At 26.7% G+C, this 68,938-nt stretch overlaps 7 protein-coding genes across 8 annotated transcripts; 3 read left to right on the top strand and 4 right to left on the bottom strand.

The window, feature by feature from the left end:
- Nucleotides 1–5,102: 5,102 nt before the first annotated feature.
- On the bottom strand, nt 5,103–10,497 carry LOC112594817 (homeodomain-only protein-like). Its single transcript, XM_025339828.1, has 3 exons — nt 9,952–10,497; nt 7,959–8,126; nt 5,103–5,245 (listed from the first exon to the last, which is right to left on the bottom strand). The coding sequence occupies exons 2-3, from the start codon at nt 8,112–8,114 to the stop codon at nt 5,174–5,176; spliced, it is 228 nt and encodes a 75-aa protein (XP_025195613.1). The 5' UTR covers nt 8,115–8,126; nt 9,952–10,497; the 3' UTR covers nt 5,103–5,173.
- An 11,045-nt stretch (nt 10,498–21,542) lies between these two features.
- On the top strand, nt 21,543–22,867 carry LOC112596596 (probable prefoldin subunit 4). The gene is made up of 4 exons (XM_025342360.1): nt 21,543–21,791; nt 22,098–22,202; nt 22,455–22,577; nt 22,651–22,867. Exons 1-4 carry the CDS (start codon nt 21,753–21,755, stop codon nt 22,798–22,800), a joined length of 417 nt encoding a protein of 138 aa, XP_025198145.1. The 5' UTR covers nt 21,543–21,752; the 3' UTR covers nt 22,801–22,867.
- Nucleotides 22,868–23,080: 213 nt separating this feature from the next.
- LOC112603835 (zinc transporter ZIP9-B) lies at nt 23,081–26,691 on the bottom strand. Of its 2 annotated transcripts, none has more exons than XM_025352621.1 (5): nt 26,238–26,691; nt 26,058–26,172; nt 24,103–24,231; nt 23,751–24,040; nt 23,081–23,665 (listed from the first exon to the last, which is right to left on the bottom strand). In XM_025352621.1, the coding sequence occupies exons 1-5, from the start codon at nt 26,331–26,333 to the stop codon at nt 23,450–23,452; spliced, it is 846 nt and encodes a 281-aa protein (XP_025208406.1). In that variant the 5' UTR covers nt 26,334–26,691; the 3' UTR covers nt 23,081–23,449. The 2 variants fall into 2 exon arrangements, with proteins under 2 accessions (XP_025208406.1, XP_025208398.1); XM_025352613.1 differs by having other exon boundaries at nt 23,751–24,046; nt 26,238–26,689.
- Nucleotides 26,692–27,482: 791 nt separating this feature from the next.
- On the top strand, nt 27,483–32,830 carry LOC112598734. Its single transcript, XM_025345318.1, has 7 exons — nt 27,483–27,835; nt 27,959–28,119; nt 28,958–29,119; nt 31,930–31,998; nt 32,065–32,182; nt 32,407–32,534; nt 32,628–32,830. Exons 1-7 carry the CDS (start codon nt 27,707–27,709, stop codon nt 32,722–32,724), a joined length of 864 nt encoding a protein of 287 aa, XP_025201103.1. The 5' UTR covers nt 27,483–27,706; the 3' UTR covers nt 32,725–32,830.
- Nucleotides 32,831–40,488: 7,658 nt separating this feature from the next.
- On the top strand, nt 40,489–50,154 carry LOC112598839. The gene is made up of 3 exons (XM_025345475.1): nt 40,489–40,726; nt 45,610–46,131; nt 49,650–50,154. The coding sequence occupies exons 1-3, from the start codon at nt 40,657–40,659 to the stop codon at nt 49,994–49,996; spliced, it is 939 nt and encodes a 312-aa protein (XP_025201260.1). The 5' UTR covers nt 40,489–40,656; the 3' UTR covers nt 49,997–50,154.
- Nucleotides 42,997–43,661, bottom strand: LOC112598846 (mitochondrial import inner membrane translocase subunit Tim8). The gene is made up of 2 exons (XM_025345488.1): nt 43,447–43,661; nt 42,997–43,382 (listed from the first exon to the last, which is right to left on the bottom strand). The coding sequence occupies exons 1-2, from the start codon at nt 43,582–43,584 to the stop codon at nt 43,212–43,214; spliced, it is 309 nt and encodes a 102-aa protein (XP_025201273.1). The 5' UTR covers nt 43,585–43,661; the 3' UTR covers nt 42,997–43,211.
- A 6,818-nt stretch (nt 50,155–56,972) lies between the features above and the next one.
- LOC112598863 lies at nt 56,973–66,244 on the bottom strand. Its single transcript, XM_025345513.1, has 4 exons — nt 66,017–66,244; nt 62,662–63,320; nt 60,008–60,532; nt 56,973–57,588 (listed from the first exon to the last, which is right to left on the bottom strand). Exons 1-4 carry the CDS (start codon nt 66,072–66,074, stop codon nt 57,448–57,450), a joined length of 1,383 nt encoding a protein of 460 aa, XP_025201298.1. The 5' UTR covers nt 66,075–66,244; the 3' UTR covers nt 56,973–57,447.
- Nucleotides 66,245–68,938: the final 2,694 nt, after the last annotated feature.

Here is a 68,938-nt window from a genome sequence, read left to right as displayed (position 1 = left end):
TTGCAATAATTTTAATTGATCTCAATTGGCATCATCCCGAAAATCTATATTAATAATATTCAATTTTTTGTTTTTCATGTTACGGAAATGGAAAGTATTCTTCTACATTGAATAACGACGATTGTGTGAGTTTGTAACTTTTACTCATGTATTCCTTAAAAGAACTATGTCATCACAATATGTTAAAATGTTTTATTTTATAACTACTTTCATTCTTCGGTCTTCATAAAATTCTCATATAACCTTTTCGATGTCCAAGTTAAATAACGTTAGGGACAAAGCACTTCCCTGTTGCAGCCTCAAAGGATAGTGAAAATCTTTGTTAGAAACGTACTTTAAGTAACGTCTTATCAATATATACATTTTTATTAAATTTACATGTTTTTTGTAGGATTCAAAAGTGGATTATAATTGTTCTAAAATTTTTCACCAAATAAGATGAAACCATCGACTTTACCTTTTCATGTTATGCTATGAAAGTCTGCTTACAATATTTGAAAGCTTAGTTTGTTAGTTAGTTATCAAAATTTATAGATATATAATATAAAAGCAATCAATGTTTGCATTTCATCAAAATGTGAACACTTAAAACGGCGTAAAAAGTAGGCAATTTAGGGACATTTGGGCGTAGAACTCAAATATTGTGCGTCGCACATTCAGTGTTGGTACTATGAGGTCAAGTAATCTATAATAAATTATATATATATATATATATAAAAAAAACATGATTTGCTAATAAACATTTATAAATTAAAATTATTATTTATATTATATAATAGTAATATAAAGTAACATTTACCGACAAACTAAAAAGGTATAGACTCGGTTTCTGAAAATATTATTATTATTTTAGATCTTAAGGATTCAATATTTAAAGCTAACATTGTCTATTATATTTTTAAAAGTCGAACAAAAATAGAAATATAGCTTATAAATTTAGAAGACGTGTAAGTATAACATTGATTTTAAAACCAAAAAATTATTTAATTACCAAACAAACTGAATGATGAATGTGTTGTATTCTCATAATCTCTCCTAGGTATATACCATTGTATACTTACAAAATAATTTATTTTGTCATTGATCTTGATCGGTGTAGTTGTATTTCTTCACTCAATTTTGTCAACTAAAATTATATACACATGGAATTAAAGTAAAAATAAAAATTTATCAACTTAATACGCAATGATAATCAAATTATTTAATTTATAAAAATATATAATATTTGACCTATCTATAAAATATATATATTTTATTTTTTTGTCCTTTCATTCTGGAATTGTATAACCATCGAAACCACAGAACTCCGAATCACAGTCGCATACTAATAACCAATATATTCTGTAATATAAATTATATTTGCCTTGTATTCAAAATAATTTGTTTAGCTTGTTAAATTATCATTATTTATATTTTCTGACGCCTTCAATAAAGTTACGCATTCTATTCGCGTGATCACGTATTTACTATATTCTATCTGTTTCTTGTGTCTGTTGACTACAACGTTTTCCGACTTCCCACACTACTAGGAAATAAGGAAATACACATCAAGATGGATACCACCTCTAACTCGTGTTACTATTAAGTATGTTATACATAACTGGTAGAAGAACCTTTAAATATTCCGTGTATACAGGTATTCGTATTTTTTTTTTAATAATAATAACGAAGTTCTTATACGAATTTATGTATAAAACTGTAGGCAAGTGGCCAGTGGGTACTGCTCTGCTGTACATTAGGTGTCGAGAGGTTCATTCATATAGGTGTATTAAATTTGAATTTAATGATGTATCATTGTATATGAATAACTATTTTGAGCAAAAACAATCTATCAGTCTACGAGTATATAACCAATTGATATGATTTTTGATAAAGCTATTAAAGTCATTTATTTTACTTTTAGTATTATAATAGATTGATATAATTTTTCCAAATATGTTACATTTATTATACTATTTACGTTTGGCTATTAAAATAATATATATTTATATCATATTATATTAATTTATATACGTAACTCAAAATGTATTAACATTTTTCTGTAAATACTGTAAAATATTAAAAATAGATTCATAGTGCTTATAATTAGATAATATTATACAATAAATCAAAAATTGTATTGTGTATAGTAAATTCCATAATAATATAATATAGGTACCTATTTAAAAGGTTGAGTTCCCGCCAATGATGTTTTTAAATTATAAAAAATAATTAACATATCGTTATTTATTCGTCAATTAAATTTCGTCCAAGTTGGAACTTAAAATGCGAATAAAATATAATCATCTTTTAGATTTTATAGTTACAGTATGAAAAAATCTTGAATTAAAAGTTCAAAACGTATATACAAAAAAAAATTATTTTACGAATTTTTAACCACGAATAGTTTGTAATTTTTTTCAGTTTTGGCAAATTTTGTTGAAGTTCTAACTTTAAACGCTTATAAAAAAAATATTTGACTAAAGATTTTCAATATTTATTAATTGATAAATAAATAACTAACCTAACCTAACCAAGCATATTGACCCACTGTTTTTCCTTAATTCTTAATTTGTTTTCTCTGATTATAAAAATAAGTATTGGTAATCTTCAAAGTACAAACTAGATTCAATTTATTATTCAAAACCGCTTCCTGCAAATTTTATCTACAACTGAGTAGGTACTCATCCAAGAAAAAAAACAAACACAGCATTGTAAAATCAATATATTTATTGCTTTGCTGTAAATCTAAAATACTGTTAAGAATAGGTAGGTATTGAAATTCAAATTATTTCGTTAACATTATTATCTATCATTATTCATCAACTATATTTACTATATGGACCTAAGTAATATTTTAACCATCACGTATTAAATAGCGCACTCTAGCCGTAAGATTATGCGTTGTAAAAATATTTCTTATAATAATTCACTTTCTAACGTCTATTTAATAATAACATTGCACAGCGTATTAATGTTACAATAACATTATCTTTTCACGTCCCATCGTTTTATATTATCTCTCTACCAAATCTTTTAGATATGATAAATAAAACAAAAAAGACGAAAAGTACGTATTAACACTGCAGTCAAGTGTTAACCAAATAGTAAGGTCGTCGTGGTCGAATACGTAAAACCTCGGATAGCGTTGTCGTGTACAGACCGGTTGTTGAGTATTTCAGTTGGCTTCACTCACCTGACACCTCAGCTTGCCGGTTTTATTAGTGATGTTTTTCTTAATTACTTTTATAACATATTTATTTAGAGAAAGCGCATGATTAATATTTCTTTACACAGTGGTATATGGTAATCAATAAGTTGAAAATATTATTCCATAAAATGTATCTATTATCACAACATCTTAACAGACTTTTGTGATTTATCATGACAATAAAATGTAAAATATTTCGTAATTTTGTCCCGTTGCTAAAAACATATACTCAATGTTATAAAAATCTATAATTTTTGCAATATTACGATTAACGAGTCATTTGAAAAATCGATTTGATTATTCAAACCATCGAGAAAATCACCTCTTGCCAGTTGCCATGTTTTATCGATAATCGTTGTGTATGTTATGTTCATAAATCATAACGGAGATATTAAACTAACGATTAAAGAATTATTATACTTTTAACCACGCTGCAGTATGTTTACATTTTATATTTACATATTTTCATTTAAATCTGTATGACAAATTATTCTAATTAGCTGTGTACTGACTGCAACAATAAGCATATTATACGTATTAAATATTAAAATATTTTTTCAAGTAAATAAAATGAATACGATATAATAATTAATAGTATAATATAATATGGATTTAAAAGCTATTAAATTTTCCGTGTAATCGAATAACATAATATTTATGTTTTGATAAAATTAATTATCTTGGTAAGAGTATGCCTTATGTGTTTATAGATTCTAATAATTTCAAAATACTCATAATTTACTTCGTGATTAAAATATTAAAATATAACCTTACCTAAAATTATTATAGTAAGTTAATCTATTTTAATTTAAAAAATGACAGAGTAAAATGGATTATTATGTGAACGTACAATTTGCATATTTTATATGTTTGTAAGACTAAGACAACACATACGGATGTGGCGTCCTCTTATAACAGTGATTATGTTTGAATACTTGGAGTTAAGATAACTTCATTAGAAACTTTATTCTTCTTTGAGTAATTTTCTCGATTTGATCGAGTGTCTAAGTTTTGTTTACTATGAATATTTCAAGTAACTGTGGTATGTGGACGGTAACAAGTAAAACTCTAAATTATTTAGTGCGTAAATAAATATTTGTAATTGTTACACGGTATTAAACTTTATAAAATGTACGTATAAATGAAGATAAAACTATACGTATAATATATAATATTTATACCTAAACCTAAAAATTACATGTATTTTTGAAAAACTTAAAATATAGTTGTATTTAGACACTTGTCTTAGTTGATATGTAATAATTTTATTGCGCGTAAACGATAACAATATTATGAATATAAATTAATATATATATATAGTTAGACAATCATTAGGAATGTTCAAAAACTTTATTTATGTAAGTAAACGAAACATTTTATTTATAAAACAATTATTTGAGTGTAAGTTTACGAGGTATTTCTCAAGAATCGTCATTCCAAATAAAATTTAACTGTTATATTATATAGTTGATTAAAATTATTATAATTACGTAAGGTAAGTATAAATAAATAAATGAAGATTAATTCTTAAAATACCATATGCCACATGATTGATTGTAATCTAAAATATTGAAAAACATGAAAAATGTTTTAAAAGTTGTATGCATCTTCATTTCAATTAAATGACATATTGTAAATATAACAATGTCGATTTATGTATTATAAATCAATAAATGTAACGTAATTGAAATAAATAATAATAATTAGGTAATGTTTTGTTAATTTACATGATTTATTTTATTATAAATACATTCATGATTTAATAAGTTCAGTGAGTGTTTAATGATAATAATACTCATATAATAGTCCAAATAAAACAATGAGTGCTAATAAAATCTAAATAAATACAAAAAAAAAAAAAATAAGTAACTTTACCGAAATATATAGTATATAAATCGTAAAATCACTATTATAATATATGCATAACAAACTTTTACTTAAACAATATAGTAATTATAATTTATAGTTAGAGTATTTTTAAATTCACAATTGCCCAAAACAATCTGAAAGTCCTTGGCTCCTTCTCCATGCCGCCAAACGATTAGTATACCACATCTATAATATATAAACACATCATAATTTACAATAGTGCTTAGTAAATATATGTAAATAACAATTCTACCAATAATAAAAAACAAAATGTGCTAATAACAATATATTTAACACAAAATTAAATTTATATTTATACACATATAACCAAATTCTAAGCCTGAAGCTTATTTAAAAAATATTTTTGCAAATAATTTGATTTAAACACTTTATTTAATAATTTTAAAATATATACATAATAATTATTAAGTTTTTATTTTTCATAGGTGTTAAATTCGAAATATTAAAACTATTTTGAACTGGATTTTTACCTTTCACAATTTTAATAGCGTATATATTATGAATTAAATATCGTTAACTTTATTTCCAATTATTTAATAGCATAGGTATACATAGGTAATATTGTAAGAAACATGTTTTTAATACTCCAGGTTTTAGTATACCGAAAAATCTTAAAACTTCATATGAAATTACATTAAAAATGTAAAATAATGTTTTTGATAATAAACTGCAGCTGATTGACTTAAATTAGTTCATTCTGAACAAGGGAGCGTACAAATAATTCAAATCGTTAAGATTTATTAATAATAATAATAATAATAATAATAATAAATATTTCGAGTATCAAGAATCTTATCAGTATATAGTTTAAACGTTGATTGCAACTACTGTCTAGTGTTTACTAAATCCTCCAAATAAAAATTAAACAATTATTCCTTAGTTTTTATTTTTTAAGTACATTTGTTAAATTTATTTACATAATCCACTTTGTTAAAATCGAATTCATGCTAAAATAATTATTAGTAATACATAACAAATATTAACATATCACACTCTAATAATGAGTAATATTCTTTATCACCGCAACTAATAAAAAATAATTAAAAATTGTTACAAATACCTGTACGTATAATTTTTAACATTAGGAAAGTTATAACATAGATTTCGTATGAATATAGACATGAGTGTCCTCAGGGGGGACAAGACGGAACATTTGTCCCCTAGAATTTTAAATTTGTAACCTAATTGTAATAATTTAATGTAATAATGACGAAATATAAAAATGTTTTATAAATAAAGTGTATTATAATAATACCTAATTTTAATAATGACAAAACATAATAATGTACTAAAATAAAATGTATTAAAAATCTTCATTTATTTTTTTAATTAATTTTGCCCCCCACCCTCTAGAAAAATTTCTGGGGACACCCATGAATATAGGTATGTAAATATTAAACTACAATAATTGTTTACAACTCGTTGGAGAAATCGAGCTTAATAATAACAAAATAAAAATGTTAATGTAATAAGTACCTAACTATATACTAAAACATAAACCTACAAATTTATTAAAAATTCCATTTCGTTTGCTTATTTTAATTGAGATATACATTTAATTTTAACTAAAAATAAGCAAAAACGTAAACACATTTATACTATTGGCACCAAACTGCTAGCTACTTTACATTTTATTTTTAAACATAAAATAAATATTATAAAATTTAAAACTTATTCATTAAATGAGGTTTCAAAATTTTAAAACTGAAACGACCACGCATGAGTCACAATATGCAAATCGAACAACAGAAATACAGATATTTAGATTTTTATCAGCAGATTGACGCGATTATATATTTTATTTTTTAATACACTATTGTATTGTGTATTTGTATTGTAATTCTGTTTTGATAACTAAAATAGACAATAGAAGATTAATTTTTATATAGCATTGCTGTAGGTACCTTATTAGAATCCTTGTCCTAGTAATCGATAGAACTAATTTTGTTTCATTTTCTTAATAATATTGATATATGTTGTGCAGACTACTATATATTCATTTACAAATTTTAATATACCTGTATATTTATTTTGATCATTTCTTCAAGTTAAAACAAAATCCATATTGTATTTAGATTTTATAATCATACACATTATTCTGTTATTTATTAAATGGATACATGAAAATTGAATATCAATAATTCTATTGCATTTAATATTAATAAATATTTGCAATTGTATGAACCGTTTATAACCGAGAATTTGGGATATCTCAAAAAAATTAAAAGTAAAATTCAAATTTGCATAACACTTGTGATTTTAATTCAATTTCTTTTTAATCTTTATGTTAAAATTGCCAAAAGTTGTACAATAAAAGTATTTTTTTAAATTATCTTGGTATATGCATTCGTAAACCTGCACATACATTGACGACATCAATTTTAGACATTTATAACTATAGTAAAATTATAAATATATTTTTATGAAAAACATATTTACTGTAACAGCTTAATTTTCTATATTTTATAATTTGTATGACCCTATATATATATTTAATAGAAGAGAAGTAATGTGTTATTTACAATTTGCAAGGTTGGTGTGATTGACAAAAAGAATGAAAATTTATTATTTAACTATATTGTTCTTAAAATCCCATAAAAGTCATGTTTAAATCTATGAATGGTCTTAAAACTGATGGTCGCGTATTTTAATAATTTTTTGATTAGACACAATTGCATATAATTAAAATATAGTACTCTGGTCCTTGATGTAGGTTAATGGTACAATAATATTACTAACTATCATCCACCACGTATGATATAATTTTGTTTTTTAATTGCAACGAGATAATTAATTAAACTTTTTAACCATTTTATAATATTACTAAAATATATTTTCAAACGGTTATAATTTATATAATATTATGGTATTGTATTACCTTAACATCATAATCTCTGACACCCAACTCAGCTGCAATAATCTCTAAATCAGTAGAATGGAGAGTTTTGACTTTATTGAATTGAGTTTCTAGAACTTCTAAGACTTCGTCTGAGAGTGGTGTGTTGTCATTTCCAATTTTGTTAGAAAAATCCATCGCAAAAATACTCTAAAATAAAAATAATATAATACTATAATATTGCATTGATACTAAAAATATAATCTGATACTTAAATATTTTATGTATTGGCACCTAAGAATTTACAGTTAAAATATGTGAAATAAATATTTATTTAATTTTCTAAGACAAAATGTTATGATATACTATTTTAAAAACAATAAACACAAAGTTAATTAAATTAAAATAATTATTAATTTATTTTACTCGTAAATTAATACGTATTCAACTTCTGTAGTTTTCTTAAAATACATTCTCTTCGTCATGCAATAAACCTTGACCAAGCTTTCGTAGATTTTATAAAATTAGACGTATTTACAATATTTTTTGAATTTATTTTTATACAGGCTGCTGGTAACTAATATACTTGTGAATAAAATATTAAATAAGCTAGGTATTAAATATTTTGTTGTTATTTTTTGTATAAACACAATTATAAATTTTTATTTTAAAAATCTTCAGAAAAGTCAAAGATGCTTCAAGTACACGGTTAAAATGTCATAGTTTGTGACTCGTGTTAACAAATACAGACATTATACCATAATCTATTTTGTTTTAAATAACTCAAAAAATACTAAATTTAAATATATTTTGTAATTTAGAAAAATATGACGTTATAATATCTTCGTATTTATTAAAATTATTGCTCAAGTACTTAACGAATAATTTAAGTAATCAAAAAATAAATGTCATCTTTTAATTATTTTCATCAATTTTATAATGATATTAAAATTACAACATTTCGTGTACAAAATATAAATATATAATACATTATTTAGTAGATTATACGTATGAATAATGTGATAACTTTTTTTAGTTGTTCGTATAATTACATTTTTTATTGAAAACTAGAGTAAACGAATGCTTAAAAAATGACTTATTGTTTATTTACAAAATGCAATACTAACCTTCAATACCAAATTGTGTTAGTTAAATTTAATAAAATATTGTTTTGATGATAGTTTAAAATAAGAGTTTTTATTAATTATTACTATAACACTGTGTAATTAAATCTGTCTACAATAACATTATATGTTTTGTATCATTTTTATCAATATTTACTATTTATTAATATTAGTATACTAAAAAGTTTATTTCATATTATGTTTATGTGCATAGGGCAGGTTGTTTAAAAATTAATTTATAAACCTAATCAAAAATAACATTAATGGACTAGATTGGATCTTTAATTACGAATAATAATAAAAATTATATGGTAACTAAAGATTTTGTGTTGTCTACCAAAAATATTTTGTGTAAATATTTTCGCACATTTTTGCGATCAATTTTTCGTGTCAAACACGAAATTCACATAAACGTGCGACATAAAGATAAGATAATTTTATAATAATACATCTGTATTATGTATTAATTATGAAACGATTATATTATTTACTATCATTATTTTTTAAAGTATACCTATTTCAAAAGTTGAAAATAATATGGTTTTAATTGAGTCTAATAAAACATAAAAATTAAAATTAAATTTTATTTTGCATATTAAATTTAAAAAAAAAAAACTTTCACACATAGATTATACGTACGTAATAAAAAAAAAAATAATAATAAGATTATTATGGCCATAGTCATAAATATATATTATCGTTTTTATAAAATTGAGTGATGAAAGATGTGTTTTCTTCAAAAAATGTTCATATTTAATTATCTACCTATTTAGTATAATATATAATGTATTACTTAATACTTTTTTCTTATATTTTTCAATCTAAATTTTCAATAAAATCGTTGTAAACCAAGCATGTGCGTAAAACGTTTCTATTAAAAAAGTGATAATAAAGTCATATGAATCACTTACGTCTATATTATGTTTGGAGTGGAGATTGAATAGATGTGTAGTCGTGACGATCTTTGGTTGGCGTAATAAAAACTTTTACAAAAGCGATTCCGAACGAATCCTGACGGCGGACCACGACGTACTGAGTTAGAATTCGCGCGCAATTTTCTTGTCAATTTTCTTCGGTGACACGAATATAATAAATTATGATCGCAAACGATATTTTTTAATATTATCAATATCTATTTTCATGCACGCGCAAGTATAAGAGAAATGTGGAAAACGACAAAATGCGACGTACCTATAAAATATTATTATAACGATATGATGTACTTTGCGTTACAATAACGGTTGTCAGTTAATAATTTATGTTAAATTGTAAAAATTTGTACCACAACCGTCAATCGATCAATTTGATCGTTGTAATTTTTTTTCTGGCTCGCAAATGCTCTCGAAAAATTTGGCAAGCCAATAGTCTTGCGTGCACGGACCGCTCTTGACGGACAACTACGGCGGTTTAAAGTATATAAACCATGTACAAGTATCATGGTCTCGGAACATAATGCGCGCGCGAGTATTTGTGTAATTCTATAGCTAGTTACCTCGAGAGTAGGTCGGACGTCTTCGGCCCCCACCACACATGCAGACACCTTTTATTATTATTGTGACGCGGGACTTTATTCTTCGTATTTTATCCTGGTATACCTAGGTCCCCGACAAAATATTAATAATAATGTGCGTTAAAAAATAATTATTCTACGATATCATATATTTTATTATAAATTATAATATTATTTTATGGTTTAAGTGATTAAGTATGAAATAGGTACGCGGTCGTAACATTCGAATGATGGCTACTTATTGTTGGGACGAGATTGGCTAGAGGAATAATGTATAGGTACAATAATTATAAAATGTGAAACACGAATCTATTATGTATTGAATTTTTTTTTTTTTGAAATTCGATCAGAAACTATACAAAATTTCACAATATAACACGCAGTATTTTAACGAAAAAAATCTGTTCGATAGACTAACAAATTTTTTTACTGTTAAAATTGCTATTACATTATTATGTATGAATATATTTTTTTTTCAAACGCTTTTAATCGTTAAACGGTTATCGTTGTAATAAATTGATTTATTGTCGGTAAAAATATCTATTATTTTATTAATTGAAATGTCTAGGATATTGTGTGAAATAGTCATGATGATAATAATAATAATGTATTAACTAAGTATGTATATCAGCTCCAAATTAAAATTAACACCCATTAACAATACAACGAGTAATAAAAAATAGTAACTAATTCGATATAACTTGGTTCAAGTCCGCGAAAGAAAAGAGAAAAATTTCACACGATATGCGTGTTGTATATCTTCTTTGTGGTCTATCTACCTATACTATAATATAATATATATATATATATATATATATATTATGTAATATATATATATATATATTATGTAATATATACGGCTCCGCGAAAACTAGATCTATTGTGTTCAGAAAACCTGCACCCGCACGGCGGCTGTGTCACTATACACTGCACACATTGCACACGCTATAGTTTATAATAATAATATTAAAGTGAACGTCGTAATAATATACATATTATTGTATGCATTCATTATATATATATATATATATATATATTTGGATTATGTATTTGCGTTGTGTACTCGTGTTTACACAACATATATATATAATAATAATATGCATGATTATAAAAATATGTTACACGTATATTATATATAGGTAGTTATAACTTTTTATATATATGTATCGTATTATAACGATCGTGTTCGGGTTCAGTCGGTATTTCAATACTGTAGGTACTCGTGTGTGCGCGTGTTTGGTTTTATTTTTAATAGACTGAGAGACGTTTTGAGTTCAATACTAGCTCATGTGGTTATACGCCTATACATAAACTGTAACAACTAGCTGTATCTACGCACGCACGAGGCCGTACGAAATTCCGAGCTTAATAGGTATCCTTATTTAAATGTCAACGCTAAATTCGAAATGCTACACGCAATGCTGTGATAGTTTTTGCCGAACGACGACCGGACTGCGCAAAATTATATAACATGAACCTGCATATTATACGTTTATTATTTAATAATATAATATATTTAGATTTGATTTAACTCGTTTATTTCAAAACTTTCATTAATTTTACATTTATTATATTCGTGTACAAACTTGGCATGGTTATAGACAAAAATACTTATTAAACATTTTAATAAGATGCGCTAGTACGCAACATGAAATTCTACAGCATTTATAGTAGTTTTATATTTTGTGTTATAAATTTGTTTTTATTTGATCTGTGAGAAAAATAATTATAATAATAATTTATATGAACAATTATTACTATTTTAATAGTGTAAACAGTTTGGTTTTCAAAAGATACAAGATAAAATTTTTTACATGTAAATTCTAACTCTGGCAGTAGCGATTATTAAACATATTTATAAATACTTGATACAAAATTATCGTAAATAATTAATCTCGCATAATAATATATACTTCAATCTTATCATTTCGTACAAACTACAAGATTAATTTCGAACTTGAGCACTATAGCGCATGAATACATAATTGCACTACACTTCGTGAAGACTTTCATAATAACTATATAATAATATAATAATATACTATAACTATTATAAAATTGAAAAAATGCTTTTGTGGAAAAATAATCTTAATTTGTTAAATTTGTTAAAAAACTAATTATTTACAAATAATATACATTTTGGATATTTATAAAAGATATTATTAATTAATAGTTGAAATCTTACTCAATATTAGAAAAATAAAATAAATCATTACAAGATATTTCGTTGTTAAATACTATCTAATTTTAATACTTATATATATATATATATATATACAATATACTTATACATATATACATATACACTATACAATATACAGTGTACTCCACAAAGTGCCTATTATGTTATTTTAGTATACGTAATACGCCCTCGAGCGTTGTCAAGTCTCCACGTGATTCTATAGATATAGATAGCCTAATTTAATATCAATGATGTAAAACATAATGAAACACATAGAATAACAATGTTTAATGGAATAATTTAGTACTAAAAGAATAAGATAGGTTAGGTTAGGCTTATAGGACGAGAATTAATTTTTCATATTATAATTTTATTTACGTGCACATAGCTTAATCGTAGAGTTCTTCTTTTAATATGTCGTCATATAATAATTTATAATATCGAATAAATATAGCTGTAATAAATCGCAATTTCATAACATAATATTGTTCTAATGATGGAGGTAATATATTTACGACCACAGCAGACAAGAGTCGTATTTTCTTTATCGTTTTTATACTATACATTATGCGCTTGTACAAAATTTAATAATATATCATATTGTGCACAGAGTTAAATTCAATACAATAAAACATATAATATAATATAACACCATATCCATATTATGTTCACACTTCTTTGTTCCAAGTATTTATAACTCTTATCAAATATCATATGAATAATAATAATATATGTATATTATAATTGTATAGAGGCTATTACGAGCTCGGGTACCTGCAGTACAGATGAAAATTATTGAAAGTTTAAACTACATAAAAACATAAATATTTTATTTCCATAGGCAAATGCAACCTGTTGCGTGCAACGCTATATGTGTTTGGTATATTAGGTTATTTTACATATCATCAAAATACAATGTATACATATATATTATATATATTATAATATGTTACACTCGCGGCTTGTGTTTAAATAGTTTTAATGCCGACAGTGCGCTGTACTGTTTTACACGCACACACAGTATATTATTATAACTATTGCTATTATATGCTGTTGGCGATTTCTCCGACAAACCTTCAAAGTTTCACTGTATTTATCCAGATTTTTTTTTTGAGTTGACATGATGTTTATTAATTAACTTGGTTGTCAAGTACGACAAATACAGACTTAAGCAAACTATTTATTTTTTGTGCTATTGGTCTATAGTTCTACGCGGGTTTATATAATTCGGAAAAAAAGATATTTTTTTTTAATAAATAAATACATTAAATTTGTTACAAGTATTTCTAAAACATTTTACTTATAAAGTATAATTTTATAGATTTTCATAAGCATAATAACTGTTACAAAATAGGAATAAAATATTAAAGTTTAAGTGCACTAAAACCTAACCTAACGCAGTTCAGTTTAAAATAATACATCACATTTAAAATTAAAATTTTATTTAGCAGGATGCATTTGTTATAGGTACATATTTGTAGTCAACAATTTTAATTTTTAATTAACAAGATTATACTCGTAAGTAAAAATCAATAGTATCACTAGTATCAAAAATTTAAATCATACTTCTATTATATTTTTAAATGTGTAATGAATTTACCGATAATAGTGATAAAATATATTATATTTCAATGTTAAAAGATTAATATTTAAGTTATTGATATATAGTTCTATTTTTATAAATATTGATTTATAGTTGAAAAAAAAATTATTATAATTATGTGATAAGTTTTGTGATTATGAATTTTTAAACGGAACTGGTCATTCGGTTAGTTTATGATGAATATTAATGATATTTTTAAATAAATATGCCTTTACGGCTATACCTGCACTAAAATGTGTAAAATGTTTATAGAAACAAAAATGTGGCTGTTTTTCTAGGTCGAAGATATAATAACAGCAAATTATTATACCGGTCAAACAATTACGCTAATGTAGTGGCAATCTTGTACATAGGTAACCGTTAGGCTTATATATGTATACTAAACAGCTGTGATTTCCTAAAACCTATAAATATCTTTTGAATACTATATATTATAAAAGGTACTTAACTCATAAAAAAAAATTCATAACTAAAATCAACACTAATTTTTTTTTTAATTTTAACGTTCTTATCACTTTAAAATTTCTTTAAAGTTTTTAAACTTTTGAATTTTGAATTTCATATTCCAAAGTAAAATATTTGTCTGAGATTTTTAATATGTAAAAATTGAATTTAATACTAGTGAGCTGTTGATACTGTTAATATTAAGTACTAGGTACTTGTTTTAAAAACATTCATACTTTTTGATAAAAAAGAGTAAAGTTTTAAGTGTTTTAAAAAAAATCACTCTATAGACATACTTTATATATAGCGTTTAGCTACTGTAATCTAAAAATATTACTTACAGACAACAGTCTTACTCTAGATATTAATTATTACATCGGTTCTTTCGAAATGGATTTAGTTACAACACTGATAGTTTTAGAACATCTTATTCTCATGAGTATTTGACGTACCTAGAGCATACAAAGGAAACTCCTTATGTATACATGTATATGCCAATATTCTGTAATAGAATGATAAAATAACGTAGGCTAAACACGTCTTGTATAGCTGTATAATACATACATATTATGTAAAATGTATATAGGCACAGTCAAGGATATTTAATAGGAAATAGGCGCGTATAGAAAAAAAACTTATAAAATACTGTGTCTGTAAAATAAGTTCGTAAATTATATTATTTTACTATTTAAGATTTGACTTATATATAGTTATCATAATAATAAAATATATAATATGATTAATAACTTACAAATTATTGTTCAAGCTTTCGCTCCGATAATATCTAACAATAATATACACGGCTAGACGGATACACTACCTATTTTAATTTAAAATAATTACCACTGTTAACTATAAATCTTTAGTGCACTATACCACTATAATTAGAAAAAAAAACCAAATAAATACCGATTGATTTTTTGCACTATTTAATAATATTACTTTTAACAAAAATAAATAATACTTAAACGTTTATAACAATAACATTTACTTACTATTTTTTTTATACATTAATATCAATCAAATAGGTATTGTTTCTTTTAAATTTAAGTATTTTACCAATTTCAATTTGATGATATCTACTTGTATTATAAATGAAATCTACACTGTGTTATATTTGTAGTGTTTTTAAAAATAAAGTTTTATTTTTTTAGGTATACGATAAAAGGTATTGAAAATAAACTGTGTACACTGTCCCTCGACTTATTTAACAAGCTATATTTACTAGTATGTGATACACCACACCTTAAATAAAACTCTTTATTAAGTTCAATTAAGCAATAATTAAAGCAACGCATTAAAATAGGGAACTACAAGTTACAAAATATATTAATATGCTCTATAGTGCGTATGTCTTCGAATTTAATACATTAAAAATACTTAAATACTTAATAGATACTAAAGTCCTAAAGATGAGCATTTACCTTCTTAGTATGTATTTTTCAATAGTTAATCTTTAAATTTAAAAGCATTTTTTAGATTTGTACATAACAATAATAGTACCTAATATAAAAAAGATAATTTATAAAATACGATAATCTACACCTAATACTACCTACTTTAATATTGTACTTATTTATGAATTATAACATTTCACATAACAAATTATTATTGATTAAATTTGTATAATTAATTTAAGACAAAATAAGTTATTTATAGAGGACATCGTTGCATAGAATACTAGATTTTATTAAAATAAATTTAGAAAAGGAATATCAGATAGTTATTTTAATGGTTTAATTAAATTGCATACAGGATGATGAATTTATAATGAAGGATACCTTATTATATCAAATGCTATAAACTTTAAAAAAATATTTTATAGTCATTATTCATTATGCAAAAATAAAATTTTTATTATCATTCTTTTTTTAAGTTTTCACTTTTTTTTAAACAACATATAATAAAATTTTAACTTCTTGTTTTAAAATAAAAAAATTCTATATTCTTTAATATACTTATAAATAAAAATAAAATTTTAGGCTAATATAATTATGATTTGTAAATATTTAAAGTTTAAATGAAAATGGGAAACAGATATACCCCACAAAATATTTTTCTCTGTCTATCTATTTTTAAATAATAATTATAACTAATATGAACTAGATATTTGTTCTAAATTGTATTTCATCTAACAATATTTTACTACAATATATAAAATTATAATTGTATGCTGCCATTCATAAAAAATAAAAACCTAAAATATAGTTTTGAAACGACTAAAAACTATGTAAACAATTTTTTAAAAACCGTTAATAATTTAAATAATGAGTTACCTATTGAATACCTATATAATTATTTTAGGCTATAACTAAGTAGGTTTGAGATTAAATTGAGATGTAATTATTTTGGTCATAATAATCATTCAAATTTCTCAGTTATACAAAACAGACTTCACAATTACCAAGGTTTGTAGTTTTCATAATTTCAAACAAAAAAAAGTTAAAATAAGGAAACAATATTTTAAAGATATTAAATAAAAGCAGTGTTCAAAGAACAAGGTAGTATCTATTAAAATATATTCATTTAGTTTTTAACTTGTAAAAAATTACAAATACTAACAATTCTTAATTATTATTTTTTTATCGTAATATATATACAATAATTATATTATAATATGTTTTTAAAATAATAACATACTGTTTGACATAATATTTATTGATAGTTTGATATATAACAAAAATTTAAAACCATATTTGTACAATATCATAAAAAAAGAACTGTTCATTCCGAAAATAAAAACAAAATTAAAGAGAAAAATATCAAAGATTTCAATTCAAGGATATTGAAAAAAGTTATAACATATTTTTATTTTTCTATCAAACATTAACGTTGAGCTACTACACAGGATAGATTTATATTTGATGGGTTTATTTACCTATTGAACAACTACTTTATAATTTATAACTATATAGAATATAGCCATATAAATAGGCGTATAATGAATAAACGGGCATTATCATTTGAAAGCAGATGCCTGCCAGCGTTTTATAAATTATGCTAATGGTTCCAGAAATGAAAAACAACTATTTTAAAAACGAATTTTTGTTTGATTTCTCTTACATTTATACATTTAATGAGCCGGATATATAATAATAAGTAATTAGGTAGGTTTTATATTAGTAGATTCAAATTACCAAACCATGGAGCGGAGAAACCTGAGAAACCATTTAACCGTGTATTGGGTTTTAGTTCAGAATTTAGATCTTAAAAAATGTATATGACTATACCTTTACTCTTTAGTAGTTAAAAAATATGTTTAATAATAGCGATAGTTACACATTATGCCCATTGATGTGTTGTTCACTGAAGGAGTAAGGTTAGGTTAGGTTTGAATATAACGCACATCCATATTTTATTTAAATGTACTTACCTTTCAAAACCACTCACATTATACACTTCACGCATTCACAAATACACATGGAGTCATAGATAACGATTTCGTAGCACAACGTTTATAAACGCTCATGTTAATTACAGAACAATGGAACATGTTTATACATTTTACGTGTTATAGTAGTAGTTATATTTAAACTAATATAAATGATGGCAATTTCCTTCTTCATTAAGCTTTTAAATAAAATTAATTCTGCTGTTATTATTATATTACAATATTAAATATATCTTTGATCTCTCTTAGAATTAGGACCGAATTATAGTTATAATATAAAGAAGCTATTGCTTTTGGTGGCCTCGCCAAAACAATAATTAGGGTAAATTTGATACATTGTGGCCTCATAAATTTGTGATCCGGGGTTATAGTCCTCTCTCTAAATCCCTTTCTTGATCCAGTCCTGCTTATAATTTTGGTAATTACCAATACCCAAACTTATTATCAGCACATTACAGCTGACTATAGCATTGCTATATTTTAATATATGTACGAGGCCTGCACGAGGGTAGCGACGGTTTTTGATTTAAAATAACAAAAACGGATATTAGATATAAAATATTTAATTCTTGGGCACTATAATATCATATCGATTATAACTTGTAGTTCATTTAGATTTAAGACATGCTGCAATAGTGTTAAACAAATGTATACCTACGGGCTACGAGTGCGATTCTTTTCGAAAACCAAATCTATGCGATTCGATCGAGTTTATAAATTATAAGAACATGATTTGCAGATGTTTCTAGGTTGAGACTATATATATACTTAATAATTATGAATTTTGTTAATTATTTAATTCTTGTATATGTTTACAGATAGTTTACTCGCTACAGCTACGTGTACATAGTACATACTGCCAAATTATTTTATTGTAATTATTGTAATTTATTTCCGCGAATTAATATTATTATATACCTACACATTAAGTAAAAATTTCCATTTATTTTTTCAATTTGAGTGAACTCGCTTGCGTTCTTGCGTCTCTCGAATAAGACAATGCTCTATTAAAAAAAAGTTATAAGTAATTGTTTAGTCACATATAACGTGAAAAGACGAAAAGTACCTAAGAATATACAACTATATGTGATTACGCATAAATGATAGAATGAAATAAGAAATTATGTAATATTATCTACTATGATTTTCATTGTATAAACAAACAAAATATCTTCATTAATAATATATATATATCACTTAAATTATCTAACCGTATACTGATATCGAATTATTAAATATTTGCTTACCGATATATTATGTATTATTGGGATAAGTATATATATGTTAATTATAAGTTATAGGCGTGTATAACTTATATTAGGCCACCTATAAAAGAATTAAAAACGTTTTTGACGACGGAAAAAATTGAAGAATGATACATAAATTTAAACCTTATCTAATTGTACCTAGTTTAAGTATAAATAAAATTAAAATATGAATAAATAACTCACCCATTATAAAAATTATCTACTCAATGACGAGGTTCCAGTAGTCATTATCCTCTTATTCCACTTAATCAATAAACATAGATGAGCAGATATAAGTTCACAGAACTTTGTTACTGTATCGGACACTCTTTTTAGCAAGTTTTTCTTTTAACTTATGTATATGACATATACAAAAACAATGAAGTCAGAATTTGTCAGTCTGAACAATAATACGCCATCCAGCAGTAGGTACCATTCAGGGGCGGACCCAGGGGGGGTTTGGGAGGTCAGCTGACCCACCGTTTTTTTTTCTCAGTAAAATGTGGCCTCTCAAAATGACAAACTACATAAATATGTACAATACTACGATAATCAAAAATAGAAATAATATAAACTAATAATATGGTGTTATAAGTAATTTATAAAATGTACACAGACTCAAGAACATTTCTATGAAAATATAATTGTAAATGTATAAATATAAATATAATATATTATGAATATTATGATATATGATGTATAGAAATTAGAAAGATATGAAAAACCCATTCAATTTGAATTAATTAATAATATCAAAGTTTATAAGTCAGTTTTAAATTGTATTAAAAAATTAGTTATGACTTATGCTTTATCTCTTTTAGTTATAGTATTTACTATATTAATATATGTAATATAAATAAGGTAATGTAATGTACAGTTGATTGAACCTTCTACACAGTGGCCTCTCATAAGTGAGGCAGACCCACAGTACTAAAATCCTGGGTTCGCCACTGGTACCATTGTTTATTAATGACAAACTTTCAACAGCTACAATTTCAAAACCAAGTCTTATCACAAAACTCTGACTACACTGTCGTACCACCTAACCTAAATAATTCACCCAGTAAATATATATTGAACTCACCTGGATTAGTATATTAAATTCACCCGGTACAATATATATTAATTATTAAACTCACCCGGTACAATATAGTTGGTCGCAAGTACGGCGGAATCACCCGGCAGTTGTGCAAATTTCGATTTCAAAAATTAATTAAAAATCAAATAATAAGACGTTCGACTTTAAACCACCAAAATTACGTTACAGACGTCTCCAGCTACCATCCTTGCTAGTTTCGTGTAAAAATACTAAAAACCCTGTATTCGCTGAGCTGATGGCTGTAGTTTTTAAAAATGAATGCAGTAACGTAGTTTTTGAAACTCGTCTCCGCAAGTATTCCCACTCAAAAAACCTGAGTTATTACAAAAATAGGTGAACATGATCAAAAGAAAAAATGTTATTCCTATAAAATACACTTATATATATAGTGAGCACTTAAAACCTGACGATTATCAAATTCGCCTTGGAGCAAGTTTAAGACTATTAAAAGATGATGCTTATCCTACAGTATTTAATGGTTTTCCTAAGTATTTACAAAAAAAAAAAAAAAATGCCTGTGAAACGTTGTCTATTAACCAGAAATAGGTAATGTAAGCTTTTAAGAACAAATTGATTTTTTTTTTAAATTATTATAGTTTTAATTATCCTATTTATTGCTTAGTTAACTGAAAATCACAATTTAAATAGTAATACACAAGCATGTAGCTCTACTTCAATAGAAAATAAAGAAGATGTTACACTATTATTTTGTTATTAATAAAAATGTTGTTCAGAGTTTTTATTTTTATTTTTTGTAAATATAAGTTTGAAGTACACATGAAAACAAAAATTTTGATACCAAAGTTAACGTAATACGACCATTTATCTCAGAGTTATGTCAAGTTAAAATGTGTAGTCTTTCAATGTTATTGGTATGGAAGTTCAATTTCTTGCCATACAGGAGTAGGGGTAACTAAAAATACGTCGGCCAGTTTTTCGCAACATACGAGCATGGACGAGTCCGCACTCCAGTATATTCTTATCTATCTCAGTGGTGTCCATATCACTGAGTTATCACACTATCACTGCTATCACATTACTCTATGGAAACAACACATGATGGATAATCATGAACACGAGTAGCCTGTATCTGTATTCCGTCAGTATTCAGTAGGTGTAAATTGTAAATCTCCTAATGAAACACGAGTAATCGTCATATTAAGTTACAAAATACAAACAAATTTAATACTCAATTACTACCTGAATTTGTATAACTCTTAAAAAAAACTGTTCGAAATGGCTTCGACATCAGTGTCTAAAGGAACATTCCAACCAGTAAGTTTTTCAACTTTTATTGCAATGTTAAAAGTTAATGGTAGCAACTGCCATATGTACCTATTGCCTATTAATTATATCTGATAAACACTGGTAACACCATAAAATATTGATATTTTTAATTTTTAAATTGTAAAATTCTTAAATAGTATATTTTTTGTAGACGATAATTAAATATATTGCACTACTTAATTTTATTGTTAATAGATTTGCCTAATTTAAATAAATTATTAATAAATAAAATTAAGCATACATTTTTAAAATTTTAATTGCATTATGATATTTACACTTGATATTCACAAATAGGATTCTGATGTTCATATTACATTTGAAGATCAACAAAAAATAAACAAGTTTGCAAGGCTTAATGCACGTGTTGACGAATACAGAGATGAATTAAAATCGAAACAAGTAAGATAGTTTTTCTTATAAATACAAATCTGATTTTGAGTAATTGAAATCATAAAATTTTGGTTACTTGTAAATTAAAGATTATAAATTTTTTTTATTCAATTGTGTTATTTTGTAAATTATACAGTCCCCGTAAAAATATTGGAAAATTCAAAATAACATTTAATCTAATTTGATTTATCATAAATATAAATACTTACATATCTATTTTTATAACACTAAGATCTACTCATTTTCAATTGATTTGTTTAGACAACATTAAAGAATCTGGAAGATGCATCTGAAGAGTTGATGTTATTGGACGAAGATGATTGTCCTAATCTTCCATATCTTTCTGGAGAAACTTTTGTATATTATAATCTAGAAACTGCACAGGTAAGAAAATTATATTTTCTTTTGTTATCATAAACAATAATTTTTAAAATCATTTGATGTGATATTTGTATAGAACAATTTGGAAGAATTGAAAAAAACTGTTGGAAAAGAGATGAAAGATATTGAAACGAAAATTAAAGATATTTCATCTACTATGAGTGATCTAAAAACACATTTATATGGAAAGTTTGGTAACAATATAAACTTAGAAGCTGAAGATTAAAAAAAAAATACCTTTATTTCTTTATTATAATGTAATAAAATTTCTTATTAAACTAAAAATGTAATCACATAAGTATATTTATATATAAAAAAATTGTAACCCAGCTTTCAATTAATAAAAAAAATATATAAACTTAAATTTATATTTAACTTATATCATAATTTCACTTATAAATTTTATACCAATGAAAAAAATAGTATAAATAGTATTAACACAATAACAATATTAAACAATTTAAAAACAACTATAAAATGTGTTTGTATTCATTATGGTAATTAAAAAAAATAAGTTTATTAATTTAAAACTTCAAGGTCATTGATTCTTAAAATAATATTACTTGAATCAAATAGTTGGAAATTCAAGCTCTATAATATGTTAGATATGTTTAATGATTGGAAAATAAAAAAAAAACTACAATATTTTACTGGAATACTTAGCAGATAACAAAAAAATAATATCCTTTTTCTGTATTAACCTTATTAAGTTATAGGCTTTTATACTTTCTGGAATAAAAAATTTAAGTTTAGAAACATTGTAGCCTATTAAAAATAACTTGCGTTTAAACTTGATTATTTATGAACTGTTGATACAATACTATAATTATGCATTAATTAAGAAACTATTATAAAAAATTGTTTGGACTTTGTACTTAGTGTCCATGGTGGACTGACAACATTAATGGTGTCACAGTACCACATACTAAGCACAACAATTGTAGTGGGTTAAAAGTATCACTGCCTCCTCTAGAAGCTTTGACCATCAACTCTGGAAGTACATGAACTGTTGCAACATATAAAAATGTTCCTGCACTGAACAACATGGCGGCTCCAGTGGCATTCATGGACGATAATGTTTCTTTACTTTCCTGAAATGTATAATCATAATAATTTAATAATCATAAACATAAAGAATAATTTATTCAACAAATATCTGAACCAAATGTTAAGTACCTGGCCTATGCAAAAGAAAGTGAGTAGTGCACCTAGGGGTGCAGCCATAGAAAATACTAACAGATGTCTACGTATTCTTTTTTTGTCAAGTCCATGGTGTAATAAAATGGTGACTAAACCAAAGGCAGCTGGTGCTTTATGTAACATTATTGCAATAAAAACTATCATTTCCACTTCTGTTTGAGTCGAGGCAGCTGCAGCACCCAAAGCAATACCATCAGCAGCAGCATGCACTACAAGACCTAGGGTAGCTGTCATACTACCAGAATTACGACTGGCAAATCCGGCTTCTACATCTTTAAAAATGCAATATTCTTGTATATTGGTCATTAAGACATTTTTTGATACTTGCCTTTTGTATATTTTGATGACAGTTGATCTACTAATAACATTAGTGTAAATCCTAATACTAATGTAACTCCAATTACTGAATGAAAATTAACATCACTAAAATCTATTGTAACTGTCATATTATCAGCAGCTGTAAAAATCAATTTAAATACAAAATCAGTAAGTTAATATTATTTACACGAATGATATAGATTAAATAAATAATTGTAATTCTTTAAAATATAGACATGAACTCATTTATATTGTGATCAATATTATAATTTATTAAAATAAAAAGTAGTAACTGAGAAAATATATAAGTATAAAAAGTGATATGTATGAAAATAATGGAAGTATGAGATTACATTTGTAATTGATGGACTACCAAAATATTACAAATTATTTAAGCTCAACTATTATACAAAATACATTGATTTGTTATTTATACATCAAACTTATAACAAGACAATACACATTTAATGATTGGTATTTTAAAAAAGAAGGAAGAAAATTAAATTTATACACTGAAAAAATAATAATTACAATACAACATGAATAGATATTTGGTGAGCTATAGCTGAAACTAAAGCAAATTGTTGTGTCTGAAATCTGAATGATTAGAGAAATCTTATCTAACCAATTAGGTAAAACTATACAAGATTTAAAATCAAATTAGAAACACATCATAAGTCGCTATTATTATTAGGGCCCAGATTTATATGCAATTGCATGTTTTTTTCTGAACAGTCCAAAAAATAGTTAAGTAAGCTTTAAGTTTGATTTGTAGTCAACAGATTCTAAATATAAAGTTTTATTTTGCATATTTTGTCATTTTTTGACTTGTACTACATAATATGTTATATTTCCTTTATTTTAATTAAAATTACACCTTTATAGTTATATTAAATTTATGGTCCATGTAATTTGACGAGGTCATTTTTTTATCTTATCTGAGACTTATCGAGACAAGAAGTCATTTTTTATTGAGTAAATTTTAGTGAATTATACATTAGTCGTGTTTGTCGCGAACTGAATACGTGTAACTTTCATTAAATTTTATTTATTTATATTTAATGAAAATAAAAAACTTTTTTAAATTAATTTTTTTGCATATTTTTTATTTTTAAGGGTATATATATCTATAAAATAAGAGCACAAATGCATATTTTATAGTGCATATTTCTGAGATTTTTAGAGCATATATCTGGGCTATAATTATTATTTAATAGATTATAGTTAAGTACATTGGCTGTAAGACAGGATGGTCCTAACAGCCCAATAAATCCATAAAGAAGAAGAATATTTAAAATTAATGCTAATTAGCATGATAAATATTACATAATTTATTTCATTAAGTATCAGCACTTTTTAAATTTGTTAATAAAGTGACCATTTTTTGAACAGAAAAATTAGTTACACTAATGAATGTACAATTAAAATTCTGGCATGAAAAATTTAATAGTAACAATTTTATTTATAAGAGATGTGTTCTTGACTTAAAGAACACAAATATAAAACTAGATAAGTTCATCAAAATAAGGTAAAGAAAATTACTAAAAGTATTAAAATATGATTAGTAAGTGTTGTTTGTTATTCTTTATTGACTAAATACCATAACTACTCAATACATAATATTGATAATATATACCTATCATGTATTATATAATTATAAATGTTGTGAAAAGGTTAATTTTTTATGCTATTTAGGGACAATAAGAAATACCAAACATTCATAAGAAAATTACATAAATTATAAACCATAATTTATCAAGTATTTGCACATGGATTGAGAGAATTAAATTTCCATATGTTAATAGAATGAATCCCAGTGTTTAATAATTTCCTATTATGGTATAACACACTTTTCAAAAGTTAATCAATATATTTTGACAATGCATAACATTTTTAGCACTTCTTTCAAATGTTGAAAAATATCTTAGCTCCATAAAACACCTACATATTAATCAATGAACAAACTTTTGTGTGGTGCCACAGTTGAGTAGAGGGAGTGAATTCCTTCAGGTATTATTACAGCTAACGCCGTACCGACAAGGAGGCCAGCTCCAAAAAGGGATACGAGTTCCAATTTGGCCTACGAAATACAATATAAATATGTGATATTACAATAGTTATGCATGACCAATGCATCATACTCACTTCAGACATGGGCATCACTAGCGGAACACTGCCAGATAAGTAACTAGCTACCAACATTAGAACAGACAGCAGCATCAGGAACGTCGATTCGTCCATGGCGGCGGACGTCAAATAAAAACAATCACGAATTTAAAACAAAAATGCAAAAATACATTAAGTCATGGTGGCTTCAAACCGACAATAATCATGAATACCAAACGCAGGATTCAGTTTTCTCTTTAGGAGCGCAAAAAACATATTTACACATTTGCCTGTTTTGTTTAATTAACGAGGAAGTTCAATCGCGACTAATAATTATTGTTATTCGTGTAAAGTAAACAACAAACGACAGAAGAGAATTTTTTTTTTGAATTGTGCTACGCCGTCAAATAGTGGCATGATAGAGCCGTCACTACAGTTATTAGGTCATACTATTACCTATTTAAAATATATTACCAATATTTATACGAAGAGGAATAATTTTAGCAATGTTTAATCAACGTACTGATAAGTGATATCCAACCACGGTTGTGGCCAAGGTGTTTAGGCAAATGTTTATCATTATTTTCCTGAAAATATTTTTACAATAATTGGAAAGTATGTTTATGCTGTATGGGGGGGACTATTTCCACGTAAAACAATTCGTAAGGGAGTTTTCAAAATTTGGAAATTTTCCATTTTCATTTGCGTTTTGTCGATCATCCAAAGGTATTTGAACATTGAACATTCATGACTGAGGTAAATTTTATCACAGTGGTGTTCTGAAATGAATTCAGTTTTTAAATTTCTAAAATGTTGATATTTAAAATTTTTGATTTTGAAAAACACTTGGACTTTCATCGAGATTTTAAAAATCTAGAGTTTTATGTGTTATGCAAATTCGAAAACACATAAATTATGTAAATCGTTTAGATTAACAAATTATTGTCTATAGTTTATAGCCCTAAGTCTCACTGTTTTCGCATAAAATAACTCGTTAGTAAGTTTTCAAAGTTTAGACATTTTCTATTTTCATTCGCGTTTAGTCGATCACTCTAAGGTGTTACAAACATTTATGATTGAGGTCGATTTGACCGCAGTGGTGTTCTGAAGTAGGATCAGATTTTAAAATGTCTAAATTTTTGATTGTTTAATACAATTTTTATTGTACAATAATATTTATTTGCACTATAATTGTGCAATATTTTTTTAAATATTAAAATAAATAATTTTCGTAAAATACTTAAATTAAATTTTAATTATTGGGAGATTTGGTGTTTGGAAGTTAGTGCAATAGGTTGATAAAAATTTTTATTTTTATGTTTTTTTTCTTCCATGATGTTAGGAAAAGTGTCCGATGGCTGATGCCTATACTTCTGATATCGCAGACCGTAGTTATATCATTTTTCCTATCGTTAATCGTTATTACTTTAAGCTTTAAATTTTTTTCATGACATCTTTTATATTTTTGTTATATTGTTTTTACTATTTTATTGTAAGTTCCCTTAAAAATGAATTTTAAGTCAATAGATTTTGATCTAGCACAAAACGTATTTTATTTCCACAATGCCGAATTACAAAGTTTAACGTTTGTGCTTGACTGGGACACTGGAGAAAAATTCTATTCTAACTTATTAAGAGTAAGTATTGTTATGTTGTAGATATCTATATTATAATATTGTTTTTGTATATTTTATATTTATAGATTTTATGATTTATATTTATGTTAATCATTTCACTTCAATTAAATTTTATTTTAACAGAAGTCCTTTGCAAATATATTAGATAGACCAAATGATCATTCTATGATACTTGTAAAACCAGGACAAACCAATTATTTTCATAGAAAGATTCCAGCATTTGATATTAAATATATTGAAGATTGCTTTAAATTCAAAGAATATCTTGATCCAACCAAATATTTGTGAGTATTGTCATCATTGATTTTTATTTATTAATTATAATTTCTTCTTTTTTTCGTATGAGAAAGATTGAAGAATAGAACATACAATCCAATTTTTCTTAATAATTATCTACTAAATAGTAACTATAATAATATACTCAAGTTTTAAGCTTCTAAGCTAATTTAATTGTATGCCAGTGTATTATAATAATCATAATAGTACTAACTATTTGTTGTATATTTTAATATATTTCTATATTATATTTAAATTTGTAGTAGTTTTATAACCAGTAGTCGTACAACTTTAACATGATGTATTAATGTGTGATGCTCCAACCTTAATAGATCACTGTGATACCTACTAAAACCATTAATATCAGAACATTTTTCTCTAATGAAAAATTGAGTATATTTAACATTTTGTCGAATTACAAATGATTCATTTATTGTTGATTTTTTTTCTTTAAAAACATATACTCATTAATTCAAACAATTTTCCAGGGCACCCAATTTTTTTTTTTTATTATTCTCCTCCCCCCCCCACCATTGATTTAATATACATACTTTTTCTATATAATAGGTCCAATCTATTACCATGATTTATTTAAATGTTTTTCTAACATGTTATTTAGGTTATTTAGGCAGTCAGTCTAACAATACATAAAAATGTAAACACATAATATAATTAAAAAAGAGTATTGACCATTATTGACATTAGGCATATAGTCAATATAATGAAAAATACAACTCTGTATCTTAGTTTAGACTGTAAATAATTATATAAATAAAGTATTTAAAAAGAAAAGATTTACAAAATTATGATAATCTTAATTTATTGATTTTTATTTTTATTTTATAGAATTAAAAACACATGTCTTGCAAATTATACAAAAGATGATATATTTGATTGTTGGTTCTATCAAAATAAATCATGGTCTGATTTAGTTTCAATTCCAGAAAACAAAAATAATAATTGTAAAATTATATCCTCATCTACTAATCCCATTTCTCAAGTCGCAAGGTATGTATAGTTTTTATATTAAATATCGGTTATTGTTTTAATCCCGAGATACACACATACGCAGTAAACTCTGGTATTTCTATTTGTAATCTGATATATCCTATTATCCGGTTAGGTATTTTTTTTTTTTTATTTTTTTTTTTTTTTTTTTTTTTATCATAAAACTATTTTTGTAGTCAATAAAACAAATCGAGGCATTCGTGTAGCAGGTGATCTACCGCAGAGGAGTGATCTGCGAATTCAGGACGAGTGATCTACGTTTTAATAGTATAAAAACACATTATATTTTTTTATTACGAGTACGTCATATTATACAAATATTCGTTAAATATAAAAATAAAAAATAATTAGCTAAATATAATAATAATTTCAATTACAGTAAATGTTTTTAATATCATTTAAAAATTTAAAAAAAAGTATTTTCAACATTAATTGATCTCCACCATGCTTCAATCAGATGTCGAGGTAAAAGTTCCGATGTAGTGCCATGCATTTTTCGAAGTATTTTCATTTTCAGATGTGACCAAACGCATTCTATTGTCTGGGTGTTGGCTGCTGTTAGTGGGTCGACAAAGTTTTTAGAATGGTTTACAGTCAAGTGATTATAACCTGTATTTTGTAAAATTGTATATGGTTTCCATTCATCTGACATTATTGTTGTTCCTGGGAGTATTTCTTTTTCAATAATTGGAATAAGTGTAGCTCTATCTCGACGTTCAACAACAAAAAAACGTTTTTCAAGAAAACCATCATGCCGCCAACACATTCCAAAAACCCTAGGTCCTTCTACTCGTTTGCCATAATTTCTATTCCTGTTATTAGGAGGAATATTTTCAGAATCAGAATCAGAACTATCGTCGTCCGTCAAATTTGCACCTCTATGATCACCCAGTAGAATCCTGCCTCTATTATATTTTCTTTTCCCTCGTAGTAATGACTCGTCAATTTGAACACATTCATTAGGTCCACCCATAGGTTTCCGATTTTCATAAATAGTACAACACACATCGCGGCATAAATTGTACCAGTCTACCACTGTTTTATTAGAACGTCCTGTAAGCCGACAAACGTTTACAATACTCATGTCTACTGACCAGTAAAAAACTAACTCTAAAATTTGTCCCAGCGACAATTTAGAATTACATTTGTTATTCAAATCCGTATAAGTAAAAAATTTATTGTCTTGACGCAGAGACTGGAATGTTTGGCATCCTTTTTTAACGCATCTTAAACTTTGGTACTCACGTTGTTCACCAGAAGCCAGTCGTTTTTTTCTGATCACAATTTTTGTTTCGGAATCACATTTTTTACAATTTGGTGTTTCACTGTCATTCGGAAGTAAATTGTGAAGTTGTAAAAAATTTACAGTTGATTTTTCATCAGCAATTATTTTATAAAATTCAAACGCACGCATTATAGACAATCTCCGACCAACGAACAATTTGAAACTAACCTATCTAGCAACATTGCTAATGACTCGTAGTCATATTGTAAATGTCATTAATCGTTATCGCAATACTGTCCCACTGCGGTCTGCGATAATGTGCGAATAATAATAGTATAATATAATATAATAATTGTAGATCACCAATTACACCTTGTAAACTACGGTAGATCACCTGATACACCTAAAAAGAGGTAGTAGATCACCTGCTACACGAATGCCCAAATCGATTAAATTCTATTAACCAATTATGTTAGATAGATTAAGTTAACATGAATGTATTTTAGCCGTGTGTATGGTTTAGCTAAGTTCTACTATGTCTCCTTTCACTCCAAATTAATCCAACTCAACTATCCATTAATAAAACACCTATTTTTTCTTAATCTCCATAGATGTCTTAAACACTTCTAGCCTAGAGATCTCCTAATTTAATCTGTCGAGTGGCACTACTGAGTGCCTTCCCCTATTTGTCAATCTCGCTATATAAATATCTATATAAAACTTACTTATTGTACAGAAATGTTATATAGACTATAATTATATTTTTAATATAAAAAAAAAATCTGTGTGTATTGTATAATAGTTAGTATCTACATAAATTATAGGCTGCTGCCAAGGTACAATTTTTAAATCAGACATTATTTAAGTTATAATAGATATATATTTAATATTTAACTTATTTAAGAGGTATTAAAAGCCAGAGAGATTCTCATTTGTATTATTTTGAAAACATAGTAGGGAGCAGATAGCCTGAAGGATCTACTGGGAATTCTAAAATTAACCTCGTGGCCCTATCGATGCTGTGTATAAAAAAATTTATCCATCCCATGTTCCTGCCACCAAAAAGAAAGGTATTGTCAAAAAATGACCGTGTTATTGAATCATTAAAAAAAAATTTAACTAAATATGGTTTTAATCCATAAGTATTATTACATATTATTATTAAAATAAATTAATTTTAATTTAGATAGCATACTTTGAATGTATTTTATAACTGTTTGTTTGCACTCTGTTTTATCTGATTGTCAAGATATGCTTAAAATAAAATTGTCATATTTTTAATGAATTTAAAAATATTTTTCTTTAAGTAATCTGTTTTCATATTTATTGTAGATTATTAATTTTAAATAGTATCAAGCAGGTAGATACAGATTATTATTATTTTTGATTATTCGGATTATATTAGGCTAGATAATACAATTTCAATTTTTTGTTTATTGTTATTTTCGTCTTATTATTTTCAAGTGATCTTCCAGTTAGATATATGCATCTTATTAAAATAAAAGTTAATCTCACTACATATATTAATGAAAATTAAAAATGTTCATAACTCAATGATTTAAATTTTACTCATATATTATTTTAGTTCTAGATCTAACGCTGATTCTAATGATACTATGTTGTCTAACAATTTACAGAAGACTAATTTAAAAAAGTAAATATTATACATCTATTTATCATGATATATAATTTATATTTTGTTTAAACCATTTTTGTGAAGCACAAGAATGCCTTATTCACATAAAGAAGAGATGAATATTGTTAATTACATAATCAAAAACAATTATGCTTTCAATGTCACCGGAGTAACAATGTGGCAACGTATGGAACATGCCAAAGTAAGCTAATAAAATTAATTGATGTTATAACTCAAGGTTTAACTAATTCTCAAAAAATATTTACACAATTCTTCAAATACTCTATTCTTAATACAATTCAAAATCTAAATCCACTCTTCTGTTAAATATTTGAATATTTAATAGTACAACATCAAACAAAAATAATTTGTACTATCATATTTTTTTGTAATTAGTAAAATAAATCATATTTCTCCATTTTATAGGTATGTAAACATCGTACATGGCAATCTATGAAAGAAAGGTATTTAAAACACATTAAATATGATTTAAATTCAGGAAATCATAGATTCCCATTTCTTTCACCAAATGATTTGAAACTATTGCGACAAGGGTTTGTACCTATTTTATTTTATTTTTTTTATACTTATATATATATATATATATAATGTAATGAAAATAATTTTTATTAATTTATATATTTTAGTTTAAATATTGAAAAATTAAATAAGTATGATAAAGAAGCAATAAAATCTCGATTCAATGAAGAACGAAATGAAGATTATAATTCAGATAGTTCCTAATATATAACCTAACTATGTAATCTGATATTCCATTAATTTGGTTCTATTATACTTATAAAAAAAAGGGTTTGTCTGTTTTTTAGTACTTAAGATTTTTTTAACACATTTTTTATTTTAATTTTTTATTTTAAAGCATACAATTTGTAAATAAATTATTATAATAAGTACGCATGCGGAAATATATAATATAGCTTGACATCAACATGATAAAAGCAGCTACCCAATGGCGACACTTTATGACATGATTAGGTTGAATTTAAATTTATCTTATATATTTAGCTAATTGATATTGAAGTCTCTACATCACTTTTTCTTCAGTCGACGAGGAGGGTTATCAGGAATGGTGTCGAAATCAAGGGCAGAGATTAGTGGATTGGAGTGGTTTGACAGTCAGGAGCGGAAACGTTTATAAAGGGTTATTGCAGTTTCTTCTATCGTATTAATTTTTAAATCTGTATATTAGTAACGTAATATGGGGCATTAGTGATTAACCGGAGGGTAGTGGATTGGAAGGTTTGAATTTTATTTGTGTTCGGTTTTTTGGCCACGTCATTTTAATACATTTAACATTTTTATAACTATTGAAAAAATAAAATAAATAAAAATAATAATTGTAAAATTATATCCTCATCTATTAATCCCATTTCTCAAGTCACAAGGAATGTATAGTTTTTGTATTGAATATCGGTTATAGTTTTAATGCCGAGATACGCACATGTAGTAAACTCATGTATTTCAACCATGTAATTTGATATATCCAATAATTTGGCTTTATTTTACTTATCAAAAAAAAAAAAGGTTTTCTGTTTTGTTTTACTTAAGCTTTTTTAACACTTACTAAATTTTAACAATTCAATATATTCTATATAGGTAGAGTATATAGAGTATATACCTACTCGTATCATTATTATTAGTAGCGTAGCCATGATTTCTATGGGAGAAAGACATTAAAAAACACATAAAAATTTAATTTCTATTGTTATTATTTGAGATAACTTTCATAGATATTATTATTTGATTTAGTTATATAATATTAAAGTTAAAAGTTAAAAATATTATAAACCGCTAATATAAATATAATGGCAACAGACGCATAACAAAACAATAACATAAAAAACACATCAAGCAAATTAATAAGTACGTAAACGTTCTTCGATAATATTGATTTTTATTAAATCTCTCGTTTCTTAACTAAAAGTTTAATACAATAAATATACATTTCAATTATTAAAAACTTTTTATTTATAATATGTCTTTTTCATAATTTTATGATAAAATAATAGCAAAAAAAAAACAGGTAGTTTTTGTTGTAATTTAGAAAAATCAACAATGGTATGCTCGATATATGTATGTACCAATCTATTAGGTATTATATCGTCCAGTAGGTAAATCATGTATCGTGTACCCAGCTGAATATGTTTATATATATAATTAATCTCAATTTGATTTTAAAGCGATTTATCTGTCTACGATTCTTGATGACGTTTACTGCACAGGATTTCAATTTACGCACGATAGGATCCCACGTCATCATTATCTTTTGGCCTTTGGATATAGCCATATTGATATATATTATTATTAATAGGTTAATGATTATGTATATAGTGCTTATATATCTATACATTACAATAATACCGCATTTATATATATAAATATAATGCTGTAGAATACGCGTGTCTTCTATACGACTTATATGTATCTGATATATGTGTATATAATATATTAACACACACCATAATAATAGACAAATAAAAGTGTCACGGTCCCCAGACTTAATCATGACTAATCACGTACAGTATAGGGCCATGATGATGATGGTTTTCGGTTCAAACAGCAATATAAATTTGCAAATTGTGTTTTATTATATCGTTTTAAAATAATGTGTATATGTAATATATATATATGCGTGTATACATTCATATATTTGTGTCTATCCGTTTCTAGGTATCTATATTATATTAAAGGTATAAATAAAAATACGGAATACATTGAGTGTCTGTGGGATTCGTACGGAGCACCTCACCTCACCCCACACAAAAAAATGTTTGAATCTTTATAAAAACTTTATTTTTGCATCATGATAATGTTAAAATGTAATTATGTAGTATATTATCTCATTGTGCAATGAATATAATTGTTGTACCAATGTTTTAGCAAGGTGCGGTAATCGCCGATAAGAGAATTGTTAAAAATATTTTTATTTTCAAATTTTACGAAAAATATTATTTATTAATAATATTATAATGTTTTGCGACACATCTATAGAAGGACTAAAAAGACCACACGTCACACTAAAATGCCGTAGCACAAGAGTTTGGAAATGCTGCCGTATAATATGCCTAATATAGACTAATTAGGTTATATGTAAATATTTAATAGTGTAGATATGCTAATAGGGAGTCTTGGGGACTTAGATGGTAACTTTTTGGCACTAATCATACTGCAGTAGCATCTTTATTTTAATATTATTTTACGTTATTCTTTGAATAGTTGCGTCTGGTGACTGAATTTCGAAATGTGGATAAATAACTAATTGAAACCGTTGTGAGAGTGTTTGTTTTTTGTATTATTATTCAGTAGTATTAGTGTAGAAATTCTGTGTCTTTTACACTTTGTTAATGAATATTTTTGTTAAATGTTTATGCGTTATTACTACAAATAATAAGTATTAACAATACATTAAATAAAGAAATATAATATAATGTAAGTATATTGTGTTGTACAAGCATTCAGGAAGGCCGAGTTTTCACGTTAAACTATACAATTTTAGAAAATGAAAATTTTTTGAAATTTTAGTTGACGACCAGAAGTGTTGTGGATGGCCAAGAGGATCTAGGAAAGAATATCACGTCATAAGTATTTTATGTACGTTAATAATTATTGTTAAAAAAAGTGTGTATTATTTTTAGAGGTATTTAGAATACAAACCTATTAACATTAATAGTAATTAGATTTAATTTGAAAAAAATTGTATTTTCTATTTTACTGTATAATAACATATAGTTAATCAGTAGGAACAATTCCATACGGCGTGTTAGATAGGCAATTTAGCTACGTTAATGCCTCAAGAACACATTTTATTTTAATTGATATTTTGTAATATTATATCATAATTTTTTTTATTTTATTTTTTTAATATAATTTATTATCTACACGTTGATCGATAACAAAACATTAAGTGTAATAATATTTAAAAAATAATAAAATTAGTATGATAATTGAGAATATGCAAACTATATAGATATATTGATCCATTTTCATTATGCCTAGTCTTTGGATAGTTGTATTTTTCATTGATTAATTAAAAAAGACATATTAGAAAATTTAATATATTTAAAAAAACTTAAATTAAAGTTTGGTTATTTATTAATCATTAATTATTATTCATGATATAAGCACTGATAACTTTTTTTTTTCGTAAAAATAGAAATAATTTGAACAGGATTCAATTAGTATTGAGACATGGACTAAATTATTAGTATAATAGTATAAGTATTAGTTTTAGTACTTACGAAAAACTACCAAAGATTCAATTTCTTTTGAAAGGTTTTATTAAAACTCAATTCGTATGCAGTCACTTAGTATATTATAGTTAATCTGATGCATACTCGCTAAGAATCGTTTTTAATTTGCAATATAACGATTTATTATAATTAAATTAAATTTCAACACATATCATGCAGATCTACTTAATGTCAAAGAACAGTTAAAACCTACTGTATAGTAGAGTCAAGCACATATAATGAATAAAATGTGTTCATGGAGTTTATGAGTAAAAGATTTTTAATGTTAATAAACGAAATATAATTAATTTATCGTTTTAAGATTATCAGAAAATTTCTGACATTAATCTATGTGGAAAAAAAAATGTCTAAATAAAATTTTTATTTGTGGGGAGAGGTGGTAAAACCCCTACAACCACTATACAATTTCTTGAGTAGAGCGATAACCTACTTGTCCACTATTTTTTAATATCAGTATAAATTTTTTATTATTTATTCTAAAGCAGAATATTTTTCAGAGTAGGTGCCTATATTCTTTGTCAGTTTGATGTACAAAAATCTAATTCTTGACAAATAGATTCCGGATTATAATTTACTTAACTACTTATCTGAAATTTAATTTTTATTAATCGAAATATAACAAATAATTTATTTTTCAAAAATTTTGTTTTGTAATTACATAAGTTCTAAAATATATTTTTAAAATCGTTTATAGTTTTTTAAATACTGAGTATTTTACGTTAAACAAATCACCTGGTATATTATGTACAATTAATTGTAAAATCACGACAATTACGTATACTCGAAGCTACTTATGTAAAATATTGTATTATTACTAATGCGTAATAATTTAATTTAATTTCCTCTTGGATATATTATTTATTGTACGCACTATTTATTTTATTAATATATATTTTTTCTGATGGTGCATAATAAGATTTATTAATACCTATAGCATATTATTGTTATTATGTTGTTTACTATATGGTCTATATTATAATTGGTATAACATTATTATTTATTATACACAGTCACATCATCATATGTGTTGCATGTTATTAACTCATTTTACCTAGTTAAACATATTTATCATTGAAGTGCGTAGAACGACTATAGGTCATGGTTTTGTTATTGACGCGTTGTTATTGCCAATGTGCAATATCGTTATTTTATACAAATATGTATAAAAATAAGATGTATTTGTATATACTTACAACAACGTGGTTAGTTGTTATAAAAAACAATACGGAACGTGAATCCCCCTGTCAAATGATTTATGTCTGTATATACGACATGCGCCACTCTCGGCAGTGATTGAAAAAGGAGAACTTGATTAATATAGGAATAGCCGTGTATATATATATATATGCATATTTATATATGTTACACAATTCGCATTATTAACATAATTGACATGCTTTTCGTTGGTATTTTATGGATACATCAATCGTATATCACATAAAAACGTGAAATAATAATATGTGATTTGAAGGATTTAAGGGTAGAAAATTTTTCAATTTTTAATCATGGATGTGGGGACGAAAAAAAATGAAACATTATAACGTGATACCACACTGTCTCTTAACATTTTGCAGAATATAATATATAGGTACTACGTTTACATGCACAGCTAAAACTGATTAAACTCAATTTGAATTAGTTAACTCTCGATGTTAAATGCATGTAAACGGCTGTTAATTCTATTTCATATCAATACGGCATGTACCTACCTAAAACGGCTTAGTTAATTTACATTTGAAATGCGCATTAGAAATAACTACGGGTGTACAAGTTGCATGTAAACGGATCAATAGATGCGGATCGGAGTATCAGAGTATGTGATCTAAAGCAATATTTTATAATTTACAGGTAGTTATATATTACTATACAGTGACGTATATAGGTAATACTCTAAAACCAAAATATAAAAATTGAATATCCTTAATCAATAAAAAAAAAATAATATTGTATTTCAGAAAAAATTAAATATCAAAAAAATGTTGGTGGTTATCTTTGGGGAGTATATTTATTGGGGAGGTATATAGTGTAATGATCTTTAAAAAATATTTATACCGGCAAGGCTGGATTTGGGAGATAGTTGAGTGGGGTACAGTTAAGGGATCTCCACAGTTTTATTATTGTTTGATGAAAATATAGAAAAAAGTATTTCATTTAAATGTACACATATTAAATATTTAAACATATTACCTATGTATAATATGGAGTTTAAACTCTGATACTAAAATGGATTCAATAAAATAATAGACATTTTGTATTTCACTTACATACTAAAATAGTAATAGGTATGTAATAGCGATTCATTAAAATCAATAATGAGCGGTATTCTAGAAGAAAGATTATTGTGTTGTTTAGTATGAAAATAAGACTAAGAAAAGTTTCAGACATTTCATTTTAACCATTATATAATATAATTATTAGCCTAAGTCACATTAATATTTGAAAATTTATATTTTTACAACGAAATTTCACATTATTTTTCTATTTATCGCGAGCTCACGATTTATAAAATTTGAATTTTATACACTTGACAAAAAGTACCGTAGTGACCGTAAAATAATAGTAATAAAAATGTATTGATTTCATATTTTTAAAATTTAATATTGCGAAATATGCGTAAAAGTATAAAACACTTCAGAAATTTCTTTTATATTTTCATATAATAAATTATAGTTATATACTTATGTAGGTGTAATATTGTACTAAGATAGTTATGTTATATATCACTCAGACTGACTTGTGGCAATGCTGTCTGGACTATAACGACTGTATTGTCAAGTCTCACTGAAATAATTGCATCGTTTGTCCGATCGCGAGAACATACAGAACAATATATTACTCATGTGGTACTCACGTGTGTACAGAAGCTGTATCATTAAGGTTTATAGTTTCAAAATGAAGACATAGATTGAACGATAAGGAGAGAGAGTATACTTTTCTTTTCGACTAACGTTTTTCCTTTGTAGACAATTCTGATCTCATACTAATTCTCTCTCTATAGTCTATACACTTTTTACTTAGTCAAGGGCATAGCTAGAATTATACGAAAATATACAAATTTAATAGGAGAATATCAACTAAATTCTAGCTCTTTACATTTAAACATAATAAAATTATTTTATTTTACAAAAAAAAAAAAATTCAAAATCAAATCATAAATAATATTATATACCTACACTAATAATAAAGTTATAATTATAGTATAAATTATCTTTTAAAACTTAAATAAAATTATAAAATAGGTAGTAGTAATATAAAAACCATATTATTTGATAGGTATGGATAAAAAATAAATATTTGTGTATAAAATAAATTCGGAGTAAAAATAAGTTTCAGTTGATTTAAAATTGCCTATAGTGGCAGTGGTAGCATAAAAACACAGTTTAATAATTAATTGCTTATTCGAAATTTACGGTTTCTTAAGAGTTTAGAGTAACTGATATAACTACCATAGATTAAGTACAAACTGTTATACCAGATTAATCGAATTATCGAGACTAGAGAATATTGATTGTATTACTTCAAATAATATATTTGTCTTACAAAAATATACTACAGTGTTTCATTATTCATGGAATTTAATTGAATAAAAATAATGGTTAATCGGTGTATATGTCATGTATCTAGTCCAAATACTCCTATTTCGAGTGTGATAGAACTTATCGAAATTATAATACCTAGGTACTATTATTTATTAATCGTTATATTTTAAAATTCGTTCGCATAGACTCAACGACTTAGATTTTTTTTTTAAAAAAGTAAGTAGGTCTAACCCACTAGTGGGTTTAAATGCAGCTGTATTTAATATTTTTATATACAGGCTGAATTTTCTTCAATAATACAGTTATTTAAAATTTGGTTTTTGGCTATATTTAGTCTTTAGACAATATTTTAAAATTATTGAGATTTTTTATACTACTAAAGCAGTGTCCTGTGGAGATACAAACTTTTTGTTTTAAATGAGAACCACCTTATTAAACTGTTAATTTTTAATGTGCCGAAATCAATCAGAAAAAATGTTTACTTGGAATTGTTCTTAAACTCAAATTACGGTAATGCGTAATAAATAAAACTAAAAGACATTTTTTAAAATGAACATCGCAAACAAATGATACAATTAAGTCAATCCGAAGAATAATAACCTGAACAAATAAAAATTTATTGTGTTCTAGTATTTCAACTGATGTTTTTTTCGCGAATAAATTGGAATTGATTGTTTTGTTTTGCCAGAGATGTGACACACCTTTGGGTATTTGCGTACCCATACATATATATAAAAGGATTTGAGAATCCAAAGCGCATTTCTTCAGTTTAATTCACTCACGATCCATTGTATAAAAGTTCGAATCGCTGTCCACTTCGGTTTATTCGTTCCAACATACTGAAAATTACTACAGGCACAATAAACAAAATGTGCACCGTCTGCTATTTTTGGTTTATTGCGTGTTCTCTTTTGATGACAAATGCCAGTATTTTAAATGGTGAGTATTACATTGAAAATTTAAATATTTTTACTGTAACAATGACAAGAAAAATATCGTTTTTTTCCTTTAAAGAATTTGAACATTCTTTGTGACACTTGTAAATCGTTCTATTTGATAACTGATTAGATATTTCATAAATACTTACTGTGAAAAGGTTCGCTTTTACAATTTATTATACATTCCATATATTTTAGATTTAAGGCTGGATAAGGTTTGTAACAATAGTAAAAATAATTTTATGCTTTCATCAGTTTTGTATTGAACATGCATTAAACAATATTTAGAATTAAAAAAAAATATTGATAATATCTTGATACAAGATACAAGCACCAAATTCTGTTTGGATGTTTGGAATGTAATAATTTACTTCTTGTATATCATTATCTTTAATTTTAAAATCTAAAGACACCTACAACTGTAAACTAGAAGTCATTTTCTGCATACTACATGTAGTTGTTTTTATATTAAAGATAGCCAACGTCAATAGTATTTTAAGATAAAAATGCTTTTTACATGAACATTAATTTTTCATAACTTATAATTTGCTTCATTAAATAAATATAATTGAAAAAAAAATAATAAATGAAGTATAAAAAAAAAAATAATAATTTAATATTAATAATATTGTTGATTCTTTTTTTAAATTAATGATGATTAGTTATCATTAATAATATAAAGATCACATTGAAATTTATTTTGTACTTTAGTTTTGAATAATACATTATAAATCGATAGTTAATTTTAAGAGTTTCACATAAACCAATAAAAATAAATTTAAACATTAAAAAAAAATCAAAAGAATGTTGCTTTTATTATTAAAAAATAATAAATTAATGATAGTTCTTATTCTTGCAGTTTATATAGTGATTTCCTATCAAAGATATTTTATTTATAATTTATTAGAAGGACCCAGAACTTGATAATCTAAAAATACATAAAAAGTGCATAAAATAATATAAAAATGTTAAAAAATGACAAGACAAAAAAAGAAAATTAAAAATTAATATTTTATTGTAAAAATTATTAAAATAAACAAATAATGATAATTATTTTTTTTATGATAAAAATCTCGTAAATTGATAAAAATAAAATTATATATTAGATATTCTAAAACTATTATTTTAAATAAAAAAAAAAAAAAAAAAATTATAGTATATACGACTTTTTAATAAAATTTCTTCCTGTCATAAAAATAAATAAATAAATAAAATTATACAAATAATTGAAGGCTGTATAATGTAATATATGTTAGTTTTTTCAGATATTTAATTTAATAATCTGATAATATGTTACTATAAAGTGTAATTTTCAACAAGAAAAAATGTAAATATGTATAAAAAAGCATAAAATGCACCAAAAATAATGAAAATGATTGTAAAGTATAAGACTTCATAAATATGTAAAATCAAAATTGTATCTTTAAATTTTGTATTCCATAAATCAAATTTATGTAATGACGATCAACACATTGGAACAAAATAAAAAAAACAACATATATTATTATAAATGCATCAAATTCCAGGCCTTATTTATTAGTTATAGATAGTATAATAGATAGTTATTGGTATATAGTGCCATAGAAATATACTTTATTTTATTTTAATATCAAAAAATATTTTCTTAACACAGGTATTTACATTGAGTTATTGGTTTTGTTATATCAATATATTTTATGTTTATATAGTCAATAAATAACAATATAAATAATAAATAAAACTTATAAATGCATTTTTGATTGTAATTTAACAGTTAATTTTTCATATTTAAACAAAACTTATGCATAAAGTTTATATTTTGTTTTTAAACGCATATCGTAATACAAATATTGTTGAGTAATTGCCAAATTTTAAAAGAGTTAAATAAAAATTAATATAAATTAATATTTTAATTTGAGACAAACTGTTAACTGTTGTCTTCAAACATTATTTTTAGATTTTTAATTGAAGTTTCAAACTAATATGTTGCGAGTTAAATATTACAAGACAAAAATACTAAAAAGTATTCTATTGAAAACCATCTTATACATTTTTATAAAGTTTGTTATGTTATGTTATGGCAGTGGAAACAATTATTTATACATTTATGATAAATTAATTACATTTTAAGTAATTATTATAGATTAGCAATTGATATCATTTAAAATACTAAGAAAATTAAATGTTAATATTTAATGATGTGACTAGTTGATTTTTTCAAAAATGTTTGGGAATATTAACACAAATTGAAAAGAAAAATAATAAACATTTGTTAATTATTTATAACAAATATAATGAATATATAATAACTATATTTTATTTTAATTTGAACAATATCGAACACAAATAATATAACAAGCAATTTTCACTCAAACTATAGGTATGTACAATACAGAACTATAAAAAAACAATTTATATTACTTGATTTATATTGAAAAGTTTCTTGCTCAATTACTACAGAATTAACATTATAATAAAGAATAGAACACTTAAACGTGTATAATTGGTTAACCAGTGTTTGACCTTTGAATTAACTGATTGAATCTATGAGCAATGATAACTGAAGAATCAAAAAATCTTTTTACACAATTTGAAAGACATGCTTCGGTTTTTGAACCAAGTTTTGCTGATGGTTTATCCACACACTTTTCCCAACACATTTCACTGATCTCTTGTATCTAAAAAAAATTAATTAATGATAATAGAAATGAAGAAGGCAGAGCGTGTGAATAGCTATTTTACTTGAGCATTTAATTGGGCTTTTTGTTGTTCCATCATTATAACTTTTTGTATTTCATCAGCTTTCAATTTGTCGGTACCACCACCTGACGAAGAACCCAAATCAAAATTGTCACCGTTATTACTAAAGAAATCTGCCATTGTAGTAAATATTTTAAGATTAAATTTTTAAATAAATCACTGTCAAGTGTCAATTAAAAAATTTGTAAATTCACGTGCGAACACATACAGGAAAATATTGAATTGTAAAATTGATAAAATGATAGCGTACCGGGCTATAATCATTACATCTTAATTTGTCCCAGTGCTACCAACCACTAAACCTTTTAATTTTATTTTTCTTAAGTCTCATACAAAAATTATTCTATATTATAAATAATAAATGTAACTTAATACTTATAGGGCATAAGTTGTATTATGTAATTAGGTATCAATTTAGTTGATTTGTATTATATGCTGACATGCTGTGTGCCTGTTTTATAAGTTAAATACTTTGTTTTAAATTTTAAAACGATTAATACAAGTTAAGTATTTCTATTACCTAGGTATTTAAAATGTTTGTAAAAGAGTTTAATAGTAAATTTTCAACCGAAAATCCACAGTTAAATACTTGTAAGATTATGACCAATTATCTTGTGTAATATAAAGCCACAAATATGGTAAAACTGAAACTGAAACTGTACTGTAGCAATCGTCGAGGAAAAGTACTAAAAGTTTTCAAGTGTACAAAAATTGCTGCCAAACTACCAAATCGACAATTGTATCGAAAATAAAGTCCATTGTTTACTTTTATGAAGACCGGAAACTAAGTATACTGAATTTCAGTCAAATTATAGAGATAGTGTATCTTTGAACTAGGTAGGTACTGATATTTTAGTTGTTTAAATAATGATATTGACTGAAAGATGTCAAAAAACTATCCGTTACTGGATGCATGTTTGTAGAGATATCAGATATCCTTAATAGTCTATTTAAAAAATTACTGGTTAGCTTGTATAAATTGATGAATACTTGATGTGTGATGCACTGATAAATATTGAAGGATGCTTCCAGTTTATCGATTTGAAAACTGCATTCATACAAGAAGATAAGCAAAAAACTAATGGCAATAACCATAATCAGATAATTTGTGAAAATTATGTTGTGTTTTGGATGTTGGTTAAACAGACTTAAGGTTTTTTATGGTATTGAAAAGAGATCGAGAAACAGTAAATTAAATAATTAAAAATGAGGTACCTATTGAAAAATATATGTATTTATTTATACATATATTTTTTTTTATGTACATCATAAGTAGCCAATCAAATGCTTTGATTTTCAAATTTAATAGTGGTTTTAGATAGTTAATTGGGATTTAGTTTGTGCTTTATAGATATAAAATTAAAAACTTGCCAGTCCTATTTTTATAATCTATAAACAAAGAATTAAAGAAAACGAAACATTTTTTAGGTACACTAAATCAATTTTTGACTAAACTGATTTTTTTATTTCGTTATAATTTTTTTTAAGTTTGAATCCAAGAGTTTCAATAAAAATAATTAAATTTAATACTTAATCTACCAAAATATAGCCCTCCCCAAAGAGTTAAATTCGCTCAATCTCTAGTTATTGCCAAGATTGACTTCCTGAATTCAAATATCATATTTTATGAACTATAATAATATATAATATACCCATAGTAAGTTAGATAAACTATTTTATAGAAATGTGCTTTTTTTCAATATATAACCATAACAAATTGATCCTTACTGTGAACTATAATTATTATAATACAAGGTAGTATAAACGTTAGGTATATGGATATTGGATATAGGTAAGATTACTTTTGGATCACAATGTTCAACTATTGTACGAGAAACTATATAGAAAATTAATATTGATAATAATTAATTAATATAACTTTAATAATTATTTGTATACGATTTCGATTTTGATAAAGAATGTCTAAAATCCTAATACAATTACTTTGACTTGGTTTTATTAACGAAATAGGTAGAAAAGTCATTGAATTATATTTAAATTGCTCTCCCAGCACAAGTTGACGATTTAAAGAGAGCGTTGTTAATTTTATATTATCTGTAATGTAATGACTGTAATAAATTTATCATCATGTATTCGTGTGACAGTACAAAATATCAAGTCTTATACGTTGTTACTATTACATAGACTTACAAGAAGCCCAAAAGTTTATGGAACAGTTGGACTACGATTATTCGGCAGTGGTTGCCGATGCTGCAGCAGCAGCGGCGCAACAGAGGCCCATCTCCGACCTGTTATGGTACGACTATGGCGGAGGCGGTAGCAGCGGTGTTAGCGGTGGTGTGGGGCGGGGAGAAAGCGGTGGCGGTGGAACAAGAGGCGCCAGCTTTTACGGCACCGGATCTCCGGCCACTGGTGTGGCCACGGCCGCGCTGTTCGGAGCCGACAAGCGGGGCGGCACGACCCAATCGAGCAACGGTGGCATATGGTTTGGGCCGCGATTGGGCCGCAGGAAACGTCGCGGCGGGTCGCCGTTTGGCGGCGGCGGCGTCGCGCAGTCGGTGGACGGGAATGCGATCGCGCCGGCCGCTTCGTCGCTGCAGGATCCGTTGGCCGCGGGTTCGACGTCGATGGCGGCAGAGCAGGCCGCCGTCTCAAATTTAATCAACAATATGCCGTGGGTGCTCGTACCGATCATCGATAATTCCTGTGAGTATAGTATAACGGTATTAGGGGATAAAAAACAAATTAACATTGTGTTAAAAAATACGTTTTTCCAATAATTTCCTTTGTTTTTGATTGTCTTGTATCGGTATGATACTGAAATAATACCTACTTTCTGGTCACAGTGATGGACTAAGTGTTAAGAGACCTGGGACGTTAATTTGTCATCTGTATAGCTATTATATGATCTTATACTCCAAATCTTTAAGACCGAAATACTGAAACACCGGAGAGTGGAGATAGTTGTGTTAGACTAAAAGTATTTTATATCTTATCCTCGGATAATTTTTAAGAAAATTACTCCTGAAAAATACTAACGAATTTTATAAATTAAATACAATTCTTGATATTTTGTGGTCAACTAACATATTTTATCTTTAAATCAATTAAATTTATATTAAAATGTATGTATGTGTCTATGTGTGGTCTCACTGAGTAAGTAAAATATTCTATTTAGTGAATTTTCGTCGCATTTATATTCATCAATGGAATAATAATCCTGACGTATATGGTAAGTCTTAGAGGTATATATAATGGTAATGTGATCTACATAGCCATAACGTACTTATGCTTCTTTTCTTTGTTTTTGTTTCACACCCCCAGTTTGATTGATCTCATAAAATAAATTTTGTTATTATATAAGTTATGAACACACCCCTTAACGACTCTCTGGCTACTGCTATATCATGTATACGCATATAGTGTTATATATACTCACTACATGTGTACTTAAGAAGACCGGCTGTCCGCCCACCAATGAATAAATTATATAATCGCTGTTCGACTTAAGAGGATTGTCTTGGTACATACAAATGAGTTATATTCAGTGTTTCTGTTTATCGTATACACGCATTAGTAGTATTATACTAGGAAATATTCATCTGGATGTCAAGTTGAGTTTTAAATAAAATATTATTAATTATTATCTGCACGTCCGGCTAAGAAAAACGAAGAAAACGAAATTCGTGTTTCGTGGTGCCCGCTCACATTTTAATATATCGATTCACAATTATTGAAGCACAAATGTAATGAAAAAAACAATTAAAACTTTATTGTACAGTTATCTTCATAAATGTTTATTAAGTTAATTTATAAAACATACGTATAAAGTGACAATATTTCTTATAATCTTTGAAGTTAGAATTTTGACGAAAATCGTCAAAAGCATAAACATGTATATAATACACATTTATATAAGTAGTATAAATTATACAGCTTGTATAGTAAATTACTCACTACATAAGGTACATTCCTGAAACATATTTTCTATATTCTCTATTTTTTTAAATTGCGTTTTTTGCACCGAAAAATTTTATCTATACAAAATACACGACATAATAATATGCTTGATGTGTGTAAATATAGTTTTTTATATACCTCTAAAATCTAATCAAAATTCAAAGTACATATTATACGGTAGACGTGGACGGGGGTGATATGTATATTGTATGTATGATATTTGTCACAACTCACAAGAAGTAAAAAAAGAAACATTAATTATATCTCATATTTATAATAATCCACACATATTTATTATTATTATATATCAAAATATGCATCAATGTGTCATAATCTATTATACTTAAATATTACTAGAGTTCACAGGATAATCGAAAACTTCAAAAAAATCGAGATAAAATCGTAAGATACGTTATGTGTTTATTAATTACTTACCTAACAGAAAACGCGCGATCCAAAGTTTACAAGTTATATGTCCCAATTCATTTTTGTATCAACACGATAAATATTATAAACTAAAAATAAGTTAACACAATAAAAAAACAGGTTCTGGTGAGTAACATATTACTTACATAATTTATGAGAGGTTACGCCACTGCAGGGCACGCACGTACATCACACGAACTATAAACAATCACTGTACTTTTAACTACTAATTTCATATTTTCATATCGTACATACCTATACGAAGTAAATCGGTAATCTTGATCTCTATCATACTCTCTCCCGTACTATTTTCAGTTAACATGTGTTTATATGTACTTTATATATTATTATGACAAAATGACACAATAATTACAGTTAAAATAATATACGAATAATATTAGAGGTCTGCTGTAGCCGCTGTTTCGTTTGAAATTGTGTCGCAGCGTAGTTATCGCATTTTTTTTTCACCGTAATAACCGATAAACACTCGCCCTCGGCAGACCACGCGTCGTATACATGACATAATACATTAGAAATTGCTGAGTAATTATATCACAATAACGTTAAAACAGTCGTGATAAATTGCCTACCCGATTTCACTGCGAGGGGGCGTGACGCTGGAAACCTCCTGGAAATCGCCATACGCATGGTCTGGCAATACGCGAGCGCCAGACTGCGAAATTAATAATAATAATTATTACTATTACTGTTTCACGCCCCAAACTGCAGAAACAACAAATCGTTATCTTAAATGTAAATAATGCGTTATATGATCGTCTGTGCAGCTGTACCACTGGCTGCAGTATAGATCTGTGAAGTGTTATTTATGCATATATATGGTGATAATCACCCGACTAATTTTTTCTTTTGGTATCGAGGGCGCGTTTTTGTACTAAATCTTGTGTATGGTAGCATAAACATTATTAATGCGTATCAGTATTTTAAAGAATAATTTAAATATTATATAATATGTTATTTTTTGAAAAAGTATTTGAATACGAAAATATTAATATGAAAAAAAGTATTATAAAATTAGTTAACTTATATGAATATATATAATATATATATATAAATATTAAGTATCTAAAACAATTTCATATTCAAAACATAATTAAAATAATTTTATTCGCATAAATACTGTCAAAAACGTTTGTAAAATAATAATGAATCATTAGAATAATCATAACTACATTTACAGTATCATAGCCATCACTGTTTAGAGTGTTTCGACAATGTTGATTATAAAAATATTCATATAACTGTTCACTCTTTGAGATATATAAAATACTTATATGACAAAAATTTTAAAGAAGTAGAAATGTGCTTTAAAAGCATCAAAAAACGTATCAATAAAATGCGCATTTAAATGCAAATTAAAATTATAGTTCCAACGTTGGTTATTAACATTAAATTGGTTATTTTACAATTGTTAAACCGCAATAAAACAATTAATATGTAAATGTTATAAAGTCCTAATGCTGATATTATTTACGTATAAATGATTGTTATTGAACGAGTTTCGTATTTATTTGTTTAAAAATAAGTAGCTATATATAAATTACCTGCACCCATAGCCATACTATTTGTTAAACAAAAAAGTTTTGCACACGATCGTTGTTTCCTATATCGTAATTTTCACATTATATTTTTTAAGTATTTTAATTGCGGAATACATTGAATTTGATGACGCGAAGTGAGGCCTATCTCGACACTCGTCCTCTCGGGGTGGATGGGTGGGTGGATAGATGATCGAAACTGGTGTGGGGCTCTACTTTTTAGTAAAAAAAAAAAAGATAAAGAAAAATAATGTACTTACGTTTTCGCTTTATTCCCGACAGTATACAATCAGATTCAAATGAAGCAGAACGCGAGGAACGGCAGATCGTCGGAGGAGGACGACGACGACGACGCGGCGTCGCGGTCGCGGCATACGGCCCGGTCGCCGCCGTACTCGCCACCGTTCTCGCCGCGTCTCGGTCGACAGGCGATCATGAACCAGCCTCAGGTGCCCAGGCTTGGCCGCGAAACGTTGCTGTACCGGCGGGACGCCAGAAACGCGTTGTACCAGCAGTCGAACGCGACGCTGCTCAGACAACAGCGACAGCAACAGCAACAACAACAGCTGCAGGCCTCGTCACTGCGAGCGGCCACCGAATCGGCGGCGGCGCGACATCAGGCCGTGTAGACGATTTCCGCGGGCCGCACGACGCGCTGCTTTGAACCGTACGATGGGACAAGGACGGAACTCGCACGTTCATTAAATAATATATTATATGATAATATTATGATTTAGTGTAGTCAGTATTTTTCGTAGTCTAATAAAAACGATAACGACAGTTATAATTATTGTTGATATGAATCCGTTTTAATGGTTATTTATGACTGTTACTATCACGGCAAATTTGAGGCCATCTTTAGAAATATTTTTTGAGGCCGACTGCAAAAACGTCGGCGAAGCCTTTAATAAGTAATAACACACATTTATATATTGCCTTTAAAATTCCTACATTTTTTTATTGTTCAGATATATATATAATATATGTTATATCAACTGATTTTATAATCGAATTCAGAAGAAATGTCCGTCTCGTTCGGTGTATAAGTAAAATCAGGCTCGTAGCTAGGAATTTCAAAGGGTGGGGGGGGGGGGGTTATTTAAAATTAATTGAAAAATTATCTCATAACATTAATAACTTTACCTACACTTTATTTTACAGACGCATTACAAGTGAATAGATGGTTAGTGAGAAATAATTATTATGGATTACGAGAAAAAATTTAAATATTATTATTATTAATAAAAACAAAATGTTATTTTTAAATTAGGTAACTTAATGCGTCGATTTTTTAAAGCTAGTGTATCTATTATTTCGTTTGTGGTTACGACTAAATCTCGATGAATATTCATAAATTGCGAGCCGTTCAAACGATTTTTACCAGTTGTGTTTCTCAGATATGTTTTCAAGCGTCGTAATGAGGAAAAATATTTTTCACCGCTTGCAGTTATTACTGGTTAAGTAGTTAATATTTGTAAAAATCGAAAAATAGTAGGAAATATTTAATGTCAGGTCCCGGCTTTAGTGCTTTACATCATTGTTATCGTTATATACATTTTGTTTTGATAAATATAATGCGTATATACGATATTTATAAGACATTAGTATACCACGGCTGAAGGGGTGTTATAACACCTGTAACCTCCCTCCCACCCGACTAAAGACCACAGTATAAATGGCGAATAAATGTATAATGTTTGAATTACATTAAAACAGCCATAATAACAGTTATTATGTGAACGAGTACCGTATGACACTTCCTTTCAAAAAGCAAAGTCATGTAATAATTCGGTCACAGAATTTTTCTCATTTCAGGTCTGGAATTATATTCATGACTGAACTGATACGTCAATAGTCGGGTCCAATAAAACAGTTGTATACTTTATTTTGGATATTGTCCGTTGCAATTATCTTATTTTATACACGTCATCTATTTTCAACGATATGAAATGACCAAAGTGTAATGGCCTATGATGATTGTATTGACATGAATATTCATCATTAATCGTATAAGTCAATCGTTGGTATTCGGCACAGTGAAATGAGCGTTCTCGCAGTCTTGAAACACCGAAAAATGTTGTGTTGTGCTCAAGTATTCATCATATTTACGTTTAGTAACCACGTGTTTACAATCTTTTCCGAAACAATATCAATATGATGATATGATAAAAAGCGATTTAACTCAAATTGAAAATATATTATGAGTAAGAGCATTAATAAATTAAATAACTATAATACCTAATAGATTTACAATATTATAGTCAAAGTCGTTATTGTCTTATGATACATAGTTGAAAAAAATGAAATTATTCTGTAAGTAACTATTTAAATATTTTTTTTCTGGATTTTGTTATAGCAAATTTATGTATTAATTTTTCCACTTCATATCTTTAACCAAATCAAATTCAATACATAATATTGACAAATTAGATATTTTTTCATGGATTAAACATGATCGTAAATAATATTTACGCGTTTCAAGACAGAAAACTATCTTTCACCACTTGCATTTAAAGAAGATAAAGTACAAATAATTCTTAACACTATATCTATATTTGGAAACGATGTTTCTAAAGACGATGTAATAATTAATTTATATAATGAAGCAAATAGTAATTGTCCTTTTATTGGAAAATCTTTTATAATGCTTTTAAATTGTATTAATTATTTTTCAAAATCTGTATCTTATTATAAATTACCATATAGGTAACAAGATTTTTACCTTTTATTCAAATATTGTCCAAGTTCTCATTTTTTAAGTTTAATATAAATACAAATCTATTATTGATTTCAATATATTTTCCATTCTTGAATTTAATGGAATATTAATAGTGCCAATTATCGCTAAAAAAGTTTCATTTTTCATTTTTTCAATCCCAGTGAAATTAATTTTATCTAGGCTCAAATCGTAATTATGATATAATGTTATTTTTGGAGGTTCTGGATGTTAGAGCACAAAAAAAAGGAAAAAAAGGAATTTTTTTTTCGAAAATAGTCCATTGTCGGTTTTTGTCGGGTTTTTTTTAATCAAATATTACGATTTTTAGTTAGTGAATATTATAAAAATCTTTATAATAGGCTAGAATGTTTGATGTACTGTCGCCCTACTTATTCATGTAATAATTTATATAATATTTGAAAATTTTACAATAAAATGCCCTGAAAAATCGTTTTTTAAGAAAACCACGTTTTGTGCGATATCTAGGCGAAGGAATAAGTTTTGAAGTTCGAAACTTCATATACACTATTAGACGAGGTACCAGAACTATGAGGACAAAAAAAGGAAAAATATGCAATATTTTTTTTCTTTTATGGCCCTCAGCCACCTGTTGATTTTTTTTTTTTGTGTTAAAAACCTAGTATTACATCTTTTTTAAAGTATAAGGTGTTTTTAAATGTGTGATGCATGTAATTACGTGTATCGTTTAATACTTATTACAGGAATTAGACAATTTATAATATTATAAGTAGAGTTTTAATGAAAATTAAAAAGTGAATATTGAAATGATTTAAACTCATTTTTAAAAATTTTCTTAAGTATTAAACTAAAAAAAATATTTATAAAAAACCATTGTCATTCTTTCTTTTTCAAATAGGTAGTTTAAATCTTTTGTCGTCTTACAAAATTTACCGCCTGGAGCAAATACTTTTTTTGCACCTGGGTTAACGCGGCCCTGCTTTTTATTACTGTTAGTAGGTGTATAAATATTATTTGTATAACTATTAACGGTTACATTAAGAGTTCTCTAAATTTTAGGAAATCTAAATTAACTTATTGTATTTTTAACAATTAATTTAAATCTTTGTAATGGTTATGCGCTTAAAACTATGTAATATTAATAGAATAGATACTTTTTTTTGTTTATAAAAGATATTTACAATCTGCAAAGGATGAGGGAACATCGTTAACTAGCCTGTGTAGTTGGTGAAAAGAAGAATGTTTCTAAAACCAATTATGCGTTTGGAATAATTTTTTTCTTATTTAATATTGGACAAATTTTTTTTTAAAATGATTTTTTCCAGAATTTTGAAGAAAGTTGAAAGGAGGCTTATTGGTTTGTATGAGGATGGAGCATCGGGAAGCTTGCTAGCTTTGTGTATTAGTATTAGATACTTTCATTTGTAAATGTTTAAAACACGATTTCTAAAATAATTAACACAATTATTCATCTCATAACTATAATTATATGTGTAATCATGTATATATTTAAAACTATTAGAGATGATAATTATTAATCACAATATAAAACGAATAATTACATCGATTAGATACGTGAAAAACACATTACAATTTATAGTGACAACTATAAGGCTTATCTAAATTAATATAAATATATATTCATTTTAACATTTTGTATCTGTATTATTACAAATCATACAATTCGTATTAAAAAAATACTCAAGGATTATGCCTTTAAAAGAAAGAAAATCACAAGATATGCACTGTATTAGCTTTAAATATTTTTTCATAGTATTTTAAAACTAATTTTTATCTTATTTAGTAATAAATCTAATAATAATAGCCCATAAAAAAATAAAAAAATAAAAATAAAACGACAACTTCCAAGCATTACACATTGCCTTTTATAAATTAAATATAGATTATCATGTTATTGTACATAGATAGACACATAAAATATTGTCTAGTCGAGTAGTGATTCGTGCATTATTATTTTTTAATGAGGTCTTATTTAAAAAATGGGGTACGTCTACATATATAAATTTATATGTGTGTGTGTGTTTTGCCGTGCACGCGTGGAACCCTTCAAAACAATATTATTTAGCATAATAATAGCACCATAATATTTATGTACACAGATTACAGAGTGATCCGTTTCACAGCAAGTTGCACTAATTTTTTGGGAAAATATTTTTCCAAATAATTAGCGTTGTGAATTAAGGCTTGGGACTTTTTGTAAGTATGTTTAAAATATTAAAATTTAAAAAAAAAATAGTTAAGTATTTATAAATAAAAAGTCGTTTTTGGTCACTGAATTGTACTATTATTTTAATATCTAATAACTAATAATACTAACATTTTAACAAATATTGCTTTTTTCCTTCAATTATTTTGTAAAGTACTTAGAATTTTAAATTTTGACCTCCGAAAAGTACCAAATAAATTCAATTTTTACTACCTTCTTTTAAGTTGATAATCGAACTATTTTTTTTATTGTAGTCTTCAGGTACAAAAATAAATAAATAAAAAACCGGCATCATCGAAAATCAATACATTTATCATTCCGCTCAGATTCAAAAAGGACCAGTCGTCATACAGAGCGGTTATTGACATAAATGACGAGGAGAGAGATGATGTCATCCCTTCATATATTTTAATAGTTGTTTTTCATAACTTTTCGTCATTATTTATTATTTATTAATAATTATCTATCCCTAAAACATTTTAAAAGTTAATTTTTTATATAACCTGTAGTTCTTATGATGTTTTTTTTCCATAAAAAATTTCTAAATAATTATGTTAAATGAGAGTAATATTATATTATTTTATGTCTATAATGTCTTATTTTTTGAAAATTTAAATTTAACACCGAAGATCAGTAGACCAAATCAATCACCAAAACTATCACCTATATAACATAGTAGCTAAAAATATAAGTTCACAATGTACAAAAATATAGGTAATAAGTAAATCATGAGTATACATACTGTATTATAATACGTCGGCACATTATTGCATAAGTAATTAAATAAAAATATAAAGCATCAAATTAAGTATGTATGTTGTATAATTACACGTGTTTTAAAAATTCACCCCTAGATCGAAAACTCCGTATTTATATTCATAGGTATATTAAATTACAATTTGTCTATTTAATATATAGAATAGTAGTGATGGGCAACGATATCGATAATTCGATACGATATCGATATCGTGACAAATTATCGACATCGATATTATTTTGTATTGTACGATATATCGTTATATCGAAAATAATATTTTTCAAGAAAAATACATGGTATTTACTATTTAGTATTTACTATTTGTAGGTTTTAAGCTATAATAAATAATAATAGGTGTCAGCTGATAACGTTTGGTGTACACTACGCGTGTTCCAGTGAAATGTCAATTATTGTACACTATTAATAATCCATTATAATGTTATCTAAAAAGGAAACAGGTTTTTTTTATATTGCCAACAATGTTATAACTTTTATTGAATATTATATTTAGCTGGCTTTTAAGAGGAATACGGTATAGTACCACACTACCACTGGATATTCCATAATTCACAGTGTAATTTGTGTCGTCGGTGTGATGTAAACGTCCGTTATTTTTCGAACATTTCTAACATCGTATAGTGATTACTGATTAATAATCAAATTATTACGAAAAGTTTTTTTTTTAATTGTTTAGGTAAACATAAAATTATATTTTCGATACGATATCGATATCGTACAAATAACGATATCGCGATAAAATATCGGAAAAATCTGAACGATATCGATACACAAAATTATATCGTTGCCCAACACTATAGAATAGGCAAGATGTAATATAAGTTACGACGCAGTATTAAAGATAAAAATTAAGCTTCCATATAAGCAGTAAATAGGATTAAATAAATTTCCCCCTTCCAAAAAATAAGTTTGCATGACGTACACAAAAAATTGGTGTACAAATATATTTTTTATTTAATGTCATTTTTCAGAAATATGCTAAAGCATTGTCGAGTTTCGAGTCTCACCCTGAATAACTTTAAAAACATGTATCTATTATAATTTATAATATAAAACAATACTTTAAACATATTAAATATTATTAAATTATTATTGTATGAACAATTTTTTTTCAAGAACATGAAAATAACCTTAAAAAGTTAGTGTAAAAATCACTTTGTAAACGTGAGTATATAATAACTTGACTGTTATTATCATATTTTGTTTTTAATAAGCACAAATAGCTGTTCTTCAATATTAAATAGGATGCTGTACGAGTCACGATTTATGACGGTTGGAGCGATTAATAGTATTTACTATTTAATACACCATATCGGATGAAACTTATAAGTTTTATAAATGTTTTAATAATTATCCATATTATATACATATATAATATTTATACTATACCTACTTAAAATGTTAAAATTGAAAGTGAATTTATCGTTATTAATTAACAACATTCAGCTATATACATTTCCAAGTATGTTAAATAAAAAATTAGAAATCAACAAATCGTAATGCAAAATATTGTCACATGTAAAACACATAGAAAATAATATATTATATCATTTAATAATACATTTATATAGGATTAACGTACCTATATTTTCAAATATTTCGATGTATAATATTTACAATTTATATAAATACAATAGTAATGATAATAATATGCATCTCGTTAAATATTTAATATAATATAATGACATCGTATGGTATAGAAATAATTACAAAATATTCAAAAGATTTATTAAAGAAAAAAAACAAATGATAAATATAATATAATATAATATACCTATTATAGTAACATGTCCAATCTTATTTCTCTCGATTATAAAGCGAAACGACGGGAAACGAAACCCTCGTAATATATTCACAGGACTCAATTGCAGCAGTGTTCTAAAAAATGTCTATAATACTCGTATATTGTGTGTTGCCGCGAGGATTGACCCATTGACTTTCTGTTTTTTTTTTTTTTTTTACTTTTATATAAAGACATATTTTGTTCTATATATAATAAACTAGCTACTTTCGTGGCAATTTTGTGGTTTAAATGTGTTGTACACAAAAAACAAAAATAAATAAAAATATGTTTAACTGCAATCTTAGGTATTAATAATAACATGGTTTTTCAGCGCGATGAATCGTTGCAAGAATAAATATTTAATAAACTTATGCCGCATATTGTAGTTTGTGTATGCTTTCATGTATATTGTTATACACATAGTTAGTATACTATGTTTATAACTGATAATTTATTACTTCTAACTACATATACACTTAGGATCGGCAATGGTGATCCTACACGTAGACATAACATTTAATATTTCTGTCTCTACATGATTTGATCATTCTTTAATAACAAAAAAAGTCTCCGAAAAGGCATGCACCAAGCGCGTCGTTACACTTGTTCTTGTTTAAGTTCTAATGCCCAAACGTCTTGTGGCCATCCGGTCCTGCCTTTGCTCCGTTTGTGGTGGTGTTGATGTTCTTGGTGTTGATGGTCATTGGCAGGATTCAAAGGATTTCGGGCGACCATCATCTATGCGATAAAAAATAAATCGTATATTTTAATATTATTATAATATGCACAACATACTAATATAAATTATAAATATCAATATCAATATTGATGAACTTTTGATAATTTAGGAATATCTGCAATATCGATTTCGTTTTACATAACTTTCTTACATCCGTTGTATTAAAGTCTTAAAGTATTAATAATAGTAAAAAAACATGGCTTAAATTTTTATTTCATCAATTCAATTTTCCAGTCAAACGCCTAATTTCAAGAGTACGATTCGGTTTGATAACTTCGACCAATGTTGAAAACTTGAAACAATGTAACATTAGTACATCTCTTTATGAGTGATATACTTACTAAAAATTATATGCATTAATATTTATTATTTAATAATCTGCTGCCGTAGTGTGCGCACATTATTATATTATGTTTATAATAGCCGTCGTCATTATAATAATAAATAGATATCGCCTTCAAAGTGTCAACGTGTCACGTGTCTAACATGTAAATATTATACACATATTACACAATATCATACGGTGCCATCCCAGACAATTCTATTCTATAATAATATAATGGTGATATTATAATATTATTATAACTTATAAGTGTATTGTAGCGTATAAACACGGTTATGGTTTAAAGCTGATTGCTGGTAATCATATAATAAATATATCACTGGGTAATCATAATTTAGGGTTCCGCGATATTGCCGGCGCGCTGTAATATTATATTATTTAATTACATTGGAGCTGGGTCGTGCGCAACAAACGTCGGTCGACTACATTAAAAACGGTAATCGAATTTAGCCGTAATGTGACAAGCCCGTTGATAATAACAGTGGTGTATTAATATATTGTATTGTATGATTTTTTCATCTATTATTGTATAAACAAAGTAACTAATACATAAAATATTATGTATAAAAATACCCGATTAAATCTCTATAACACTGTGTTGTTAAAAACTTATTACAGCTTTAGTTGATATTAAAATAAAAATTCACGCGCGACTTGCATGTTATAGGCGATATATTATTTTGAGAAAATTTTGTCATTTGAAAAAATGTATCCACATTTTTTTAAGTTTGATTTTAGTTTTTTCTCAAGTCGTGATGAGAACCGCGTGACAAAACATTGTTCATAAATTAAAACAACGTTTTTATAGTCAAAAGGGTTCAAATAATTATTTTATAAAAATGTGTTTGTAAATAACCATAATAAATCGTTTCTCGCTACACGAATTTTGAATATTTAAGCTTTAGCTATATTGTAAGTTGAAGATAATTTCATGTTTCAGATAGATTTAATACGTCCGTATAATACGTATATAACATGTATATATTTAAAATATAATGTAGGATTTACGGGGATTTTTTTTTATTATTTACACACAGAAAACATGATATTGTATACGTATTTCACAGAATGTCAAATATTATAGTTCTTTCTCTCAATTTAAATCTTACACAATTATACAAGTAGTTTTATAATTTAAATAGAAATAAACATTTAATTTTTTGTTGATATAAATATTATTTCCACTACAATAATTGAATATCACTTATCACTATATAGTGAACATATAATTTAATCTAACATTTAGTTTTTACTTCAAGTTGTGGCAATAGATCAATTATTCCTATAAATATTAATAATCGTGAATACCTACAATTTTGTTGAACATAAATTCAAAATACACAATATAACATTATATTGGTAAAGACAACTATAATTTGCATTAGATATAATCTCGAGTTATATTGTGTTTCAAAAAATATTTTAACCGAAACATAGACGGAACTATTTTATTATTTTTTAACTATTATTTTATTTTATTAGTGTACCATTTTACAAAATCAGAATACAAAATTTAAAATTTGAAAGCCTATTCCGAAATAACTATGAACATTTCAATAATACTTTAATGTTATATAACGGGTTACCTATACATATAGTCCGACCGAAAACAACACCTAGGTAAAAATAGTCACTGGCAAATACATTTCGCCCCAAAATTTGAAATATAATTTGAGCGGTGATTTAAGCAGTAGGTATTCTTATATTTTGTCGGCATATTTGTTCGACCATGTCGTAAAAAAACGTTTTATATGCTCAATCGTGTGATAGTCAATACAACGTTATGAATTTTAAGCTTTCACGCCTTAAATAACTAATAAGCTTTATAAAAGTAAATGCATCGAAGAAAATTCATCAACGCGTACAACCATTACGTTTATCTTATTTATTGGATTTATGATCTAAATATCGAATAATTGACTGTTGAAAATTGTATTTTCGCCGTTTGATTATACACTTTGTACATTTTTAAAACTGTCTCAGTACACATATATTTGATATTTATTTATACATTTTATCAATTTTCGTGCACCAGATATTAACAACCCCAAAAACGTTTATTGTCATGTACAAACCTGCTGCTGAGGGGTCTTATCGACCTGCACGTGTGACGTCTGCAACGACCGCTTGGACGTGTGTGCGGACAGGTCGGCCTTGAAACCGTCCGTGTCCGGGTCGTCGCTGTCCAGCACGGTCATCAGGTAACCAATGTAGGATGTGGCTAAACGAAGCGTTTTGATTTTCGACAGTTTGGTGTCGGACGGTACGTTGGGTATGCAGTCCCGGAGGTCGGAAAATGCGTTGTTGATGCTCTGCGTCCGCCGCCGTTCCTTCTTGTTGGCCGTGTTCCTGCGCTTAACGATGCGCACCACAGGCACCGCGGCCGGCATCAGAGTGGCCGGTGCAGACTCTGAAGAACTGCACTGTTGCTGCAGAAGATGCTGTTGTTGTTGCAGTTGTTGTCGCCGTCGCAGTTGCAGTCTTTTATCGTTGTCGTCGTTGTCTATTGCGTCGTCGTCGCGGTCGTTGTCGTCGTTGTCGGCGACGACGACGTTGTTGTTGTTATTGTTGTTATTGCCGTTTTGTTGTGCAGAACGATACTGTTAAAAGAAAGCGGTTTAATATAATATTGTTTTTGATATCTGCAGAATTTGGCGATGGGTTGTTAAATAATTCGATTATATTACAACGATCGATCGAAGACACACTGGCTGATTAAAGGTAAGTTATTCATTAACTTATATAGGTACCTAATATATTATATAATATGTTATTATAGTATAGTATATTTATCTCAGTCATGACTTGTACAGTTCATGTATAAATAACTTTATTGATTTTTATGTTTCAGGAGTTGCTATTAAGTTTAGCCCATCGATTTTTTGAGCCTATGATTGGGTCTGAGTACAAAAATCTATTACTTATTGCCTATAAAAAGTAAATATAATTTATGTCTTATGATAAATTTATCGTACAACAATTAGATATCTATACCCTTTCGTTAGTTATAAAGTAAATAATAATATAATATATTAAACAATATTGGAAGCAGACATATTATTATACTATTCATTTAATTTTATGATGTTCTCTCAATATTCAAATAAAAACAATTTTTACATAATATATATAGACTGATAAAACTGCGCTCAATGACGTGGTATTCATATTGGCCCCCCTTCCAATAATTCGAGAGTTGGTTAAATTAATCGTTAAAACTGCAATGAGAATTTTAAATCGTACGTAATAAGAGACAAAAGCTGAACATAAACTTTGGGTCTGCGTGTTCAATATAAATAGAATTCATATTATTTTATGTTCATAAAAAAAAATTTCCACGTACCTAACAAATCGCATCTCAGGCGCTCAAAAACCGTAAATATTAAAAAAAAACTTTTTCACGAAAACTAAACGATAAAGTACAATCTGCTTACAACGAGGAAACGAGTTCTAAAACTTTATTAATTACTTTTTAAGATTTTTGATTTAAAAAAAGTATTCCTTTATTTTAATTATTTTTTTGTGGCATTTCAACTACACGCGTGATGCATTTAGCGCATGTGTGAGTGAGTATACTATTACTTTTATGCATAAATAATAATTAAAACTATTCAGCTAACCGAAAATAGTACGTTTTTTCGAGATGGTTTGCACCTTTTCGGGATCGGATACCGTGTACATATGTATATATGATATATCATTTACAGATATGGTATAGTGTAACACTGCAGCAGTGTGGGATACACTACACGTGTTGGAGTGGGTATAATATGTAGTCATAAATCCAAACCCATTAAATAAAAACCCAAGTCTTACCTAACCCGGAAAGTAAAAAAAAGAATGAGTGGGTAAATTGAAACGGGCCGTATAATATATATACGCATATCATATAGAAATGGGGATTTTGCAATTTATTTTGTTGCCCGACAGTTCCGGTCGCGTAAAAAGCCAAAAGGGACTGATTATACCTAGACAACCAAATATTGTTTATAAACCGGTTAAGTTTTTTTTAGTGTTTTTTTAAATTTAGTATTATTGGATATATTAGAAACTGATGCTTAGTGTTTAAATATTATTTATTATACAAATTTTGTGGATAGAATTCTAACACACATTCACATTATACATTTAGGTAAAATTGATATACCGTAGTATACCTATAGAATATCGATAATGAAAGCTATACAATTCGTTTTTGTGTACTGTGTCATATAGTGTTTCAACGGATTTTAATTTTAATATTATCCATCATGTTTTCATAATATTATCATATATTTAGACACGTGTGACATAAAATTTGAGATATTTTAACTTTGGATTAAATTTGGTTTGGTAAAAATCTTACAATTTTTAAATTCTAATGGTTAATACCACAACCACATATCATATTGTATCTAAACCCAGAAGTATATATACCTATAGTTCAACAAAGTCGAAAGATACCGTAAAAAATAACGATACGGAACATGAAAGAGATGTTCAATAGATTTAAAGTCATATGATTCTATTAAATTGATTATCGTGAATTCGTCGACTTTTTAGTTTTTAACACAAATATATTTTACATAATAATAATCGTTTTCATTTTCGCGTTAAGTTTAACTTTGCACAAAAGTAACTAACTTCAACACTAAACTCAATATCAGTTTTCAGATATGGCAATCATTAAAATAAAGTTAGGTATTGTGAGTCCACGTACAACGTGACATAAAATTAAGCACGTGCATACCTGAGGTGTTAGAGGCTGCAGTCGATCCAGCTGTTGCACGGCGGGCGCGGCGTACGGGTCGTCGTAAGCGACGGCCACTGGGGCGGCCGTTGCTGCGGAATTCATGTCGCAAACGTCGGCCGCGTTGTTGTTGTCGTACGCCACCGGCTTTTCGTCGTAGCCCTGCAAGTGACCGAGCTGATGGTAACCGCTGCCACCGCCGCCACCGCCGCCACCGCCGCCGCCGTCGTAGTAACCGACGTTGTTGCCGTACTGCATCAAAGGTTGTTGCAGCTGCAACTGTTGTTGTTGCTGTTGCTGTTGCTGTTGCTGCTGCTGCTGCTGATGCAGATGATGACCGTAGAGGCCACCGTAATCGCAGTTGGCCACGGCGGAGGCCTGCAACGCGGCTACCGACGATGGCCCGTAATTGTTGTACGTAATATCCTCGTACGACGTGGACTCGTCGTCCACGAACGACGACGAAGACGAAGCGGTGCTACCGATCGGGTGGCCGACGACACAGGTCACTAGCTGCTGCTGTTCCGCGCCCGGCATCCAGTAGGACGCGGCCGACGGAGACAGGTCCTGGACGACGTACCGCCCGTCGGTGGCCACTGCTGACGACGACGACGGCGGCGCAGCTGCCGCGCCGATGGCCGTCATGCATTCTTGTTTGACTGCAACGCCAAAATAATATTACATACAGTGGAACCTCGATAACTCGAATTGGTTGGGGGTGAAAAAAAAATTCGAGTTATCGAAAATTCGACTTACAGAGGTCACACACATGATATGTTACAAAGTATAGGGGCCAACACATTCTTTCGAGTTATCGAAAATTCGACTTACAGAAGTTCGAGTTATCGAGGTTCCACTGTATTTACATCGTTTCGTCCACCGTTATCGTGTATATAATATTATTATAATATGTATTATTATTACTGCAGTGAGTTTAGTTTTTCACGATTGCAATACATTTATGTGCACATGGCACATCATAAACACGTTTATTTATGCGTGGTATATTTTAGTGAAGTTTTTGAACCACTATGTACCTACATTTAATTCTGTATGGGAAACAACTAGATAATAACTATATCAAGTACACTCGATCGTCGGAGACAACTATGGTGTATAACCTTTCTATTAATGATAAGCGATTAGAATAAGAAATTCATATGTTTTGAGAGGTGATTACGATATAATATAAACGACCGTCTACTGTCATAATGTAATAATTGAGGATTTGCACCAGCCTTAACCCGAACCCGTAAAACCGCTAAAAGATCACACCCGAAACTCGCGTTATTTTTTAATTTGCATGTTTCACGCGAATTTTAAATCGATTTTGTAATTAGATTTTCAAAATAATTATTATCAAAGGAATAATTTAAAATAATTTAATGTAATAATAGTATAACAACAACTAAGCACAAATATGCTTGAAATTCTGAAATCTAGTAACTTTTAATTTTTCTTTGGATTTTTCCTAAACTAAACGGTTATTAACGATCGAATGTTTTTCAATTTTTTTATTCCGGTGTTTGAAAATTTACCACATAAAATACATATTCTGAGTGCAAAACCCTGAAAATAACCTTGACATTAACTGTAGTTTTATTCTCTCGATTTTTGATTTTTCTATGAACACTACCCAATATCGTTTGAATATTACCAGTTTAAGATAATATTTTTTACTGTGCTTGCATAATAATGAATTAAATTTATTATATTAATCACGAAGTGTAACCACAATCTCTATATAGCATATATAGAATTCAATTATGTATTTTATAATTTATAATATATAAAATATAATTATTGTTAATATTATTGTATAGTTGTTTATTGTTGTGAATTTTACTATATTCTTTTACAATATTTGATAAATGTAACACATAACTATATTTTTTAGTTGAATCTTCTCAACAAAATATTATTTATGTATAAAAATCTAATATAACTAGGAAGAGTATATATACACATTACACCCAGTATACATGTTATGGGCAAAGTACCTGTATACCTTTTGACATTTTCTACAACGCCCGGGCATTATATAAGATTGCCATCTTATATTGGGCAATAGAGATAATATTTAATAGTAAATTATTGTCAAAATATTAGAACTAGATTAAGTATTGATTATTATTTATAGATTTGGATTAGCTAGTGTGTTTTTTCATTTGTTCTTATCGTTTTTAAAGAAACGTTTTAGAGGTCTAGTTATGCCTATGAAGTTAATTCTCATAAAATTAACTTTTTAGTAACCACGATTCATTTGTGTAGTGTAGTTCAATTGCGTACTAACTTATAATTAAAATATAGGACATTTTAACACAGATTTAAATGATTTGTCAAAAAAAGTTCAAATAATTTATTTTTTACCAAGTAAAAAAATTCCACGGAAGCAGTACATGCAAAAATAAGCGATACAAAAATAAAAAAAATAATTTTATTTTTTAATGATACAAATATTATAACATAAATATATTTTATTCAATATATTTACCCTAACCTAATCGTCCAATATAAGAAGGTCATTTTAAGTAATGCCCACTGTTGTAGAAATGCCCAAATTGTATACTTTTCCCGTAACATATACACCGTCTCTATAGGGCTGAATTAAATTAAATGAGTCCAGTATAGAGATGATACTTAATTACAATTTACGTATATTACACATATATATTTATTGGATTTAAATGTAAATGTTTGGATAATTTAAATTTTTTAAATAAGAATTATTTTAATTATTTTTAATTTGTATGTACCTATACTTACAATAATAATTTTAAAAATCTATATGAATATTAGTATTTAATATATTAAATTGTTTAGTCGTCGAATTTGTTAGTTAAAATAATTTTTTTTATTTTTATATAAGGGTACATCTGTAAAATGACGATGCATTATAATTTATAGGTGTTCAGATAATATTTTTTTATATTTAATATTGACAAAATATATGTCAGTTTTACTATCAGTTTTACTATATATAATATTGAAAATTATACAACATCGTATTCCTAGAGATTATAGGATCGATTGTGTGAATATTTATGTATAAAGTAAAATTACAATGTTTATACTTTATGATCAACGGAATAAACATTTAAACATTTAATATTTCTGGTAGATGTTTGTATTAGATTTTGATAACTATGCTAACATTAACATTCTTAAATTTAGTTAAAACGGTATGTTACACATTGAATGCTAAAAAAAAACAGTTTATTTTTAAAGATGAATCAAAGTTAAGAACTTTTAAATAACTCGCAAAAATGTAGGTACCTATTATACATAGCATTTTTTATTTGTTCAAACGTACGTATATTTTCTGATTAATTAAAAAAAAAATGTAATTACTTACCTGAATAGTTCGGCTGATAATTGTGTCGCGAAGAATAGTTGATTATATCGCTCGTCATGACGCGTAGACGACGATGAACACTGTTTTACACGAAGATACGGGTTATAGACACGCGGAATACTATTTTACCATTGGTTGTCTTTCACAGTAAAATCCACCGAAAATTGGAAAAAAAAAATATTTGGAGTTACTTTGAATTGTATGGTACGATCGAGGTGTACACTCGTCGTTTAGTCGTAACCGAATGTTTCTGCAACAAATAATCCCGTCGATCCCTGGCCAAACGCGGGACACTTGTTTCAGCTCGTACAAGTCCCGCCCATCCGTTTCCAAGGGGCGTTCGTCGATATCTATATATTATATTTTTATACATAATGCCTCACTCACACACACGCACGCTTATACGTACGTTATAGTATTGAAGTCGACTGTAGTCGGTTTAAACGTCATGTCAAAATAATGAAAAATATTAGACAGGGATGACTAATTAGTAATTTTATGACTGCCTAATGCATCTAGAGATTTATAGATATTATAGGATAAAATGTATAATAAATTAATAAATAATAGCTGTTATATACTGCAGTACACTAAATATTCTTTTCATAGTTTTTTCGCTTATTCTTTTCGAGTTATCAGTTATATATATATATATGTGTGTATGTGTCTTTATATTTTTATATTCATTTTGTGAGTACTCTATGATGGAGTATACATGACAATATACAGAGTGATTCTTTAAGGATGATCTACCCCTTTTTTTCAATGATTATGAATTTGATAAAATTCTGATGATTAATTATTAATATTACATAATATATTTTAAATAAAACCAATATACATAGGATTTATAACTTTAATACCTAAATTAAGTTTAATAACTCAAGAAAATTTCAAATTTTAATTCAATTGTATCATCATAAAAAAAAAACTACGGGTAAAAATACCATACTTAAAAATGTACAAATAAAAATAGTTTCTTCTCATTCGAAAAATAAAAAGATTGTTTTTTCAAAAGGAAGCTGTTTCTTAAATAGTATAAAAATATGAATATATGAAAATACGGTTTTTACACTATAATTTTTAAATATAAGAACTATATCTACTTAAATATTCCAAAAAATCACAATTAGAATAAATAAATTATTAAACGACAAAAGATGGTTATAATCAAGGATATTGAATCACTCTGTAGGTATATACATGTAAAATATACTTATAATAAACACAGTCTATCTCTATGATACAATTTTTATTTGATACGACTATACAGTATCCTATAGTTATAAACATAGGTTCTTATGTAATTATATGAGCATAAATACAGCTTAACTGATAGGCCGGAAACTTGCACTTGATTGATGCAGTATTTATTATTCTACTCAATAATAAACAAATTGGTACACGTCATAAATCCACATAATAATACACATTTTTGTAATATTTACATATTCTAATAAAAATTATAGTTGGCTGCTGTGCAGTCACTGAAAAAAGTCTATAATAAAATAAGCTAATAGCTGATATACTTGAATATATGTAGTATACACGTGTACATTTTTAGACGAGCTGCAATATTCCGTGGTATATAACGGGTAAACTCTCATATTATTATAAAATTTATTTATTTATAGACGCGTATAGCATTTAAAAATCTCGTAAATTAAATTCGATTACCTAGAACGATAATTTTAAACTTAAAGATACTACACTATTTTGTAATTACTTATTTTACATCGTGTATATCATCATTTATAATGGTGTTTTACGGTTAGGAAAAAAATCTTCACCATCAAACAATAATTATTCAAATAATAAATGCATCATAAAATACATTATCATTGATGTCGTTGGGCAGAGGTATAAATATATTATATAAATAATAATTCATAGTATTAGTTTTAAACGTGATTTTTGTAACACAAAAATTCTTTTTTCGCTATTGTATATTATTGTTATAACATAATTTTATAAACTTAAACTATGCTTTTTTGCTTTCTACTATAAATTTATATTATACTATTTTTATCATAATATATTATCTTATAACTATAATACCTTAGCTGCAGTATTGTAGAATATCAACCGACGATTAAATTCTGCAACTATATAAAATTTTTTATAATATAATTGTGATTCACTCGCATACACAGTAAAATATCTCAACTTATATATACATATAATATGTATTGTATATTATGGAGAAGAGATATGAAATATAATATGATTTATGAACAATGTTTTTTTTCGTATTTTAGAATTTTATGGTAAATTAATTTTGTATCTTTAGACATTGGTGGAAATCTATTTAAAAGATAAAAAAACTACAATTTTTCACATAAATACATAAATCTAAATCTCCAAAATATTGCCCTCTGTAGTCTGTACCCACCCATATATAATTGTTAACAATTTTTTTATTGAATATTTAAATAATTGCACTGAACTAAATACTTAAAATGAAATAACTACCCAAACTTTTTTTCATTAAATTTTTTTATATTTAATAATATCATATACTTAATAAGTAATAACATATACATTGTAGGTTTATTAAAAAAAAATAAAACTATAACTAAGACGTAAATATTTTTTATTTTATTTTAAACCCGTCGTTCTTAAAAAAATTAAAAATTCATTAAAACTACATTTACTATTAATACTTTTTGTTAAATCTTTTTCTATGAGTAGAATAGAGAGATTTTTAAAACGTTCTATTGTTCTAGTGCATAGAAGTTCTTATCTATGTCATTATTTTTCACATAATAGAAAAAAGATTGCTCACACATTGCCAAGTAATTGGAAGAGTAAATGCTACTTGTAGCATTTAATATAGGTTAGGAAAAATTTCGTTTTTTGTTGTATTTTTTTAAATTTTGAATATTAAAATCACTGTTCATTTTATTTATGCGATTTCTAGCA

The sequence above is a fragment of the Melanaphis sacchari genome, unplaced genomic scaffold (genome assembly GCF_002803265.2).
Source record: "Melanaphis sacchari strain LSU unplaced genomic scaffold, SCAv2.0 Contig0_pilon_pilon, whole genome shotgun sequence".
Lineage (NCBI taxonomy): Eukaryota > Metazoa > Arthropoda > Insecta > Hemiptera > Aphididae > Melanaphis > Melanaphis sacchari.
This window is presented reverse-complemented; position numbering and strand designations above follow the sequence as displayed.

What these genes read in the sequence shown, in the direction of transcription:
- LOC112594817 (XM_025339828.1), bottom strand. Translation starts at nt 8,114, where the DNA reads ATGGATTTTTCTAACAAAATTGGAAATGACAACACACCACTCTCAGAC. An exon ending in TCAGAGATTATGATGTTAAG is followed by an intron (nt 5,246 to 7,958) that starts GTAATACAATAC and finishes TATATATTATAG; the next exon opens with ATGTGGTATACTAATCGTTT.
- LOC112596596 (XM_025342360.1), top strand. Translation starts at nt 21,753, where the DNA reads ATGGCTTCGACATCAGTGTCTAAAGGAACATTCCAACCA. An exon ending in ATGAATTAAAATCGAAACAA is followed by an intron (nt 22,203 to 22,454) that starts GTAAGATAGTTT and finishes TGATTTGTTTAG; the next exon opens with ACAACATTAAAGAATCTGGA. An exon ending in ATAATCTAGAAACTGCACAG is followed by an intron (nt 22,578 to 22,650) that starts GTAAGAAAATTA and finishes ATATTTGTATAG; the next exon opens with AACAATTTGGAAGAATTGAA.
- LOC112603835 (XM_025352613.1), bottom strand. Translation starts at nt 26,333, where the DNA reads ATGGACGAATCGACGTTCCTGATGCTGCTGTCTGTTCTAATGTTGGTA. An exon ending in TAGTGATGCCCATGTCTGAA is followed by an intron (nt 26,173 to 26,237) that starts GTGAGTATGATG and finishes TGTATTTCGTAG; the next exon opens with GCCAAATTGGAACTCGTATC. An exon ending in GTCATCAAAATATACAAAAG is followed by an intron (nt 24,047 to 24,102) that starts GCAAGTATCAAA and finishes GCATTTTTAAAG; the next exon opens with ATGTAGAAGCCGGATTTGCC.
- LOC112598734 (XM_025345318.1), top strand. Translation starts at nt 27,707, where the DNA reads ATGAATTTTAAGTCAATAGATTTTGATCTAGCACAAAACGTATTTTAT. An exon ending in TCTATTCTAACTTATTAAGA is followed by an intron (nt 27,836 to 27,958) that starts GTAAGTATTGTT and finishes TTATTTTAACAG; the next exon opens with AAGTCCTTTGCAAATATATT. An exon ending in TTGAAACTATTGCGACAAGG is followed by an intron (nt 32,535 to 32,627) that starts GTTTGTACCTAT and finishes TATATATTTTAG; the next exon opens with TTTAAATATTGAAAAATTAA.
- LOC112598839 (XM_025345475.1), top strand. Translation starts at nt 40,657, where the DNA reads ATGTGCACCGTCTGCTATTTTTGGTTTATTGCGTGTTCTCTTTTGATG. An exon ending in AAATGCCAGTATTTTAAATG is followed by an intron (nt 40,727 to 45,609) that starts GTGAGTATTACA and finishes ACTATTACATAG; the next exon opens with ACTTACAAGAAGCCCAAAAG. An exon ending in ACCGATCATCGATAATTCCT is followed by an intron (nt 46,132 to 49,649) that starts GTGAGTATAGTA and finishes TATTCCCGACAG; the next exon opens with TATACAATCAGATTCAAATG.
- LOC112598846 (XM_025345488.1), bottom strand. Translation starts at nt 43,584, where the DNA reads ATGGCAGATTTCTTTAGTAATAACGGTGACAATTTTGATTTGGGTTCT. An exon ending in AAGCCCAATTAAATGCTCAA is followed by an intron (nt 43,383 to 43,446) that starts GTAAAATAGCTA and finishes AATTTTTTTTAG; the next exon opens with ATACAAGAGATCAGTGAAAT.
- LOC112598863 (XM_025345513.1), bottom strand. Translation starts at nt 66,074, where the DNA reads ATGACGAGCGATATAATCAACTATTCTTCGCGACACAATTATCAGCCG. An exon ending in TTATCAGCCGAACTATTCAG is followed by an intron (nt 63,321 to 66,016) that starts GTAAGTAATTAC and finishes TTGGCGTTGCAG; the next exon opens with TCAAACAAGAATGCATGACG. An exon ending in ATAAGACCCCTCAGCAGCAG is followed by an intron (nt 57,589 to 60,007) that starts GTTTGTACATGA and finishes TTTATCGCATAG; the next exon opens with ATGATGGTCGCCCGAAATCC.